Source organism: Parasteatoda tepidariorum, chromosome 6 (assembly GCF_982258835.1).
Source record: "Parasteatoda tepidariorum strain Cologne lab strain chromosome 6, Ptep-v5.0, whole genome shotgun sequence".
Classification (NCBI taxonomy): Eukaryota; Metazoa; Arthropoda; class Arachnida; order Araneae; family Theridiidae; genus Parasteatoda; species Parasteatoda tepidariorum.
Window position 1 is genome coordinate 74823227 of NC_141760.1, and position 72089 is coordinate 74895315.

Below are 72089 nucleotides of genomic sequence, written 5' to 3' on the forward strand. Positions count from 1 at the left end.
GTAAAGAATTTTTAAAAAGTTTAAAGTATAGGAATTTTAAATTTCAAAAGCGTAACTATCAATATAAGAATCATGTGGTTTAATATGCAATTTAAAATATGAATTCAGTGACGTAATTCCGGTAATGTTGCGTAACTATTAACGTTGATTTCACTTGTGATAACCTAATATAGGAAATCTTTGATAAATAATTCAAAAGAACAATAAAACTAATGTGCATTAAAACTAATTTTTGATTGATTTGAGATGTAAGCAGGAAAATCATTCATATTATAAAATATTTAATAAACGTTGCTGAATAACCGACCCAGTTTTGAGTTTACGACTACCAATGCTCAACTCCGTATCCTTGTAATTTTGAATCCGATCCGGAAGACAAAGGATTTACCTGGATCAAGTCTTGGGTGAAATTTGCTTTCGTGTAGGACATTTCTGGAATTAACTCGCATTTGTGTTACATATCTAGGAAAACCACGAAAACCTCCCAAGATTAAACTGTCTGTAAGGGGATTCTAACTCATAATCTGTCTACAACTGAGGATATTTTGCTTCAGAACTGTGAACGGTGAGAGTCGGGGGCAGAATTCGTAGCAAACAGCCACCGCCGGAGTTGGAACCTGGGTCACCTCATTGGAAGACGAGCGCTCTATCCCTAGAGCCACTACAGCTCAATATTGCAAAATATTTCTTTCGATGGAGATAGAGTGCGAACCGGTGATTGGAGAAAGCTTTATAGCAGACAATTAGGTACTTCATGTGAATGAAGGTATACTCACCAAACTTCATTCGAAACAGTTTAGAATTGCGGATTTGTATAAGGTACATACATGCACACACATACTTATAAATATTCTGCTTTATCTATATCGATTGACATTTTAATCTCTACATCAAATATTTTGATGACACAAACATATTCAAAACTGGTTTCGTAAATAAAAAAGAAAAAAAAAAGAAAAGAGCAAGCCTTTTTGTTTTTGCTACTTACATTTCTTTTTCTACAAAAGCTAATATAAATCTATTTTATTTTAAAATTGAAAACATCATTCTTGACTACAATTCCTTTTACAAAAACTTTACTACGCTTGTTTTCCAACTCAATACAAGCATTTTCTTATTTTTATACATGCACTCTATTTATAGAAAAACTATGACAACCCGATATTTGGTTTTATAATGTGACTGCAACGTCTTTTTTAAGTATTTTCTACTGCTTCCAAAGTCATGAATAAGAAGAAGATTAAAATAGAATTTGCGTACTATTGCTGACGAATAAATCTTTCGCTAGGATTAATAAGAATTATTGGAAAAAAAAAGTTTAGAAATATAAATGCATAAAAGCATCAATCGATGTATAATATTACTATTTTTGAAATGGTTAAGTATTTTGGAAAAAAAAATAACAAAGGAAATTCCAATATTTGTAGATTTCTTTTAATAATTAAGTGTTAAATAACTTTAAAAGGGTGAATGATCCAACTAAAAACTTATTCCCCAGTGTTATCAGTAGATGTATGAAATGTAAAAAAAAAGTAGCTTTAAATTAGATTAATAGTTAGCTAGGATAGTTTTGCCTTAATTAAGTATATAATGTGCCTTAATTAAGTGTAAATATTCGCAATGATTTGACATTCGAGCCAAAAAAAGGTTAGTCCTCATTATTCGTAACTTTGCACTTTGAAAAAAATTGTAAAGTGTTAAACTTTATAATTTAGTTTTTGAAAATTCTTGTTTCATTGTGCCGTCTTATTTATTCATTTCGTGTTATAATTGTCGGTCTTATTCTCTCATTTGTTATTTTTAAATTTAAAAAAGTCATACTGCTTTTTTATTTTTGCTTTATAATTTTCTTTTTTTAATTGGCATATAATGTCAGAAAATTTAAAAAATATACATCGAAATCCGAAAAGTTACAAAATATATATTGTTTCTACTCTAACTATACATAAATAAAATCCTAATACTCGGGATTTATAATGCATTTATACATTTGATTACTTAATTAGCAAAGCAAGAGCTGTAAAACTACATATTTATCATTTTATAATAAATAAAGAAAAAAAAGGTTTTAAAATTTATGACATAATTCCATTATGCATCTCATTTATTTTAAAGAAATTATATTAAAATGTTTTTAATATCGTTTATTACAAAGTTTAAAGGTATTTAACCAGGCCAATTTTCATTTTTCTACTGAATTAATTATGAAATATGAGTATAAATTGTAAACAATATTCAAACCTAAACTGTATATTTTGCTTAGTATCTAAAAAAAGAATCGTAATTAATTTTGAATCAAACTTCTCAATTTTTATTTCCTAATAAAGTTCAGATTCTAACAATTCCAAAACTTCTTAATATCATTCGATCTAAATTTGAAGTATTTTTATGGTTTTTCAAAACCTCTGAGTTCCACTCTCTAACATTGTTTTCGGCGATTTTTTCTCAAAACTGCAAATTATAACACACATTTTAAGAAATAAAACTCTCACTTTTGACAATTCAGCAATCCTTGAGTTCTATTTCGTTAATTTTGAGAATCATTTCGTCACGTGATTTGTGATGAAACGCGAACTCTCAAATAAATGACGAAATGTTTCTTTGACTCGAAACCTCATCGTAGTGCATTGTGGGAAACCAAATGAAGACTAGACGATCGAAAATAAAGTGACAAAATAAGCCGACTGGACGTAAGGTGATCAAGGTGATGGTCTCGTGCCAGGAAGATCCGGGGTTCGAATCTCCTTTGGGACATGGGTGTGATTTATCTCTGTATTCTATCTGTCTTTCTCTTGTTGCTAAGACGACTTTGATCCATCTTTACAATGTCCACTTTAGAGTGATTATTAGAAAAGTTAGATATTTTAAGTACTACTAGTTTTTTTTTCCTTGGTGAATAATAGAATGACGAAATATCTCCTTAATTTTGACGAAATACGCGTTCTCGAAGAAGTGACAATAGTTACTTCGTCACTTTGACGAAAAATTCACTCAGATCACATACCAAGAAAAGATTTCGTAAAAAACGAGGAGGATTCATTGTATTTGAGTATCCATTTTCTTTTATTGCTGAAAGGAGGCCATTTTCTTTAAATTACTGCTCCAATAAATCTGGATTTTGCTACATACATTTTTTAAAACTATTATCGAATTCAATGACAGTTTTTGTCTAAATTTTAATTCCAAAAATTTTATCAATATAATTGAGTAGAGTTTTAGGTGTTTTCTTCTTAAAAGTTTTATATTCTACTATTTTATTACAAATATTTAAAAAAAAAAATTCCAATCAAAGTTTTAACTATAAAGATTTTTTAATTAAATTATGTGAAATTGTATACTTATTGCTGGAAAAACTAACAAGCTTGTGTATTGTTTTTTTAAAAACAACAAAAATTGTTTCTTAAAAACAACGTTTTAAGACATAAAAGTTAAGCTGAGGGATGTAATCTGAGAATAACTAATTTTTAAACAAAAGATTTTAATTATATTCCTTACAAAATTTATATAAAACGCTTGCACCCTTCAGGAAGAGGAAATTACTTTTATTCTTACATGATTTCGTAAGAATGAAATAGTTAATGAAAATTATTTCTTAAAGCATTTCTAATCCTTGGCAAGTTAATTAAATTTTCCACTAATTAATTTTTATTCATGTATTTTATTTCTTAATTTTGAAGGGAATAATTTACTGTGAAAAAAGGTTAATAATGCATTTTTACAGTTTTGTTTATTTGTTTGATTGTTTAGATTTGTGCATAGGTAGCCTTGCTTAATTCTCTTTAACCATTAAATCTGCTCTACACTGAAAAAAAATACGGTCTAAACTACATGTATATATGGCAAAATTTAAAATATTTCTTTCTCTATAGGAACACTAAAAAACTCAGTAATTTTTACCGAAATGTTCACATAATTTGCTTTGGTAAAATTAACAATAAAATATGGTTGAACAACATTGCATAAAATTTGGTTCATGCGTTAAAATTTGGTAGTTTTATCATACCTTATCTCATGGCATAAAAACTATTTATTTAAGTAAATTTGCTTTCAGTTTTTTGTTAAATGTGGGGTAATAAGAACTATGGTTTTCAAAACCAAAATTTTCGGTAAACTTTTACCGTGTGAACCAGAAAATTACCAAATGAATTGCTCAAATGCTGTATATTTTATTTTCATTACTTAAACTATGATTTTTTTTTACTAGAAATGTTCCCATCATACAATACAGTATTTTAATTAGAATTTTTTTCTCCGTGTAGGTGTAATTGACATTTTATTGGAAAGTACTTTTTACGAAAATGTATTTCTAACCCTCTTTTAGCATTTTTCAGTGACTAGACTAACTTTTAAACCTTTAAGCAATATTTTCTTACATCTAAATTTATCTGTTAATTAGAGTTTAGATATAAGTTTATTCCAATCTTAGAATCGCTCTAATCACGTGCTTTGTATAAGAATGATTTTAGAACCAACATGTCGTTTGCGTTTGTTCTTTCATAAATTTTATTCCCTTGTAGTACTTGCTTTTATTCTGGACATTAACCCGTATCTTCCAAAACATAACTATTGTATACTACTCAAAACAGTCCTCTCCCCAAAGAACACCTGTTATTAATGATAGTCAGGTGCAGAGTGGAGGAAGAACTCCAAGAAAGCATACGGGTTACACAATGAGATTGGCATTGGCGTATTGCATTTTAGTGTACCTTCGTGTCCTGCTAAATTTCTTGAAGTATAAAACTCACTAATTCTCTAAAAAGAAATCGCGTACTCTTAATGAATTAAGAGTACATATTACATATTATGTACTCTTAATACATATTACATATTAGAGATATTTTAAGGAAACTATGCACTAGGTATTTTTCATGCTATTTCTAAAATTAACTTTTTATGGAATTCATTTTAAAGAAATGTATTTTAGTAATTAAGTATTTTTTTGTGTTCTGACAGTATTTATACAGATAAAGTGACTAAAATTGAATTGAGATGGAAGAAATATGTAAGAAGTTAAGAATGTTTTTTTCAGGAGCGGCAACATACGCACATATATTTTTGCAGTAATTAAACTTTTATTAATCTGAATTTTTGAAGCATATGTTAACTAGAAATAAAATCATATCGAAAAAAAAACTGTCCTAAAAAAAATTATGAATTTAATCTACTTCATGTTTTGTAAAATCAATACATTTCGTAAATGATGAATATTTTTTTTAATAGTCACACTAAAATTCTGTGAAAAAATTCCTTATTTTATTTATTTTATGTTTTATAAAATGGTGTGTACAAAAATGCTTTCAAATAGCTTGAAATTACTCCAGAATATTACAAAAACGAGAGATAAATGCATCATGACTATCAACCACTCAGGAAAGAAAGATTATGCCAAGTACGATGGAATAGCGTTGACGCTCAAACCACTGACTATAAAGAGAGAGGCCTGTCTAAGCTAAGAACTCCTCCCGCCACAAAGTCTGAGGCCGTCTGGTGATATGGAAACAAGAATAGCACATTTTAAGGAGGGTAGCTTCACTCTAGAACTAACACAATAGACCGAAGAGACTCCCTTTGTCTCGCCAACTAGACCCGAAAACACTCCAAAACAGGGACCCCGAACATAACCATCTAGAACATTTCCTTTCTAGATGGTTGTGCCCCGAACCCCTAATTGAAATAGTCATACCTCGTTGCCATAGTCACCGCCACAGGTCCAGACTAATGTCTGGAAGAGTTCTCATTTTGGACGAATAACTCTTCCCATCTACAACGAAGAGTCGCAAATAAAAAGAAAATGAATAAAAAAAGACGAATTATCCTGAATAACTTTTGATCTAATGATCTTCACGTTTTAGGAGTCAGTCTTATTGATTTGTGGGTGTGACCTAAAATACACTCAAGGACAAAAAAAATTAGCGCACCTAGTAGGAGTCGTCAAAATGAAACGAAATTTTACATACGTAATGACTATTTTGATATAAGTAAATGATTAGAAAATTAAAGAAAAACGATAATCTTTTATTTTCTAATCATTTACTTATATCAAAGTAGTCATTGCATATGTAAAATTTCGTTTCATTTTGACGACTCCTTCTAGGTGCGCTAATTTTTTTTGTCCTTGAGTGTATGTTGATTAATTAGGGCAGACGATATTTTAATCACAAAATCAGACATCAAAACGAACTCTTCTGAAAAAACAAAACTTTTTTTTACGGGTTCGGATTTTTGACCTTCAGATTCCCTGGGAAAATCAAAAACTGGGTAATATGGTCCCAATAGTTCGGTCAGGAGAGCCCTCTAAGTTTAGACCCCTTAATGTTAATTTTTCTTCTTGTGTATTTTACCATATCTCGAGAACTTTTTAAGCGAATTGAAAAATTTTACATACAATTATAAAATTCTTTTATCCAAAGATGCAAAAGTCGTATGGTTAAAATTCGGATTTTTAGTTACTGTTTGACCTATTTCACCCAGATTTTGTGTTTTCATTGAGCAAAATTGAATGATTTATAGGGGATTTATCTTTAGGTGAACAAACTTCTTAATTCTGTTCAATTTGCGTATGAAATTCTCGAGTTATGCCGAAATACGCAAAAAGTAATTTCAACATTAAATTATCCGAAATTGAGAGCGCTCTCCTGATCAAACAACTGGGACCATATTTTATACATTGTGGTTATGTCTTATATATTTTGGGGGTCTGAAACCAATTTCTTCGAAAAAAGGGCATGTTTATTCATGAAAAGTTCGCTTCTGTATCTGATTTCATAACTTCGAACAACGCTTGCACTAATTAATTATTGGGATCATCCTTTTGAGCCATTAAGATTGAGTCCTAGAACGTGAAGATCCGATCAGTAAAACAAAAGAGGTTCGTTTTTTTTTTTTGATTTTGCACTAAAGATAAATTTAAAGAAAAAAAGACAAGACTTAAACACCTTCTAATCACAACCAACTTTCAGTCAGCTAACTTACAACTCTTAAAAAATATGCAAAAAAGAAAAAAAGACATTTCTTGAAAGATTATTGCAATATCATTGACTTTAGATAAATTGAAGTTTCAAATAATTATATGGTTTTAATATTTCAAGAATAAAGTAATATACTTCAAGGATAGAAATGGAATATTCTATAACTTGTGTTATAACTTAATAAAATTCTATAGTTTGTGTTATATTTTGAAATTTAGAATGTGTATTCAATTCGCATTTTTGCACGTTATAATTCTCATTTAAAATTTTGAATAATTTATATTTAATGTATAATTACTCCAGGTGCGAGTTTTTAAACAAAGAATGAATTTTTTTTTAACAAACTTAACTAATTTATGAAAATTGTATAATCAGAAATATATTTTAGAAGTTTCACGTTTTAACGCTTTTCATGAAAAGTAAAACTGCCGTCAAAATAATTATCGGATTTGAAAAAGAAAAAAAAAAAGAAAAAAAGATGCATTTTTCACTGCTTTACATCAAAGCAGTCGGGGATTTGAAGATGATTTATGCATGGAGAAGAGTTCAAAAATCTTATTTTACAATTTTGGTTGATAGAAATATCTATTTTAGAATTCTTTACCCGTAAAAAGTTTTTGTGCTCCGAAACTATTTTCAAGATTTTCAAAGCAATTCTGATGTAACACTTGGTGCTTTTTTGTTTCAAAAAACCAAGTTATATTCAAACTTTTCGTTTTTGTTTTAAATTAAATAGCTTACAGAAGTGTTATAGCATTTAACAATGAGCAAAATTATTTTAAAAGCTGACACAATTTATCTGAAAGTAATGTTTTCAATTCAAAGTTTTAAACTAATATTAACTAATATATTTAAAATGATTTAAGATTGCATTTGAAAACTGTATAAAGTTCTTAATAAATTTTTCGTAGTAAGACTAAGCAAAATAATAATAATAACGTAAAAAAAAGTATATTAAATAAAAAAACACCGTGCATGGAGAAATTTTTTTTTAAAAATTTCCTTATGGTATGGTAATGACATTTCTGGTAAAAGAAATCCCCATAATTCTGGCTAATAAAGCAAAAATTTATGGTATTTAGACCATTCATTTGGTAGCTTTTCCTTTCATATGGTAACGATTTACCGAAAATTCCGGTTTTCAAAATTACAGTACTTTTTAGCACATATTATTAGCACTGTAAAAAATACATAACTCTTAAAGTAAATTTGACTGGATGGTTTTTATCAGGGCTCGAAAAACCGCCCGTCCTCGGTGGTCAAAAATTCCCCGCGGACAGCGAATTTCACGAATCCGACGTCCGCGCGGACGGCCATTTTCCCGTTAATGTTCGCGATACATTTTCAATTTTTGTTATCTTACAAGAGTCTAACGTCTCGTTTCTAATATGACCCAGAAATGGATTCAGCAATGAACTTATAAAAAAACACATTGCATACTGGTCTTAAACAAGAAGCGTTAAACACAATTATGAACATCTACCTAAATGGAAAACTATTTTCAGATTTCTGCGCAGAAACCTCTGTAAATCATTGGCTTGATTGTGGAACTAGCAAACGTCATATTTGATTCATTTAAAAAACGCAGTACCCTCGGATAAATTGACATTCCAGATAACTTACCTTTGTTATTTAAATTATTTCATAAAAGAAATAAATTATTTTGTAAAAGAAATACTTGGTTACTATTAGTTACCTAGTATTTCTTTTATTACTGTATAATGTAATCCTAGTAACAACTAATTCATTGTTCAATTTATATAAATGTTTGTAATGAATAAGAGAAAATTATATTTTTATTTATTTAGAAGCTACGGGTTAGTTTCAAAGGAGGACGGGTACATTGTTGGACAAGCCGTCCTTGGGGACGGGTAAAATTTCTGAGTTTTTTCGAGCCCTGGTTTTTATGCCATGCTCTAAGGGATCATGATAAACTTATTACTTTTAAACACATTTGAAAAATTTTAAAGCATATTATAAGACTATATAGTTAATTTTATCAAAATCATTATTAAAGCGCTTCAATAAAAATTTATGACAGATACGGTTCGTCACAAACTTATTTCCCCCAAAATGAACAAAGGGCATTGTAAGGAGTGTTACAAAGGAACACCTGCTAGTAAATGATGGTCAAGATGACCCACCTAACAGGATGACCTAGCTTTTAGGATTTCCCATAGGGCCAGAAATACGGTACATTTAATCATATTCTGGTAATTTTGACCATATTTTTTCCTCGATACATGAACGGTATACTATTTTTTTGCCCTCCTTTCTCTTTTTTAATTTCTCCTTTTTACATGCATTTCGTGGATAACTTTGTACGAAAACAAAAGTTTTCAATTCTTAAAGACAAATTACAATATTGATTAAGGTAATTAAAATAAAGGAAGAGAAATTTGAAGACTGCATAAAGAGTTTAATACAAAAGTCATATTATTTTTTTCCATGTGATTTAGTTGAGGGGAGATAGGGATTAAAACGCAAACGATGGAAAAAAACAATTATTAAACTTTCCTTTTTATGTATATATCTAATTGATTATTTATAATGAAATGCAGTCAAATTGATTATAAAAGGAAAAATTCATATTAGTTGTTCTTGTTCTTTCACTTAGGATAAATATAATATTTTAAACTAAAACAAATTTTTATTAACTTCTCCAAAATTGAAGTCAAATCAATTTATTTTTTCTAAGAGGTATATGTAAAAGTTCCTTTGTTTTTGTATGCGAAAGTTTTAAGTAATGCTTTATCAAATCCTTTTGCTAAAATGAAATAATAATATAGAAATAATAGTTGAAAAGATAAAAATGTTTAAAATTTCCCCAAAAAGTTTTAAATGAATTCCTTTTAACTCAAATCTTTTGATACCATTAGTAAATTCTTTTATTTAATTAAGTTTATTAAATTCATTTTATTAAAATCAGTTCGTTCATTTTCCTGAGTTTTTGAATGCTTCAGTTAAAACCATTTTTCATTTATTTATTATTTCATTGATTTTATAATTAAAAAATAACTAAATCAAGAGAAGTTTATCTTACTTAGCACTATTTTAAAAACAATGTCTTTTTCAAATTATTTTTCCAAAAGTTAGAAAGAAGAACTAATTAGTTCTCAAGATTTTAAATGAAAATATTAAATATAATAATCTATTATCTCATCACGGGTGATTATTAAAATTACTCGAGTTACTTAGAAAAATTATTTCTAAGTAACTCGAAAATGCCTTTCTTTTATCGTGAAAACTCAATTTGGCCTATTCGATTTATCAAATAAATTTGTCTACTATTTGTATTTACGTTTGTTATTAATAGAGAAGGATAACTAACTAAGTAGCAAATATTACGCATAAATTATAATTTCAGGATTGCACTTGAAAAAGCTGTAACAAAGGTTTTAGAAGTGTTCTTGAAATGCTTCAGAAACACTCTTCTAAGAATTCTAAGAAACGTTTTACACTTTTTGAATGCACAGAATTAACTTTATTTGCATTTGAAGTATAAAATATTGTTTATCGATCTCATTTAAATAACTGTACTATTTCTAGCATAATAAGCATTGATTTCATTATTATTATGAGCATTATGATTATTTATTGCTACAAAAAAATGTCCGTGTTTTCCGTTTATTTGAGGGTTTAAAGCTGTTTTTTCCAAAGCAATTTTTCTCTGTTTTTTCAATCCTAATCATAAACAAATTCAAACTGTTGGTTCAAATTTTATTTTTTACCGTGCCCTTTTGCTTACCGTAAGATAACTTTATCTCTTTCAAATCATTTTAAAATTATTTTCTTTATTTGCTCTTACTTTTCAGAAATTGTTTTATGGACTTTAACCATCATATAAATAAAATTGCGATCCAACTTATTTTTCGAATTGATACTCTACTTGATTATTATCCATCTTTACACATAATTTTTTGATAAGTAAAATCGACAAACATTTTATAAATGTGGGCCACTTAATTTTAAATGTTTTTACACTTAAATATGATTTCAATATGTAAGAATTTCAAAGCAAGTAAGAATTTTAAGACATCTTAAGGGTTTTTCTTCATAATTAAACACAGGAGCCGCCGTTGCTCAGGTCACAGGGCGCTCGTCTCTCAATGAGGTGTCCCGGGTTCAAATTCCTACGTTGATCTGTCATGCGAGTTCTGCTTTCGGTTTGCACCAATCAAAATGCTGGTATGGTTATCTTAAAGAGATATTTTGTTAAAATAACGGATTTTTTTAAAAATTATATAGTTTGTTTATTGAAATAGCAGCACTTATCTGTACAAAGAAAAGCGATCACCAGCTTTCATATACTAGTATTTTTAACATACTGTTTAAACAAACGAAATATACAGTTTTATATTGGCACTTCAGCTGAGATTTTTTTCTTTAAATTTAACAGACTTTTTACTGTGCTTTTAAATAACGTTACTAAAATTTCGGAACTATTAAAAAGTTATCATAATAAATAGCTAAGTGGCAATATTAACGAATATCTTTACCGTTAGGGTTTTTATTGAATTATATAGATATAATGAATTACTTGACCATACATTGTGGGAATTAAATTTCATCTCTAAAATGTTTCACTGACACTGATAATAGCTGCAAGACTCTCAGAGGATCCTTGGACCATTAAAGAATATCCGCAATGGAAGATTTAGATTGAAATCAGTGTGATATTTTGCTGGAATTACTGGTAAGATTTTTAAGCAGTACATGTATATCTTGAACAATAAGTCCTTATCGCATATTCATACAAACAACTGACATGTATACATTGGCATTGTTGAAGTTTTAAAAAATGAATTGAAAGAGTTTTGAATAATTTCAATCACTGTCAAATAAGTCATATATTGGTACGTTTCAGCCATTGTCATATTAGTTATATATTGGGACTGAGCTTCCTGTGGTGTATTTATACTATTGCCAACTCTTATCAGTAGTTCATCCCCCTGCACCAATGTTTCTTTCGCTTTTGACAATTATCTTTTGTATCAATGGCCAACTAAACTCTCTTCTTCCAGTACCACCCAGAAATATCCTCATTGTTATTAATTTGCAAGTTACAAGTTGAAATTCGAAATGAGTCAGTAAAGTTGCTATGATTTAGAGATAAGGAAAAAAGTCGTTTTTCAAGTAGTATTCTGTACCAACATAAAGGTGTTGTTCTTCCATCCGTGCTTGGTACATTCTAGTACACGCTTTTTAGAGCACGGAGTAATATTTAGTTTGTTTTCCGACTAAGTTTTATTTTAATTTGGTATTATAAAACTACGTATCATCAAGATGTCATCAAGCCAAGTAGTCAACACTTCAATTCTCAAGTAATTCTATTTTGTTTCATAATTATTAAACTAAACTTAATATTAGTAATTTTGATTTTTTTTTTCATTTCGCCGGCAAAAGGAATAAAGTCGTCAGTGTAAAGTCAACGGGAGCAATTACACTCAGCCTTTCTTTTCAATTAATTTTTTAAGGTTGACGTCTAATTTTCTTAAAAAATATTAAATATAACAATTAAAATTACTTGCACCGGAGAAATGGGAAATATTAATATTCCTTTTCAGTTTAAAATGCGATTTTAGTAAATTTGTGTTTACAGGGTATTATCATTAAAGGTAATGAGGTATAGATTCACTCGTATATTAAGAGTTAACAAGACAATGCACTTTTCTTTGACATTAATAGAAAAATTGATTATTTAAAATGTGGTTTTAGTAAATTACCGCTTAGAGGCTATGTTATCCTCTTAGAGGTAATGATGTAAAGATGTTTCCATATATTATGAGTCAGTAAACAATAAATTTTTATTGTTATTAATTATAGATGTATTGTTTTATAAATACATACATAGTAAATAAGTGAAGTATTCGAGTTCTGGGTGTATTTTGCCTTTCATACCGATAAGGAATATGAATATATAAGTAAGGTGAGTTCTTGATATTGCTAATATATTCTTAGTATATAGTTAATATTTCTCGATATTGTTAATTTTTCATTTTAAATCTGATACTTAATAAGTTACTTTAGTTTATAGGGTATGGAGTACGCCATGAGATATGGGGTTATGTTATGAAATTTAATAGAAACAACGATTGTTGTTTCACAATGTACTTCTTGAACTCGAGCATTTCACTTATTTGCTATGCATTTACGTTTCTAATAAACAAATTTCTGATTAATATCGATAAAAGTGCATTGTTTTATCCATACATAATATATGGGCATATCTGTATCTTTTTATTTTTAATAATACGACATAATAGTTGTTAAACTCATGCTATAAATTAATCCCCTAATAATCACAAAACAAATTTATAATCAGGAGAGGTTTTTGGAACATGCGAAAATTAATGCATTAAACGAGTTTAGAATGTTCATTAAATGATGTGAGATAATATGATGTATATTATAATTAAACTGTAGATATTGAAGCTCAATTATTATAAAAATAATTACTAATTAAACTTTTTAGATATTTCTACCTAAGTCCGATTTTTTTACACAATTTAACCAAATATTTCTACTCAGTGAAAACTACATTAGCAACATACGTTTTAGCATAAAAGCCATAACCATTTTTATTTGAGGAAATGCTATTTGAAATTTTTTAGAACCTTATTTTATCGATATGCGCTTTAATGCCAAAAAGTGACTTACCTTTCTCTTTTTTGCTTAAACATTTTGGATTGTTTCAAATGAATTTTTTTTTTTACAAATATTATAGTAAGGAAACTTAGGAACGAATGTTTCTTTTTATTTGATAAAAATTCTTGGATTTTCGATTTGTTGATAGTAAAGTGTATTAAAATGAAGTTTCTTAAATAGTAGAATTCAAATTTTACCTTATCTACAAATATTTGTGTAATATTTTGTATAGTGTAACTAATAATTTATGACAATAGATCAAACTGATGATGTTTAAATAATTTATTCGCTTATTCATAGGGTCCGACTGCGACATCATCATTTAACTTTTATAAACAGTAAGGATTAGGGAATTTGTACATTTTTTACTCGATATACCCTAACAATATATTACAAGAATCAATTGTGCTTAAATTATAATCGTTAGTTAAAAATTTCAATCTTTTCCCTTAATTTTATTTAAATGAACTCGTTTATTATTTTCTGATTATTAATAATCTCTTTTAACATTTATAAGAAGATTTGAGAATTTAAATAAAAATATTTGGTAGAGGTCAGTTAATATATTTGTACGATGTTTAACACCGTAACATTAAACGATTGCATTTTCAAACAAAGCATTATTAATTTTCAACGTTTAACCCTTTTGTCGAAGAATTTTATTAAACATAATTTTCATTCTTTTTTTCAATATTTCGTATAAATTTAGTTCAAAATAAGTAAAAAATATTATATTTAGTATTTTAATAATCTACGGTTATGAAATACAGAAGGAAACACCGGTGTCTTTTTCTGCTTTAAAGGTAAGCTCTTCCAAACACGGCTGACCTCCTAACAAGAAAATAATTTTTCAAATTTGCAGTTATGTTGGCATAGGTGAAACATTTATTCATCATTGAAATTTCGTTTATTTACAAAATCATATTTTGATAATTTTTTGAATATAAATAAATTTTTTTCAAACTGCTTTTTTTGGGTTTTATATTTCAGTACAAATATAATTCTGATAATCTAACAGATTTTTAATGACAGGTTTTTTTAGTAACTATTAGAGTGTTTATTATAATTAAAAAATATCAAAATATATTATTGGTTGTAGTTAGAGCAACAGAAGAATATGTGTAAAGGGCACATGGGCGACCCATCAGTATCAAAGGAAGTAGTTTATATAGTTTGATTGTAGTTGATATAGTTTGACAAATATTTAGTGCCTTAAAATCTGACGAATCCTTTTTTTTTCCTCAAAAATTTTGAAATTTATTCAATTTACAAAATCAATTATTAATAAATTTTTGAATATGAAGGAAAGCAGTAATTTTTCAACTACTTTTTTCATTTTTAGTACAAATATAATTCTAAAAATATAACAGATTTTTTAGTAACCAATAGACTGTTTATATAATTAAAAAAATATCAAAGTATATTATTGCTTGTAATTAGAGCAAACAGAAGAATATTTGCAAAGGGTACTGGTATCCTATACGCGTCGAAGTATTATATACATTTATCAGTCTATACAGTTTTATAAATATTTAGAGCTTTAAAATTCGATGAATAATTTTTTTTCCATGGCAGTCAGAAGCTCCATGTTGTAATGCACGTGCTGGAGTCTATATAAATCCTTATGGAAAAGAATACAATCTGAAAAATTGGCAATCAAATTTTATTTATTTAATTTGCTTTACAAAATAGTATTTTATATTGGGTTTGTTTTATGCATGCTTTTAAAAGAAAAAAAAGAAAGAATAATTTGAAGTTGGGCGGAATTTTTAAAAGTAATAATGTAAAAATTATCAGTGTTTATAGCTCAGCTGTATTTGAAGTTTTCTTATATGTAGTGCTTAGATTTTATATTTCTCTGCACCAAAATCTTACTAGTTTTTTCATGGCTACAGAGTAACTAAGTTATAATTAAAGTACGATATCTTAGCAGGAGCAACCGATATCTTTACCTGCGTTCTTCCACAGGTACATTCTTCCAAGCACGAACAATAACAATTGAACTAACTATAACAATTGAACTAACAATAATTTTTTCAGTTTTCTAGATATAAGACAAATATTTATTCCTAATTATTTAAATTTTTGTAATTATATATTGATAATTATTGAAACTTGTAAATTGAAAATTATACATTGATAAATTTTTGAATGTGAATTAATTTTTTTAAACTAATTTTTTTTTTTGATTCTATATTTCAGTACAAATATAATTCGATAATTTAGCATATTTTTAATAAAAATTTTTTTAGTTAACTATTAGACTGCTTATTGTAGTTAAAGAATATCAAAATGTATTATAATTAGAGCAACAGAAAAAATATGTATAAAAGGTAGACCGGTATCTCATCTTCGTCAAAGGCTAACATTTATTTTATTTTATAACCGTCGTTGAACAGCTGACCCAATTTCATGGGTTTACGACTACTTACGTTCAACTCCGTAGCCTTGTAATTTTGAACCAATCCAGAAGACAAGGAAACTCCTGGATCAGTACCCCCAGAGGTATTGATTTGTTGTGGGAGCATGGAGGACTTTGAGACTCGACAGATTTAACGTGCATCAGTCACCATTTACTACACGGGGAGTCTTCGGCCGGCGAGGATCGAACCCACGACCTCTTGGATATGGGCCCAGCGCCCTACCGACCAGGCTATCCCGGCCCTAGGCTAACATTTAGTAGTTTATGTGGTTTGATGAATATTTATTGCCTTAAAATTCGACTAATCCCTTTTTTTTTCATGACAGTCGAAAGAAAAGACTCGCATGATCCGAAAAATTTGCAGTCAAATCTTATTTATTTAATTTGTTTTTCGAAATATTATTTCATATTGGGTTTGATTTAAGTATGCTTTCAGTAGGAAAAAGCAATGAATAATTTTAAAAATGTGTGAAAATTTTAGAAAGTAATGTTGTGAAGGTGTATTTCAGGTTTATTTCAAGTTTTATTGTCTGTAGTGTTAAAGCTTTACCCTCCTCCTAAATCTTGCTAGTTCTTTGATGATTATAAAGTAACTAAGTAATAATTAAAATATGATAAAAAATTGCGAAATCTTCCACATTTAAAAAAAAAAAATAAATAGCTAAAACTTTTTTAAATTGTTAAATGTTTCAAAGTTTATTTAAAAAATTGTTAATTTTTTTTGCAAAAAGAAAACTATTTGCTCCCTTGCTATTATAGAGTAATTAATAATTAAAAAACAATAAACAATTGTTGTATTTTTCAAATTAAAATAGAAATCTTAAGAAATTGTTAAAATGTAATTTTTTTTTTTGCAACAAAATCTTCTTAGTTTTTGATGATTATAGGGTAACTACGTTGTAAGTAAAGATAAAAGTAAAATTTTAATTTAAAAAAAATGTTAAAATTTTACGGTTCTTCGTACAAAACTTATTAGTTCCTTGATTATAGAGTAACTAAGTTATAATTAATCAAAGTAATTAAGGTAATATGTATGAGTTAAATATATGATTAAGTTAATACATATAAAAAATTAATTACACTTATTATTACACACTTTTTAAAGTTTAAAATTTTAAATTAGGATATAACTATTCCCTGCACTGAAATTTTGTTAACTCTTTGATAATTAAAGAGATTTTAAGTTGTAACTGAAAACCAAAAACAACCTAATAAAAAATTTTAAGGTTCTATAAATTTTTCAATTACAAACTACTAATAGACACCACTCAATTAATTGTCCAGTCATCTACTGAGTGTTCCTTGAAAACCGTTCTTAATGTTTATTTTTAGATCCATTTTTAAAAATGAAGTCCTACAAATTGGAACCTATAAATAATAAATAAGCGAGGAAAAAATAAAATCAATGACAAGATCTTGGAAATATAAAGGAAGGCGGGATTAAAAGTGTCAAAACTACTAAGGTTGTTTTATGAAACTTAAAACTTGCACAAGTTTTACAAAGAAATCATACGTTTTAACAGTTTACAGTTTCGCCTAGCAGTCATATATGTTTTGATACTTTTAATCTCGCCTTTCTCAAAACGATTCTTTTTTTTATTATTTAGTCATCGTTTTGATCTGAAAAAATTCGCAGTATTTCCTTTTTATCATGGTTTAAATATTAATTTGGGATTTTTAGTACATGCATTTTTTCAAGGATATATATTTTATAGGCTATACATTTTATGTATGTATTAAAATTTTTTCCCCAAGGATTCTAAAAATATATTAAGGGTATTGATAAGGGGGATATTCCAAACATGGATAGTTTGCTACATAATTGCCATATGCAATTTATTTTAATTATTATTTTTTTTTCCAGATCTAATTCAGCATTTCCTGTAAATCAACTTCTCAAAAGAAAAGCCATTGAAGACTATCAAAACGCGAGCAAGCAACAGAAAATTTGCCTTGTGAGACCGTTTCCAAATCAGGCACCGAGGTGCCGTTACTTCCCCAAATGCCGGATGGGTCAGAAGTGCCACTTTGTTCATCCCAAGTGTAAATACAACGCTGCATGCAGGAATCCAAAATGTGCTTACGTTCATGTCGGTCCCAGGAAATTGGAGTTCTTAGATATTAACAACAATGAAGTTAATCCATACAAATGGAAAAAGGAAGAGAAAGGAGAAACCGATGAGCAGAAAATGGAGTCTAGTTCTGAGACCCAATGAATGAACATCGGAGAGTTCTTTTTACTCATTGCTAACAACAAGTTCTCGAACGACTTAAACTGGAAAACTTTCTTATTTTGTTTTTCTCCAATTTACTTCAATTTACTTGTGATTTCAAAGCACGTGATTTAACTTTAAAATGTTGTTTCGATTATGTTTTTGCTTTATAATAAAATCTGGTGAATATTTTTCCAATTTTTACGTTCAATTCTCTCTTAAATATTACGTAAGAATTTTTTTGGCAATTTTGAGCAGCCCGCCTTCCTGTCAAAAAACATTTATGAATCGTAAACTCTCTCCAACGATTACGTAAGAAAGCTTTTGCTTTAACTTTCATTGTAGTAATCTGATTTTAGGTTTAAATTCAAATACAAAATTTGCACAATACAAAATTTGCATTTTCGTTCATTTTATAAAATTTGGAGTAAATTATTGTTCATGAAAATTTTGCGCTTTCTTTCTGAGGCCAAATTTCTTGATCTTTAAAACGCTTCAAAAAATTTAAAAAAAAATTTTTTTTTTTGCATCAAATTTAATTCCAAGTTAGAAAATTTTGCGAGTGTAATTTTTGTTTTACATAGATATTTTTTATGCAGCTAAAAAAATTTAAAACAAGATGAGTTTAACGTCTTACATAAAAAGTGTTCATAAAAGTTGCCCCAGCAAATGTCAGCAAAAATAATCAAAATAAAATTCGTTCGGTGCTTGCGCAATATCTGAACAACATCATGATAAATAAGACGTAAAAAAACGAAGAAAATTAAGAACAATAGGTTTTATTTTTTACTCTACATTTCACCTTTCATCTAGGGAGATGTTTATAACTGCGACTCTGACCAAAAGCCACGGTTGGCAAAAATCGCGATTCTTTTTTAAATCACAAATCAGCATATATTTGATTTGAATCGCAATTTTTCTTCTTCTATAAATCAAATTTTTTAGATTTTATTTAATTTACCACCCAAAGCATCTGATTAAAGATTTTAATTATTTAAATAATATAACAAAAATAGTTAAAATTTCTTACAGAAATGGATAAAATTATTATATTGTTACATACTAATCACTGAGTTAAAATAATCATAGTTATATTTTTCAAGCTCAACTTGCTGATGATTGTTAAAAATTTGGAGATAATTTGTCTGTTAGATATGTAATGAAGTGTAAATTAGTTTAGATCAAAAAACATAACTGAAGAAAAAAATATATCGACTCTGGATTGTACAAGTCTTGATACACGTTTACCACATATTACATATTTAATAAGATTGAAAAGCATTACATTTTAATAAACAAAAATGGGCATAATTGAAATATGTTTTCAGTCAGAAAACTATTTTAAATGTATTCAGAGGAAAGTTGCAATTTAAAAGTTTTATAACACTTATATTCAGGTTTAGTCAATTTTGAAACATAATAATTTGCATGCATATCATTTTTGTTATTTCTAAGTAAAAAAAAAAACACTCATTATCAATAAAATCAGATTTTAAAAAATTGTTCTATAAAGAAAGTATTTATTAATTCTCTTGTATATTGTATTAGTACTTTTTTCAAGCAATAATATTTTTTAATCCGCTTGTTTAAAAATATTGATTTATTTAAAAAAAATCACTATTGACATAAATCAATACATTGTTTGATGAAAGGAATAATTTAGCATTTTCGATGCATATGCCTTTTATTATTTCTTTTATTATAATAGCTCCCTTAAAAAACATTCATTATCAATGAAATCAGACTTAAAAAAATCACTTCTTTAAGAATGTATTTATTACTAATATTGAATGAAAATATTTTATACTTAAATTAATTAAGGGGAACCATAAACAAATCACCACGTATTATTGTCACCACTTAATTAATTTTGGTCATTAGTTTTACAAGTATTATGGCAATTGGTGCTATTTTTATAAGGTATTGTGGTAATAAGTTTTTTATGGTTCAACGAAAGGAACCAGAAAAAAGTACTTGATTGTGGCTATCATGAGAGGGCCTTGGGTAACAATATCATGTCAAATGATACGGATGTCAGTCAATTTTTATTTTCATTTGTTAAACCTATAAGAAAATTGTATACTTCATTTAATAACGCAAAGCTATCGACAAAAATGCTAAAAATAAATAAAGCCGAAAAATGTTATCTTTATTAATTGTGTTGGTACATGTATTTTAGTTTTGTGTTTGATTTTGTTGTGTTGATTAGAGCTATTGAAATAAACTAATCCGTTTCCGGACTTTTCCTTAAACTTGACTCCGATTCCGATCTATAATCAATTAAAATTTCACCCAAATTCCAGGAAATTCTTATTTATAACGAAATTATCTTTTATATTTTTTTTGTAAAGTAAATAAATGCTATTTAACTGATAATTTAATTGACATTCATCTATTCTAACATTCTAGTGCTAAAAAGTATCCTGTATTTTTATATCTATCTACTCTGTTGATGGAGATTAGCAAGAATATAAGCAGATTTATATAAGGTTCACTCTATAGCATATGGAATACAAAGGCATTTGATCTTATATCGAGTTTCAGTGTCATTTCGAAATCTACAAAAATGAGAAAAAAAAACTGAAATTCTTTTAATATTTATTATTTTTTCTTATTTTTTTAAAGAGCAATTTTTTAAACACTTAATGAGACATAAGATGAAATAGTATTAAAGACCATAAAATTAGATTAAGAAAACAACTTTTCTATGGTTTCGCACGAAAAATTAAAATATAAAATACTGAGTGTAGCTTTTCAATTTGTGAGAATCGAGTTGACTCAGTTAATTCTGATATCATGTTCATTTAAAATAAATTTTATTAATAATGAGTTGCAAGAATTCTGTATTATTTTTTCAAAGAGAGAAAAGTTGGGGATTTATTTCATATTGTTATTATTAATCATAAAACTCCGATTTACCATCCGCTTTTCTTTTTAAAGTTAGTAAGAAATTCTTGTAACTTATTTTAAGATAAAATTTATATAAAATGAACACGATGTTTGATAAATTGACTAAAAGTATATCAACTCAATTCTTATAACTTCAAAAGTTACACTCAATATTTTACTTTTTCGGGCAAAACCATAGAAGAGTTGTTGTTTTGTAAAACTTATTCTTACTCTTAAGAAATTACTTGGAGGACACTGTTTCCCAATTTTAACTACAAAACACTGATTACGACTTTTATACATAATAATGCGTTTAAACGCGCCCTAATCAATTTTTTTTATTCATAACAAGTCAATTTAAAAAAAAGCAAACAAAAAAAGTAGTAATAATAATAATAGGAAAAGTTCATACATTATTTTATTCCAAAATTTATAATTCAGCATCATTTGTAAAATTCAATAACCCATAACGATAATAAAAATTTAAAGATAAATGCAAGATTATCAGTAAAGCCATCATATTTTAGTTGTAGATCTAAAAATTAAATTTATTCTTGGCATAACTTGATAAAATGTATTACGATACATTAATCTGGGCCAGGCTTATTAGCCAAGATAACGTTTGATTTTTATAAATTGCACCTCTCACATGTCAATGGGAAGAGAGACCTACATAGAAGAGCAATCCCCATACTGTTAGCAGTGGGGGGGGGGTTATAATTGAGGCAATTACGAAGCACAGCAAAGAGAGATAAAATTCCCTTCATTCAATCTAATGTATAACTACCAGCAAGATTTGATTAATTCTTTAACTATATTCCTAACACCTGTTCAGAGCAACAAATAAACAAGAAGTCCCTATTGAAGAGCAGGGCTAAGGAAGGGCTGGAAGAGAAGGGCTATTTCACTCCTTTGAAAAAACTCTCGCCGCGCCAATCCTCCGATTTTCTCTAGTGACGTAAAAGCTCGCACTTTTATTTCAAGAACGGAGCGTTCGGTCTTACTAGCTCTAAGTAATATTGGAGCATTTCTTTTTGCGAGATATTCCAAGACATTTGTTATTTTCTATAATGACAGTTTTTGCAGTGAATTTACAAGAATTTAATATCGAAATGCCAGTTTGCGCGATTGCAACTTGCAAAAATTCTGATAGAAAAACAAAAGGAAAAAATATAATTTTCCGCTTGTTCCCTAAAGTAAATAAACAACTATGTAAAGAATGGATTCCGAAATGACACACATAATATAAGACAGCAATACGTTTATTCTGTCGTTAAGAACTTTTATAAAAACTCATTATCTAAATAGAAACCGCCTCGTTACTTCAAAAAGAAAGGCAGGTGAAAAAAATTAAAAAATGGATAAAGTCAAAGAAAATTAAAATGTAAATAAAAAATATAAATAAAATAAATAGTATATAGTTGAAATTCTCCTAATTTCATAACATATTTTTTAATGTAGTTATTCTAAATATTTATGATTTTTAAAAAAATTATATTTTCTTAAATTTAAATATCTATAAATTATATAATAGTAAATTTAAATATCTATAAACAATTGCAAAATTAAATTGTCATTATGAACCTAAATTATTATTTTGTTTCAGTAATTAGCGTTTAAGGTTGATGTTTCCTAATGATTAAGTATGAACAAATTGCTATTAACGGCGTATTTTAAAATCAGGGATTCTAAATTTAACTCAACTTATTGTTATAAAAGAATATGTAGATAAAAAAGTGTCGATATATGCTTTTATTTTTCTTAATAATTAAAGTTAAAACTGAATTTTTTAAAATAAAGTATTTATAGTGTCATTTTCGCCAACTAGTAAAACATTTTTATAAGTTTAAAATGATATTTTTTTTAATATAATGGCCAAGAAAGTTTTTTTGAACTATGCTTATGAACGGAAATAATGTGTTAATTACGTAAAGTTTGAAAGCTAATAACCAGAAAAAGTCTTAGCTTATTTTTACTAAGAGAAAGATGAAAAGTTATCGTAATATCTTTGCTTGCGATCTCCGAGATCTGTGGACACAGTGACGTCATAAGGAGGGAAATCGTAGCTTCTGTCGGTATGGATTCTCCCCCTTTATATCTTTATACCATACCGACTGCAACAGCAACAAATCGCATGTTGCAATGACTTTACGCATGCACACTTCTTTCATCCTCCTTCTGTTGCAACAACCAGCGATCGCCGTCACACTGGTTTCAAGAATTGGATGGGGTTCAATTTTCGTCGCTGTTGCAGACTCAGAGATTCAATCCGATTCATATGTATTTCTAATCTCGAAGGGAAAATACGATGAATTCACGTATGATTTTGATGTTAACATCGTTCAGAACATAGTGACTTATGTTTATATAAACTATTTGAATATATTTGAAAGATTTTTTTTGGCATACATTAAAAGACATTTTTATTATAAAAATGTATTTTAAATGTTCTTATTTATATAAATCTTAGTTGAAATTTTTATTAAATATATATAAAATATTATAAATGTTTAAATACATTTATTAAAAATGTTTAAAAATATATATTGATAGGTCTTGATTTAGAAACAATGTTTCTAACTTCATATATTCCTAAGATAAATTTTTGAAATTCTAAAGTGGGATTAATCTGCTAATCTCATTTAGGTTTAAGGTATTTTAGTGCGTTTTGTTAATTATGAAAAATGCATTAAATAGATACTTTTCCTTGTTTAATTCTCTAAAATTATATTGAATTAATTGCGAAAAACTAATAGCATAACTCTTTTCTTCAATTAATTTATTTTACACATTTTTAATTGTTCATGCGCAAGTGAACAAAATATATATTTAAATACATATCTGTTTGCTTTTTTTCTTTTGCTCTTCATTGCAGATATTCTCGAAAGTTAGTAAAATAACTATTAATAGTCAATTAAGCAGAGAATCATTTATGAATTTTACTAGAACATAACTTGACATTGAAATAAATATCAAGCTGTATGAATTAATTATTTTTATACTAGTTAAGATAACTTTAAAGTGATTTTATTCAACAATGAATAAAAAATTAAAGCATTACTCTTGAATCATTAATAAATAAAAATAAAATGTTCAGCTAAATAAGGAAAGGGTGGCGGGTATTTAACGTTGCTAAAAGATTAGAAAGCAGTATTTTTTAATTAATTATTTTTTATTTAATTATTTTTAATTATATATTTTTTCTAGAAGAACTAATTTTATTTTTTATTTGCCATTAAAAGTAGTTATTATTAAAAATTAAACCGTTTGTTCCATTAGAAAAAATTTTCGAAAAAGTATGTTTCATAAAGAAATGCATAGCAAAAGGTAAAGAGAAAAAGGTGAACTTTTTTTAATTAGTTGAAACAAAACAAAAAGTAACAAAAATTGTTTTCATTTCAATTCTACTTTTGATTACTGAAGGGACAATCAATGGGCAATTATTGAAAAAACTAAAATTTTGAATGAGAAGTTTTGGGAAATTTCGTACGAAATTTTGATTATATAAAATTTTATAAATACTACAATGGTGCAAAAAACCGGGTCCTTAAATTTTCTTATCATAATCAACTTCATAAACAGAATCGCTTAAATTTTTATTTGCATGAAATCAGATAGATCTTTAGCTTAAAAAATAAAAAATTTTTAAAGAACAAAAAAAGCTGAATTTTTGTTATAGTGTAAATTGGTTATTCTATGGAATTATGCTAAGACTCGGTATTGTTTATCATTATCGGATAAAATTGGATATATATAGAAATAATGGGGGGGGGGGGAAACGCCTTTTTCCTACTTAAATAGCATAGCTTAGTAGCTATATATATGTATATATAGTTATAGAATGTTTTTCCTTGTTTTCTAGATATTTATGAAATTTACACTAGTCAACCAAAATACAATATTTTCCCGGGCGTCCATTTCTACACTGTGGGAGTAGTGATGTGTGTGTGGAATTATCAATGGATGACGGTGTACCGTCAGTCTCAACAATTTGTTTGCAAAATCCGAAGAATTTCGATTATAGAATGAAATGGAACTCAATAAATTGTTCACTATTGATTTTTTAAATAAAAATTATTAACATTCGTAATTAAGGCTGATAAAATTAATAATTCAGACTAGCACATTAGCTTTTAATCCGAAATAGAGCTAATATTATGAAAAAACTGCGTACAAAGTTTCAAAGAACTTTATGTTAAACATTTTTTCAATGTGTGTTAACGTAAAAAGATTTTCTCAAAATCAACGTAAAAAGACTTAGTAAGCTAATCAATAAAATTTCAAAAATAGACCACATTAGAAAAATGGAAATTTTTGTTAATTTTGCCAATATTAAACCAGTCCAGGATACCTAAAATTTAAAAATATTATTGGCTCTCTAGTCATGTAAGTTTAAACCTGTTTTTTTTTTCGTGTCATTTTTATCCATATATTTTCATGATATGTAATATGCTTTTCCCCCCATTTTTTGCCAAAAATAATAAATTAGCCATATTACTCGATTTTCTTAAAGAACTATATTAACTTATTTTTAAAAATTATTTTACAAATCAACTTAGTTTCAGCAAAACTAATGATACATTTATTTAATTAATTATTAATAAAAGTTCAGCTAGTTTGAAAATTGAACTTAAAAAATTGGTGCTTCTGAAGGAGTTTAAAAATTATGAAAATTCCGAAATAGTAGCAGTTAAGTTAAATAAAGAACTAATGGGTAAGAAAACCTAATAGCTCCAAGAAAATTCATCTATTATAATTTTTTTTATTTTATTTGCAAATGTTAAGCTGCATTGCTTTAAAATATATTAAAAAAAAAGATTCTTTAGATTATTTTTCATTGGTTTGAATGTCCACTATAAAAACTAACTATTCGATTTAATCATCAAATTTTTACATAAAAATTAATATTAAGAATTATATTAACTAGTGGTAATTTTGAGTTAAGTGACGAAATCGGACACGAAAATAATACTTTAATACTCCTTTTCAACCCTCAAAATAGGGAGAAAATATTTTCAATCTGTAAAATATAGTTCCAATAGCTTAGTTTGAAAGTTAAAAGCCATTAATATTCTTCATACTCTTTGAAAACTTCAACGATGGAACTAATTAAACGAGTCAAAAATTTAAGCACACAATTGTTAAAAAATATTTATTTCAAAATAATTACAGGCAATATGAGATTAATTACTTTCTTCTACAGTTTATTTAATTTAGAGGTACATAAAGTTTTCACAGTAATTTAAAAAATGCTAATTTAACTGACAAGATCTAAAATTTTTGAATTTTTTATTTTATTTATAAAGAACTTTATGGAAATTTTCACTATTGTCATTTAAAGTAACATAATTTCTGAAATGGAAAAAAATGTAAATGCCTTACAAATTAAAATATGGTTAGAATTGGGAAAAAGTGAGTAATAAAAATAATAAATAAATAAATATTAAAAAATATTTTACACGCAGTGCAGTTATTTTTAGACTTTTATAATTGAGTGTAAATTGCCTTAAAAATTTATTTTGTTCCAAAGGTGGGATGAAACACTCAAAAAGGTAATCCTCTATATTTTGAAGGATACTCCCACAATATCCGAAAAAAAAAACAAAAAAATTAAAAAATATATTTTTAGAAGTACGAGATTGCGTAAAAATTTAATTAATCATGCTTTTAATACTAGAGTTTCTGAATGACAGATGCTAATAAAAAATAAAAGACAGTCGTACTCCGTTATAATGAACTGTCTGGGGAACAGTGACAGGTTCACTATAAACGATGGTTCCCTATTTTCAATTTCTGAAAAATTATTTTTAGCACATAATGGAAATAGGGATTACGAAAACTCATAATTGTTTTAATAAAGTTCGTTTTAACTAATCAATTAAATTGAATAATAAAAAGTAAATTGAATAATTTTCACATTGATCGGAAGAAATTAGTGATTTCTGATGTACTACAATTCGATTTGAAGCACAGTTCCGTATCAACAATTTTAATACAGAATCCAATGTTTTTTAATCCTCATTTTCTGTTGTAAGAAAATTTCATTCCTGAGGTAAATTGGTGAAATTTCTTGCTCTTCATCAACATTAAAAATTTGACACTGCTTAAAGAAATGCCTCCACTTAAAATCATAAATGAAAAAAAAAGGAAGGAAAAGAAAAAGGCTGAAAAATTCACTATAAATGAACTACCCACTTTTAGCTGTCCACTATAAGCGTATAAAATAACATTAGTTAAATGAAATCAGAAGGACCACTGAAAAGTTGATTACAATCGGATGTTCACTATATTACAGGTTCATTATAGTGGAGTTGCTCTGTATAAAAAATATTCATTGAAAATATAGCACATTACAACTGTTATTTCAACCTGATTGCTATTATTTCAATTAATGTGTAGTGATACAATGAATAAAAGAAAATGTATATTACCCTAAATAGCTGGTTATAACTATTGAATTTTCAAGAATTGAGTACCAATGTTAATACTTTGAAAACGTGACGTAAGATTTCTAAAGTTAAGACAAAATTTTAAGTTATGAATTAATTGTTTTTTAATCAACAAGTAAGCATACCAAATGTAAAATTTCTCAATAACCGTAACTTTTTTCGATGGATTTAGATTTTCGGTCATTAATCTGAAAAGTTTAGTCACAAAAGTTGGCTCTTTAATATTAATTTTAGTTTTTATATAGTTTTGCTACATAGTTTAGTTTTACACAGTTAAGTTTTTGCATATATTCGGGAAATTTTTTAGCACATCAAAAAGTTTTTGTCCACATTTATAAAATTTGTTAATTCAAAAATATTTCCATGTAAGAATAATTTTTTAAAATTATGTACTATTTTTTAGTCATATAGTTTAAATCCTATATAGTTTAAATTTCTATTTGTAAAATTTCACAATAGCTGATGGAACTTCCATTTCAGCAAAATTGATGTAATGAGCGAATACTTACATTAATTGCTAAAATAGCAATTTTTCTTCAATAAACAGTATTGAAAATTTCAATAAACTGCATTTTTCTTTTGTAAGTAGGAAGATTACTTTTTGGAAGGTAGTTGATCGTTGTTATTCCCGCATGTATGTTATACAAAAATAAAGGACTAACTTTAGAAAAAGAATTTAAGGTCTAAAGAATTTTGATCTCTTCCATTTTGTCCTTTTTTATGCAATAAAACATATAAAAAACAGCATTTCCAAAAAAATATGCCGTAATCACGATATGAAGCTTTCACTGTACTCCTTTGATTTAAATTCTAGCTAATTTAATAGTAAGCTAATTTTCAAAACCCCCCTAATTATTTAAAAATACAATGCTTTTAGGTATAATAAAACGGGCATAAAATAAGGGGAACTCTAATTTCATATTCGGAAAAAAATTAACTTTAAAAATGGACAGGAAATTTTTCTTTACTCTGATAGATAAGGAAACTGATGCTTCACAATTCTAGATTGAGAAAAGTATGTATTTTACAATCCTTTGTCCATGAACCAATCTTTTAAAATTTGTGACTGAAAAAGATGATTTGAGTCAGTCTGGGGGGTTATTACTAAATCATTTTTCTCATTTATGAAGCAGGAAACTGCCTTTTGTACTTTTAATATGAATGGAAAGTGTCTTTGTCCTTAGGTATGATAAGAGGTGTGACAATAACAATGACTCATAACAATGTAGAGAAGAATGTTATCTCAAACAATCTTCTACCTTATGGGGGTGGTCGTCAATTCACAGGTGTTGTTCTGAGAAATTTTTATTTGAATTAACTCATTTCTGAGAAAATAAAAGATCTCTGGAGGAGACTGAAGCAGGAGTGATTGAATTTCCCTCCTTACATTGAATTCCTTTATCAGATGAGCAATTTTAAGAACGAGACAATCGCTTTTTTTTAATGGATCTTCTTAAATGTGTTGTAAAACTTTCGAAAAAGAAAGTCTTCTGTTTTATATGAGTTTTTATAATTTCTTCAATTTACTACTGGACCTCATTTAACACTTTCTATAGCTTATCTCAGCTTTTGACCGCACTCCTACCGAAACTTCTAAGAACATATTTTAAACGTTATAGCTACCCATATTTTCATGGTCAAAAATCTAAATAGAATTAAAAAAAAGTGAGGTTATTTAAAGAAAGTTAACTTTGAGTTAGATTTCACAACTTAACTATTTTTTTGCGCTTATTAATCGACTTAGTCAATGTCAGAGTACAAAACTCTTAAGTTATAATGCGTGAAAATCTGACAATTGCATAAAAAATATTTAGAATTCTTTTTTTTTTTCATGTTCACTGCATGAAACCTGGTACATTTTTAATTATGTTTCGTTTTTATTATGCATGTTTCGTCAAATATTGCAAAATTAAGCCAAATTGTTTCAATGATATAGTTGCTAGGTTAAAATTTTCGGAATTTTATATTTTATTTGAATCATTTGTAGCCTATAGTATTATCCACAAAGTTATTTTCGTGTCGAAAATGGAATGCTCCAATAAAAGAAGAAAATTGGAAGAGAATAAAAATATTGAATGAAAAATTTGACTTTGCCGTAAGCAGTTTCAAAATTTCACATTATTTTTCCATAAAATTCTCGTTTTTAGTGCAAGGAAAAAATATGTAAAAAACTAAAATAAACTTCAAAATTAAAAATAATTAAAAATGCATTTAAATTACTTTAAAGATATTACTAAAAATTGTTAGTCTCCTTAGTATCTGATATTATCTATATAAGTTTAGATATTGAAACAAATTTTAAAGCAGGAAAAAGTAATGAAATAGAATATATGTGTGCCTGGTAGACAGTACTTCTTCAGGGAACACACTATCTACAAACACACATGAGCCTTTCTGTTGTCAGTGGAAAAACCAAAACTGACACTGCCCCTATCCATATAAGCTATCTTTGAAAATTACATTAAAAAAAAGATCATTCTCAATAAGATGGAGAATAATATCAAATCAAAAGTGTTTTAAGATTTTATTTGCAAAAAATTATTTCTCTTAAACACAAATATTAATGTTGGAGATGAACTTTTAGATAGTACATTTGAAGACTTTTTCTGAAGGTTTATATCACTTATAAATTGCTTCAGTGAAACAATCCGTAACTCACTTTTATTTTTACACAAATATTCAATGCTACTTAATTGAATTCTAATAATAACTGTTTTTTTTAAGTATTTGAATGAAATATTTAAATTTCAAAGAATTGTGACAAAATTCTGTAATGCTTTTTGAGCTTTAAAGAACTTTTCTTTTCGTAAAATTAGCCTCAAAGACATGTCATTCTTGTAAAGATTAATTGTCATTGATAAGAGCTTCAAAGTATATAATACCCTGAATGATGTCTTATAGTTTGTATGTTGCATGAAAAGAATTGTGTGGGGAGGATTATGATTTGACACGAGTGACAATAGTTATGATTCAGTGTCCAGGTTTGACCAATGGGAGGTATCTATCTATTGTTGCAGCAAAAGTACATAACTGTTACTTTAAAATTGTAATATTCATTTCGGTGTTGAACTGTGAGCTCACTTGTTATAGTTATATTAGTAGAAAAGTATAGTTACTTCGTTATAGTCTTGAAGCTTGGTGTAGTGAATTTTCTGTCAAGATTTTGTGGAAAAGTCTTAGGATCATTAACGATGTCTCTGCTCAAGGATATTAAGTAAGTTCTTCTTTATATTTTACTGATTTATTTATGGATTAATTAAGGCTTTTCATTCTACTATCTCCATTTTATTTAATACGCTCTAATTAGAAAAAAAAATGTGGCTTACAGTTATGGTTCATCTGTGTCTGAATATAAGTTTTAGTATTTGAAATTTCTTAGTATTTGTAATTAGTATTTGAAATTGTTGGATATATTAGAAAATAAACTAGGAAAGTAAATTTGACTTAATATATTTTTAATTTAATGTAAGATTTATTTGATTAAATAATTTGTTTTCGAACTCCTCCAGAAGTTTTTTAAAGTTTAATTCTGTTTATTGCTGAAATGGTTTTTGGTATTTAAAATATTTATTTATTTGTTTTATAAATTATTTCAGCTTGTGGTATCAGGAATCAATTGATTCTGCATTTAAACGTCACAAATTTACTTTAAATAAACATCCATACAATTACATACATTATCTTCAAATATCTCAATTAATTTTGCCTTAAAGTGCTTAACTCCACAAATAGTTTTTTCTTATTTAAATTTAATTAACATAATTTCCTTAAATGTATTTTCATAATTAATGTTAATTAAAATTCATTTTATTACATATTTATTTTGTGGTATGAGGAATTAGGTGATTTTTCATTTAAACGTCCGAAATTATATCTCATTTCTTCTGTCTTTTGTAATTCTTTTTTTCTACCAAAGTAAATATTTAGATGGGAAATTGAGTGTATTAAATTATTTGTTTTTGTTGTGGTTTTTAGTTAAACTTAATTAAGTTTGTTGATGATATGGATTTCGTTATTTCAAATATTTATTAATAAATTTTATTCCGTGGTCTCAGGAATCAGTTGATTCTGCAACGAAGCCCCAGAAATAATTCTAAATATCTCAGCTTTTCCTTGCTATCATTTTTAATACCTTTTCTTGCAAAGCAAATGTGATATAATGTAATTTTAATTATATATAAGGTTTAGTTGTTTAGGTTATTTATTTTTGACCTAAGAAACAGTTTTTTTAAAAATTTTATTTAGCTAAGTTGATTGCTGAAATGGATTTCATTATTTAAAGTATTTATAATTCATTTTATAAAATATTTTATTCTGTGGTATCAGGAATCAGTTCATTCTGTATTGAGGTATGAGGAATTAGGTGATTTTTCATTTAAACGTCCGAAATTATATCTAATTTCTTCTCTCTTTTGTAATACTTTTTTTACCAAAGTAAATATAATAGAGAGTATTAAATTATTTGTTTTTGTTCTCCTGAAATTGGTTTTTAGTTAAACTTAATTAAATTTATTGATGATATGGATTTCGTTACTTAAAATATTGTTATTAAAATTTCGTCATAGTCAATAGTAGGCAGTGCTGTAGTAGTTGCAATGCGCGCATTGGCCATTACTTTTATTTGTTTTAGTATTTATTCGTTCAAAGTTACTATTTTGAATTTTTTAAATTAATAGATTCTGAATTAGTTTTGTTATTTTAAATATGTGGTAATGTTAAAATTTTGTCAAATATATTTTTTGTGAATAAACTTTCTTCATTTTATTTGCGAAAATGGATATTAAAAAAGCGATTACTTTTCGCACTTTTACCTTTAAAAAATTGAGTTTCCTTACATTTGAAAAATTAATGGGTTAAATACTTATAGAAATTTTTTTTCTTTTTTTTTTACACATTAATCTAATCTTTTTTGAAAAAAATTAAAACTTCATCAGAGACGTTAGAATATAAAAAGAGATTTAATCCATTAATCTTGAATTCAGCTGCTTATAAATAGAAAATTTTTGATCCAATTACGTCAGAAAATATTAATTTACGTCAAATTTAATTTGATTATTTGCAATTGATAAAGATAAATAAAATAGTATAATATTCGATTTGGTTTATCAAAAATAAAGTTTTTAATATTAGTTATTTTTCCAAATTCAGTTAAAATGTAAAGAAATTAAGAAAAAAAAATCATACATGTGAAAAAGAGGGGTAAAATATGTACTCTGATTTACTGATATATCGCGTACTCTAAGAATAGCACCAAGCATGTCCTTAGGCTGTGAAATACTGTAGTGAAGGAGAAGGTTTTCTTCTTCACGGATGGGTTTTACTGAATTTGTTACGATATTATCGTTTGTCGATATTTATTGTGCCCATATATTTTTTGATATTCATCGTGTGTTTATATTTATCAATATTTAGCTTAAGTTAAAATTTTTTGCATTTACTATATTTCGTGAGAATATCCTTTAAATACCATTCTCGCGATAAATTCAAATTATCGACGGCTCACGAGATATCGATACATCGAACTATTAGCTCCGAGTTTGTTTGTGAATAATAAGTGAGTCCTAAATTTAAAGATGTATCGTGCACAGTAAGGATTAACTTAACGGAAGAAAAAGATATTTTTTACAGGAAAAAAACACTGTTTTAGAAACTGTTTCTGTTTTTCTCCGTTATCTGCTCACTGTAAAAAATTCCCGTTATTTTTGCAGACTTTATTTATATTTGCAAAGTAGTTTTTCTTACCGTATAATCACTCTTTCTTTTTCAAATCATTTTACTATTAAGTATAGAAAGTAGTAGAAAAGTATCGAAAAATACTTGCTCTTATCTTTCAGTATAAATTAAACTGCGATCTGATTTTATTTTTAAATCAATACTTTAACTATATATTTCCTTAATATATAATTTTTCGGAAGTTAAGTTACCAAAAATTTTCGTTCTGGTAGGCCTCTATAGTTTAAACTTTTTTACACTTAAACTAGTTATTGAAATAATATATAAGATGAAAAAAGTTTAAGATTTTCTTCATACTGGGACGCTAGAGCTCCGGTAGTACAGAGGATCCATTGCTATGTCCCAGGTTCGAATCCCATCTTCGCGTCAACAGGTCGTACGAATGCTGCTCTCAGCATGCGCTGACCGCAATGCAGACATGAATTTTTCATAGAAATTTCTGTTGAAATAACGGAATATTCAGAAATAACAGTACTTATCTGATGAAAAAACAGACGCCAGTTTTTTTGAAAAAAAAAAACTGTTTTTTCTTCTTCTGTAAAATGAACAATTATTTTAAGCCATTATTAACTAAATCACCATTCTTTAACAATATTTAGTTTGTCACACAAAAAGTATACTGAAGTTACTATGATAATACCGAGAAAAAGTTCAAATGAACTGTTTTCCTTTATTTGAAAAATATCGTCAATTGTTAGAACGCAGGATGCAACCCCAAAACCTAAAATTACGCAAGATATGATCTTAAGAAGTTACCTGGGGTGAACAAAACAATAGAAAAACTTTTATACTAATACATTTTTGTTTCAAATTTCTGTAAAAAAAAACTTAAAGAATAATTTTATAACTTTAGAAGTGTTTAGATCATATAATTTCTCAAACATATAAATGAAAATCAGAGCTTTTTCAGAGGTTTGAAGGGCAGACACCATATTGTAAATGCAAAATAATGTTTTTGAACACAACATCCTATGCCGAAAAATATAGCAATAGATTTATATTTTTGTTAGTTACTCAGTTATTTTGGTTAGTATATACTATAATTATGCAAAATTTCGTAAGCCAAACTGAAGTATTTATGGAGATTTGGTCATTTTTATAAAATGTTTATTTTTTTGTCTTAGGTACTTTGCTAAATTTAAAAAAATATTAAGTAAAATTGGACTAAAATTTGTGGAAGACACCTGTTCATTTTGGGTTTTATTTTAGAAAGTACAAAAGCTACATAGAAAACTGCTTGATACTCTATACGTTTTAAAGATGTTTAACTGAGACTTGAATATAAATTAGTTGCCAAGTGCGATGCATGTCAAAACTATGAAGAAAAAATGTAAAAATTTTCCAGCGCAAGTGCAGTAAAATTTTTTTCTTCATTACTCATATGTCGTGCAGTATTAAAGAATTTTTCTCAAATTTTAAAGCATGCATTTTGTAATTAATTTTAAATTTCTCTAAATATTCTGATTAATTTTATTGAATATTTTTCATTGAAGTTATCGAAAAACAACGTACGACAAGAAAGATATATTTTTTTCTTATAAAATTATTAATTCTTAGTTATAATTATTTAGCTTAATTTTATAGAAATTACTATATCTCCATAAATATTTAAGCTAGGCTTACTAAAATTTGTGCTGCCATTGCATAAAAGAACCAAAATAATTCAAATAATACAAATTTATTGTCACATTGTTTGGTATAGGGTGCTAAAAATCGTATTTTTTTTCGTTTGTATTTCATTGTCAGTCCCTCAAGGGTCTTAAGTTTATTGATATGTATGAAAAATCGTATGATCTAAACACTTCTAAAGTTATAAAATAATTCGTTATGTATTTTCAGAGAAATTTGAAAAAATGTAGTAGTATAAAAGTGTTTCCATAATTTTGTCTACTACCTGTATCATTACAATTGTATTTATTAAATTTGCTTCATGCAAAATAAATTGCAAATGCTGTGAATGATAAAACTTAAAAAATAATTTCTCAATTTAGTTTATGTTGGAAGAATATTTATGACTCATAGTTGAAATTTTTAAATTGTTTTAAAAATCCGAAATTTCTCACTAATGAGTTTAAAAGATTTATTTCCATTTAACCATGCTTATAAACAGCAAATACTCCATATTCTGTACACTGTAAGAGATTTCGGATCATATTACGGTATAAAGTACCGCCACTCATGGTGCCGATACTTTTTGCCATAAAATCCACTCTTACTGAAGCATGTTACGGAGCAAGAAATTTGATATATCGTAATTTTTGCAGTAATAATTACCGTAAAATCACTTTAATTAAATAAATATTACTGTAAGATTTTTAAGTATCTTATTTTATGGTAAATTTGGAGTGCACTGCTGATGCACGCACAGACGATGTACTTTATATCGTAATTTAATTAAAAAAATTTCACAGTGTAGCAACCATTGTGTGCTTTATTTCTATGAACTTTAATGTGCTAACTTATTTCTGTGAATTTTCTCACTTTCATACTTGCAATATGGGCGAATAGTTTTTGGAGTCATCAGATGACAAGTTATATCAGGTTATAAGCGAAACAAGATACCACTTAAGCTGTTTAAGCTTAAGTTTAATGATCTAAAAGTCTTACTTCAAATGCCCATTATTATTTCAGTAAAATTTTTAAGAAAAGAATTCTTAAAACTAATTTATTTCGTTAATTTTTTCGAATAATGCAGTTTTTGAGCCACTCCATGTATGTGATTTTTTATCTGATGGATTCAAGAAAAATGTCATGTCAAATTAACTAAGCGGACACTGGAAATGCTGCGCACATTGTAAAAAATTCTGAAATCAATTACGGTAAAAATTACTGGTGCCCTTAGTGCATGTCCTTCAAAATCCATTTTACTGCAAAATCCATTGTTACTGCAAAATTATATGTTTTTATTGTTTCTAATGCCATCTGTCAAATACCAGCAAATGTGTTATGTGAAACCAACCAAGGCATATGGTGCGTTTTCCTGCTTTCAGTGGCGCCATCTATTTCAAAGAACACGACTTCAGCCCCACACTTCCGTCACAGCCCGTGTTAAAGGATGAACCAATTCATACATCCACAGATCGTAATTTTGACCTAAATCAGAAAGCGATTAGTTAGAGTTCAGAGTAACTGATTTGTTATGGGAACTTGGAGGTTTTAGTGATCTGACAGTGCCATTTACTATACACGGGGAGTCTTCGCCAGTCTGGGATAGAGCTCACTGCTTCTCGGACATGGTTCCAACTCCCTACCAAACCAACAGGCTATTTCGCCTCTAATAAAATTTTATGCATTAGTTTATGGAATCACTTTAATTTAACAGAATTATTTATTTAATTACGGTGATTTAGTGATTTTACAGTAAAAATAATTGCAAAATTTGCAGTATATAAATATTGTCCCGAAAAATTTTACTGTGGAACGCACCAGCACACTGACTGCTAGTACTTTTTACAGCCATTAGTTTTGAAATTTTTTACGGCGTAATTTAATAACACCATTGCTGATACATTGCTTTTTTTATGAAGTGTTTTGATTTAATTGTTTATATTTTGTTTCAGAATCTCTGCACCTGTTAGACCCTTTCAACAGATGAAAAGAAAAGCGGTTGAAGATATTGCTACTAAAAACAGCAAGAGTGTGAAAAGAGATCCTGAAACAGAGAAACTTCAGCAAACTCCCAGATGCCGATTTTTTCCGAAGTGCCGCATGGGTCAAAAGTGCCACTTCCAGCATCCAACCTGCAGGCATAATGCCGCATGCAGAAATCTGAAGTGCAAATACCGACACATTGGTCCAAGAAAAATAGAGCTCTTCGAGAACAAGGAGAACGAACAACCCAACAGTTTCCGATTGCTGCTCGAGAAATTAGAAAAGCAAAAGCCTAATCCATACAAATGGGTAAAACCTAAAGATATTGGTAGAAAAAAAAAGATGTACCATAGACGGAGAAATTTGGGGGGTTAAATAGGTATTTTAAAGAACGCGATTTTAATAAACAAATCAAATTCCGTATCCATGTTTGCACGCGATGATAGAAGAGTACTCGGTCTCTGCAATGAATGAGGTAAATGTTATTTGAGCAATGTTGTATGAATTAGATTGAAGAATATATAAAAACAGATGTGTATAGTAAGTTAGTTTCTTTTTTAAAGATATCAATAAATTTTTTAATTCTTATTTTTTTTGTACTGTGGTAATTTAAAAAATTTATTTTGTTTCTGATTTATTGCTTTATTTAAGTTTTTTTCTTCCAATTGCAAGATTTGATATTGCACTATTTATTCATTTATCGAGAAAAGAGTTTATTACCTGATCTTTCCAAGCGCGAGATTAATATTCTTGCCACATTTAAACACACAGATTATTCAGTCTAGTGAATTTTTGCTTAGGATATATTATATTAATTCAGAACTGTAATAATAATAAATTTCCCGAGCCTTACATAGAAGTTTGTTACTTATTTTAGCACTCATCAAATTAAAAAATGTCCCGTAAGCAACAGTGTTATAATTTTAAATCTGACATTTATTTAATGCTATACATTATTCCTATGAAAAAATTTTATCTGATCCCATAATTTAAGGATAGTGTTTATTTTATCTGAATTAAAGTGGAAGAATTTTTTAATGTTACATATTCATTGAGAAATCAATCAAGGAGTTGATATTATGCTTTGTTGTTATTTAACAATGAATGAAATCTCAGTTTCACAATAATCCAAATCTCTTTAAGTTACTTGTTTTAAAAATTCCTTATCCAATTCACACCAAACTCTAGTGTAGGAAATTTGAGTAGTGGAAGTTGGAATTTCAATTTTTTCAAATGTTACTTCAAGGGAAAGAAAATTCCATGATTTGAGTTTTTATGTTTTTTAATTTTTTTAAAAAAAAGTATTAAAACGCAACAATTATTATATTAATATAAAATTTTTTTATAAAGAATAATGGAAGCAAGTTTCGAAATATTAATATTGCTAAAAAATCTTTAACAGTTTTATAAAATTTAACACAAAACTGACCATAAATGTTTATGAAATGTGTTGTTTGTAAATTTTGAATGCTGCATTAAGTGTTCAGTACCTCTGATACATTTTGAAGTTCAACAAGCATGCGAATTCTAAAAAGGTTAGATACTTCACACAGCTATATAAAGAAGTTCTCTGGTAATTTATGGGATAATAACTCACATGAAAATGATCAAATTTAAGAAACTCTATTTGCGATTTGTAGCTTGCCTTATAATGTATTAAAAACTGAAATGCCTTTTTTGATACACTTTTATTTGTATGGGGCAAGACAAAAATTTAAATGAAAAAACACACTATTTTTAAACTTGCTTACTGAAAAATTAGTCAAACATCAAGAGGAATTTTAAGAAAATCATAGAAATTTAATAAATTTTTATGATTTTCTTAATGTATTTTATCAAGAATAAAAACGAGTCAGTGATAACGACTTCTACATCCGTTTGAACGAAGTCAATTTAAGTAACAAAAAAAAAGTATACAATCGGTTGAAAATTTTTGTTATTAAATTAAAAACAAAAAGAACTTTATTTCTCCCCCCTCTATTTTAAAACTTTTTCCTAATTATTCATGGTATGACATTCACATTACAAACTGGGAGGGGGTTAGATCTCTCCCACCCTCATTTTTTATGTTCATTCATTTATTCAACAAGACAATACTATATTTTTTGCAACAAGGGTAGAAGACTCATTAAGAACTATGCGTCAATAAGGAACAAAAGCAACTAGTGATTACTGATTATTTAGCATTTAATACTACCTAATTAAAACACAAGTATTTACTATTATGTAACTTAGATCAGTAAAGTGAATGATTGCTTGATAATAAGTAAACTCTCATTTTCTGCCTGTTTCTCAACATTAACTATGTTTTCCCAGATGTTATTTGAGCAATAAGCAGTCCCAATTCTCTCTTTAGTTCATTGCATTTGGAGTATATTTTCATTTAAATACTTAATAATGCAATTATAAATTAGTACTTTTTATAGGGTAGGTCTTGGATATAGTTCAAGCCGAAATAAAAAATATTAAGAACAGAGATAGAAGAAATGTTTATGCTTAGTTTAAATTCTTATACATTTATTCAACATATATTGAGTAAAAAATAGTGAAATATTGAGAACAAAATATCAGAAAAAAATTGTTTGAATGCAAATTTAAAAAGTTATCCTCTCTTAATGTCGAGGGAAGATGAGCGTCTAATACAGCAATGGAAAGAGATGAATTTAGTTTATAGAAAATAACACATTTCATACAGTTGATATGAAAAACTTAAAATAGGCTGTAAGGAATAAATTTTATCTTGAAAACAAGTAAAAATAAATCTGGCAAATAAAATTTAATGAGCAGATTTAATCAATCACTTTAAAAAAAAAATCACATTTTGGGCAACGGGTTTAAAAACTTAAACATTTTGCGTGGAGTCATCTTACACATTTCATCCAGTCATCGTTTTTTATGTTTTTTAATGTTTCTAACATGCCTTTTATTTTTTTAAACCAAGACTTACCCCAGTCGCCTCAGAGCAGATAAATAGTAAAATAGAAAAAAAAAATTACGTTTAGTTAGCTTTTATATATTTTTTTTTATATAATGTGAGAGATGCATCTTCTCTTGGTTCTTTTTTCAGTATTGCTGTTGTTTGCATCCAAGAAAATGGTCTTCAACTTGATGCGTCGGCTCAAGTATGGTGACATATTTTTTTCGAAGTGTTTTTCCACGCTGAATCAAATAAAGACACTATAAAATTTGTAGAACTATTAGTAGTTGTTCAAAAGTTATAAAATTTTTCATCCATAAAAAGTTCTGTTTTGTACTTATGCATATTGAATTGTTTGTCACTGCTATATACACAAATAAATATATCAGGTTGAGTAAAAACAAAAAAACAATCCTGTGAAATGATAAATAGATAGAAAATCAGCAAAGTTAATGAGGATAGTAATCTCCATTCAAATCAGTAATAGTCTGCCAACGTTTTGGCAACTTTCCAATCCCTTCTGCGAAGAATTGAGAGGTGCTCGAGTCCAGAAAGCGATCAACCTCATTTATGATCTCGTCATTTGAACGGAAGAAAACGTGTCATCAAGATGCAGCTGCAAATGTGAAAACAGATAGTAATCTGAAGGTGCCATGCCTGGCCTGTATGGTGGATGTTGCATCAAATCCCTCTCCAGTGTGTAGAGGGTCCAGGCGGTCATTGCACTGACATGTGGCCGGGCGTTATCTTGATGAAAGAGAACCACCTTCCTTCTGAACTCGTTTTTTCGTTTTTCGCGAATGGCATCGCTAACTTTGATTAGCATATTGCTGTATATTGTACTGTTGATAGCCTGCCCTCTTTTCAGGTACTCCTTGTAGATAATTCCACGACAATCCCACCAGATACAGAGAAGGACCTTCTTGTTAGTTAGCGTTCGTCTTGCAACCGAACCTGCTGATTCCCCGTGTGCTGACCACCCTCCTTTACGGCTAGTATTGTTGTAGTATACCCATTTTTCATCACAGGTCACAATTCTGACCAGAATGTTCTCTTTCCTTTGATCTCTGAGCAGAACCAAACAAGCCGCTTTTCTTTTGCTCTTGTCTTCAGCAGTCAATTCGTGTGGCACCCAGCGGTTAAACTTAAATGTTAAATTTATGCGTTTGAGGGCATTTACTATTGTTTTTTGGCAAACGTCAAGCTCCAACGCAATGGTTCGTGTTGAAACATTTCTGTCTTGATCAATAATTTGCTTTAATTGATCACAATCAATCTCAATAGGGCGGCCAGAACGTGGTTCATCTTCAATGTTGAAATTTCCACTATTAAACTTTCGAAACCAAACTTTTACTGTATCATAAGAAACAGTATTGAAACCTAAACTTTCACACATTTTCTTGTGGCATTTAGTTACACTGAGTTTATTTCGGAACTCATAGTACATAATCGTTCTGATCCGCTTACGTGATAGCTCCATTTCAAACACTTTTCTGGTGCACAAGATGATAAAGTTTTGTCAAAAAAAAAAAACACAGTTGTGTAGCTCCAACTTTCAACTTTAAAATGCAAAAGCAGATTTCAGGAAAGGTTAATTACCACGGGAATGGTTGCTGCTGGCACGGAGGTATCTCCCCTTGGCGGATAACTTTTTACTCAACCCGATATTTGATTATACGTATTTTTTTCTCTAAATAGACAGAGATCGAAACCAAAGTAATAGAATTAATAATTTTGATGTCGTAAGTGTTAAAATGATTCAATTTATAAAAAGATTTTGACTTACACCTATTTACGATTCTACATTTCCATCTAGGTAACTGAAATGAATAGTACAAATACTTTTAGTAATTATATAGCAATATTAAAAGTGATTATGCAACAATATCAAATATATAAATAGGTACAAATCAAAATTTATGCAATTTAAAATAAAATTACATCCAAACTATGCGTCTTACAGGTTAAGATCTTATTCGGTTTCAGCAATTCGATGTATCGAAAAGGTAATATGTTCAAAATAGGGTATGAAATATTCCTAAAACTGTTAACAACAAAGTAATCTTGATTTCATTTGAATTCGTTTTATTTGATTCAATTAATTCTAAAATAATTAACAGGATCTAAAACTATTTTCGTCTGCACAGCAATGTATTTAACCACAAAAGCTTTTATAACTTCTGATTTATTAGTTGCATCGACCTGGATGATATTTTATTCGATTAAGTGTAAAATAATATTTCGGAACAACATGACTTTTTTCTAGATAGCAAAGTGTAAGTCACCTCCTCCTCCCAGTCAGTTCTGGATTTTGATTGCAGCTCATATTGGGAGAAGGTAAATTTTTTTAAAATCACTTCATTAGTTTAGGAGACATGGCCTGAAGTTAGATTAAAATCGCCTCCTTGCCTGAACTATTGGGGTATTGCCACTCATTTTGAGTATCAAGAATCCTAATTGATAGAAAACATTTTGCACAGAGAAGATAAGCACTTTTAAAGTTTAAGAGTAATTTTTTGTTTTTTAACAAGAAAAATTTCCAATTAATAAAATGTTTTGTGGGACATGACCTATACTGTAATGTATATACTGCGAAACTACTGAAAGTCTGAGTTTTGATGTTTCATATTCTTAAAGTTGAAAAGGCTCCTTCAAAACTTTTTCATTTTATAAACCCTTCCTGTTAATTAAGAGATAAGGCTCCCGATTTCAATAAATGATATAAATGCTTTTTCTCGATTACCAAGTGAATTTTTAATAATTATTCATACATTTTGTGAGAACATTTATTTTATAAGCTTTATTGTTGATTATTAAGAGATTTCCCTGATATTTACAAATTACGAAATTATTTATGCAACAATTTAATTTTCACACATAGTTGCGATTGAAGAATAATACAAATTCAAATATGATCCTAATATTCACAAATATATTTTTAATAAAATAATAATTTAAAAGTATATAAACGAATAATTTAATTAAGACTGTATTGATACAAAAGTAACTTGAAACAATAATAAAAACTTTTAACAGCAAAAAAACAGAAAATTCCCTGACATTTTTTAAAAAATGTTGATGAAAATCACTATAATTAAGAAAAATTTTATTGCACTTAAATTAAACGAAATAACAAAAATTAAAGGAAATAATCATTAAAATCATTAAGTTATAATAAAATAATATAAAAAAATATGGTTTTATAAATAGCATAAGAGTGATAAGTATAGAATTATTTGGTAAAATTACTAAACATTTTCTGAAATTATTAATTTTCATTCAAATCAAAAGTATATGTTTTGAAGAATACAACTTAAAAAGATAAATTGTAATTTCAAAAACTTGTGAGGCAGCTAACACTACACTTACTTATGCCAACTAGTATAATATGAGTACCGTAAATCAAAATGAATTGTTATCGTATATTAAATTAGACCTACATAGAGAAGAGAGACCTACATAGCAGCGATATCAGCTTACCGTTAGCATTGGGGGGGGGGGGGGGGGGTTATAATTGAGGCAATTATTCAGCACAGTAAAGAGAGATAAAATTCTCTTCATTCCCTCCAATGTATAACTAACTACCAGCAAGATTTGATTAATTCTTAAACTATACTCCTAACACCTGTTCTGAGCAACAAATAAACAACTGAGGAGACCCCCTATCGAATTCTTATCTTCTTAACTGTAAATTTCCTTCTAGTTGGTGAAACATTTTTTAAAAATAAACTGCTTTTTTTTTCATTTCAGTACCTCTTATGCAATTAAGCGAGGACTGGAAACAACAAATATTCATTCAAACGGGGAAATTTAACATTAGTTTAATATAAAATGATCTGTTTTCTCTAAATTTTATTCGTATAAGCAGTACTACTCTGTAAATATATAATATATATATATATATGAAAGCAAAGTGTATGGTTTCTAACTAGCAAACGTAAAATTTCTTATTTAACGTAACTTTTTTTCAGATTTTCGGTAATTATTCTGAAAAGTTTAGTCAAAAGAGTTAGACCTTTAATATTAATTTTAGTGACATATTTCGCTAGATCACGGGAATTTTCTTAGCGCATTAAAAATTTTGTCCACATTTATAAAATTTGTTAATTCAACGATAATTCCTTATTAAAATAATTTCTTAAAACTATGTACTATTTGTTAGTCATATAGTTTAAATCATATATAGTTTACATTTTTATTTTTAAAATTTCACTGTGACTGATGGAACGTCCATTTCAGCAAAATTGATGTAAAAAGCGAATACTTACATTAATTGTTAAAATAGCAATTTTTTTTTAAATAAACAGCATTGAAAATAGCAATAAACTGCATTTTTCTTTTGTAAGTAGGAAGAGTACTTTTAGGAACGTAGTTGATCATTGTTATTCCCGTATGTATAACACAAAAAATAAATTTAGAAAAAGAATTTAAGGTCGAAAGAAATTTGTATTTGAATTTTCCTTATCAGTGCTAGAAATAAATAAAAATATCATCCATTTTGCCCTTTTTATATACCATACAACATATAAAAAACAGCATTTTTTAAAAAATATGCCGTAATCGTTATATATCGAGCTTTCACTGTACTCTTTGGATTCAATTTCTAGCTAATTCATAGTGAGCTAATTTTCGAAATCCCGCTAATGATTTTAATATATTTTGATTTTAGGTACAATATAATGGGCATAAAATAAGGGGAACTCTAATTTCATATTCGGAAAAAAATTAACTGTGAAAATGGACAGGAAATTTTTCTTTACTCTGATAGATAAGGAAACTGATGCTTCACAATTCTAGATTGAGAAAAGTATGTATTTTACAAGCCTTTGTCCATGAACCAATCTTTTAAAAATTTTGACTGAAAAAGATGATTTGAGTCAGTCAGGGGGACTATTACTAAATCATTTTTCTCATTTATGAAGCAGGAAACTGCCTTTTGTACCTTTAATATAAATGGAAAGTGTCTTTGGCATTAGGTATGATAAGAGATGTGACAATAACAATGATCCATAACACCTTAAGGTAGTGGTCGTCACCTTATGGGGGTGGTCGTCAATTCGCAGGTGTTGTTCTGAGAAATTTTTATTCCTGAGAAAATTTAATTCTGGTCCTTATTTCAGCACTTTTTCTAACTTATCCCAAATTTTGACCGCTCTTCTACCAAAAATTCTAAGACTGTATTTTCATGGTCAAAAATCTAAATAGAGTTTAAAAAACGCGAGGTTATTCAAATAAAGTTAAATTTGCGTTAGATTTCATAACTTCCACTATTTCTGTACTTATTAATTAGCTTATTCAAGGACAGAGGACAGACCCATTAAGTATTAATGCATGAAAATCCGACAATTGCTTGAAAAAACATTTGACTTTTATTTTGTGTTCACTGCATGAAAACTGATACATTTTTATTATGTTTCGCTTGTCCTTAGAAGTCAAATAATACATAAGTAAGCTATGGATGGTGTTTTCAATAAAAATGTAAACAATAACAATCTCGAACTCGGGACCTACTCTAGTTCCGGTTAAAAAGTTTGCAGCTGCTTACTACATGTTATTCTGATAGGCGATGTTTTCAAACGGATAATTTTGCTTTCAGTAAAAGATATAAATTAGATAATTTCTGAGCTCAAGTCTGCCGTCTTTCATAAGATATTAATGTTATTATGTAATTCTGGGGAGTTTGGAGTGAAAATGTGTTTTAGTTATTTTGTTATTTACTATTAAAAAAGGTGACATTATTGCTAGATTTTGAATAACTCGCTTTTTTGGCAGTCTTGATTTGGCCTCTTTCCATTTGTTTATTACTGTTTGTTCGTGTTGCAAGCTGTGCACCATCTTACGTTAGTGTTAACACTTTTAGTATTGTAAACACAAGTATTGTTAGCATTGTAAACATAAGTAATAAGTAATCAAATACATTGTTTGCAAGAATCTCAAAACACAATGATGCCAAATGGCTTTAAAATAAAACTGAAACAGTAACCCGGAAATTTAGGCAGTCCCGAGCTTGCAGCGTTCCCTAGTGTAGAAAACACCATCCATATTGTTTCAATGATATAGTTGATAGGGTAAAATTTTCGGAATTGTATATTTTATTTGAATCATTTGTAAGCCATAGTTTTATCCACGAAATTATTTTCTTTTTGAAAATGGAATGCGCCATTAAAAGAAGAATTGGAAGAGGAAAAAAAATGAATGAAAAATTTGACTTCGCCGTAAGCAATTTCAATATTACACATTATTTTCCCATAAAATCCTCGTTCTTAGTGCAAAGAAAAAAATATGTTGAAAACTAAAATAACTTTAAAAATTAAAAATACTTAAAAATGCATTTAAATTACTTTAAAGATATTACTAAAAAATGTTAATCGCGTTATTATCAGACATTATCCATATAAGCTATCTTTTAAAATTACAAATTACATTTCTAATTACATTTAGAAAAAAGAAGATCATTCTTAGTAAGACGGAGAATAATATCAAATCAAAGGTGTTTTAAGATTTTATTCGCAAAAATTATTTCTCTAAAACAGAAATATTAATGTTGGGAATAAACTTTTGGACCAGTTGAAGATCTTTTTTGAAGGTTTATATCATTTATAAATTGCTTCAAGGAAACAATCCGTCACTCACTTTTATTTTTACACAAAATTCAATGCTACTTAATTGAATTCTAATAATAACTGTTTTTTTTAAGTATTTGAATGAAATATTTAAATTTCAAAGAATTGTGACAAAATTCTGCAATGCTTTTTGAGCTTTATAGAACTTTTCTTTTCGTATAATTAGCCTCAAAGACATGTCATTCTTGTAAAGATCAATTGTCATTGATTAGAGCTTCAAAGTATATAATACCCTGAATGATTTCTTTTAGTTTGTATGTTGCATGAAAAGAATTGTGTGTGTGTGTGGGGGGGGGGATTATGACTTGACACGAGTGACAATAGTTATGATTCAGTGTCCAGGTTTGACCAATGGGAGGTATCTATCTATTGTTGCAGCAAAAGTACATAACTGTTACTTTAAAATTGTAATATTCATTTCGGTGTTGAACTGTGAGTTCGCTCGTTATAGTTATATTAGTAGAAAAGTATAGTTACTTCGTTATAGTCTTGAAGCTTGGTGTAGTGAATTTTCTGTCCAGATTTTGTGGAAAAGTCTTAGGATCATTAACGATGTCTCTGCTCAAGGATATTAAGTAAGTTCTTCTTTATATTTTACTGATTTATTTATGGATTAATTAAGGCTTTTCATTCTTTTATCTCTATTTTATGGTTATGGTTAATCTGTGTCTGAATATAAGTTTTAGTATTTGAAATTTCTTAGTATTTGTAATTAGTATTTGAAATTGTTGGATATATTAGAAAATAAACTAGGAAAGTAAATTTGACTTAATGTAATTTTAATTTATTGTAAGATTTGTTTGATTAAATAATTTGTTTCTGAACTCCTCCAAAAGTTTTTTAAAGTTTAATTCAATTTATTGCTGAAATGGTTTTTGGTATTTAAAATATTTATTTATTTGTTTTATAAATTATTTTAGCTTGTGTTATCAGGAATCAATTGATTCTACATTTAAACGTCATAAATTTACTTTAAATAAACATCCATACAATTACATACATTATCTTCAAATATCTCAATTAATTTTGCCTTAAAGTGCTTAACTCCACAAATAGTTTTTTCTTATTTGAATTTAATTAACATAATTTCTTTAAATGTATTTTTTAATTAATGTTAATTAAAATTCATTTTATTACATATTTATTTTGTACTATGAGGAAATAGGTGATTTTTCATTTAAACGTCCCAAATTATATCTCATTTCTTCTCTCTTTTGTAATACTTTTTTTACCAAAGTAAATATAATAGAGAGTATTAAATTATTTGTTTTTGTTCTCCTGAAATTGGTTTTTAGTTAAACTTAATTAAATTTATTGATGATATGGATTTCGTTACTTAAAATATTGTTATTAAAACTTCGTCATAGTCAATAGTAGGAAGTGCTGTAGTAGTTGCAATGCGCGCATTGGCCATTACTTTTTATTTGTTTTAGTATTTATTCGTTCAAAGTTACTATTTTGAGTTTTTTAAGTGTTAATAAATTCTGAATTAGTTTTGTTATTTTAAATATGTGGTAATGTTAAAATTTTGTCAAATATATTTTTTGTGAATAAACTTTCTTCATTTAATTTGCGAAAATGGATATTAAAAAAGCGATTACTTTTCGCACTTTTACCTTTAAAAAATTGAGTTTCTTTACATTTGAAAAATTAATGGGTTAAATACTTATAGAATTTTTTTTTCTTTTTTTTTACACATTAATCTAATCTTTTTTGAAAAAAATTAAAACTTCATCAGAAACATTAGAATATAAAAAGAGATTTAATCCATTAATCTTGAATTCAGCTGCTTATAAATAGAAATTTTTCATCCAATTACGTCAAAAAATATTAATTTACGTCAAATTTAATTAGATTATTTGCAATTGATAAAGATAAATAAAATAGTATAATATTCGATTTGGTTTATCAAAAATAAAGTTTTTAATATTAGTTATTTTTCCAAATTCAGTTAAAATGTAAAGATATTAGGAAAAAAAAAAATCATACAAGTGAAAAAGAGGGGTAAAATATGTACTCTGATTTACTGATATATCGCGTACTCTAAGAATAGCGCCAAGCATGTCCTTAGACTGTGAAATACTGTAGTGAAGGAGAAGGTTTTCTTCTTCACGGATGGGTTTTACTGAATTTGTTACGATATTATCGTTTGTCGATATTTATTGTGCCCATATATTTTTTGATATTCATCGTGTGTTTATATTTATCTATTTAGCTTAAGTTAAAATTTTTTGCATTTACTATATATCGTGAGAATATCCTTTAAATACCATTCTCGCGATAAATTCAAATTATCGACGGCTCACGAGATATCGAACTATTAGCTCCGAATTTGCTTGTGAATAATAAGTGAGTCCTAAATTTAAAGATGTATCGTGCACAGTAAGGATTAACTTAACGGAAGAAAAAGATATTTTTTACAGGAAAAAAACACTGTTTTAGAAACTGTTTCTGTTTTTCTCCGTTATCTGCTCACTGTAAAAAATTACTGTTATTTTTGCAGACTTTATTTACATTTGCAAAGCAGTTTTTCTTACCGTATAATCACTCTTTCTTTTTCAAATCATTTTACTATTAAGTATAGAAAGTAGTAGAGAAGTGTCGAAAAATACTTGCTCTTATCTTTCAGTATAAATTAAACTGCGATCTGATTTTATTTTTAAATCAATATTTTAACTATATATTTCCTTAATATATAATTTTTCGGAAGTTAAGTTACCATACATTTTTATTCTGGAAGGCCTCTATAGTTTAAACTTTTTTACACTTACGTGTTTTTTCAATAACTTTTTTAAGATGAAAACAGTTTAAGAGTTCCCTCATATTGAGACGCCTAGAGCTCCGGTAGTACAGAGGATCCATTGCTATGTCCCAGGTTCGAATCCCATCTTCGCGTCAACGGGTCGTACGAATGCTGCTCTCAGCATGCGCTGACCGCAATGCAGACATAAATTTTTCATAGAAGTTTCTGTTGAAATAACGGAATTTTCAGAAATAACAGTACTTATCTGATGAAAAAACAGACGCCAGTTTTTTGAAAAAAAAAACTGTTTTTTTTTTCTTCTGTAAAATAAACAATTAATTTTAAGCCATTATTAACCAAATCACCATTCTTTAACAATATTTAGTTTGTCACACTAAAAGTATATTGAAGTTACTATGATAATACTGAAAAAAAGCTCAAAAGAACTGTTTTCCTTTATTTGAAAAATATCGTCAGTTGTTTGAACGCAGGATGTTTATAAACTCCCAAAACCTGAAATTACGCAAGATATGATCTTAAGAAGTTACCTGGGGTGAACAAAACAATAGAAAAACTTTTATACTAATACATTTTTGTTTCAAATTTCTGTAAAAAAAAAACTTAAAGAATAATTTTATAACTTTAGAAGTGTTTAGATCATATAATTTCTCAAACATATAAATGAAAATCAGAGCTTTTTCAGAGGTTTGTAGGGCAAACACTATATTGTAAATGCAAAATAATGTTTCTGAACACAACATCCTATGCCGAAAAATATAGCAATAGATTTATATTTTCGTTAGTTACTCAGTTATTTTGGTTAGTATATACTATAATTATGCAAAATTTCATAAGCCAAACTGAAATATTTATGGAGATTTGGTAATTTTTATAAAAAGTTTATTTCTTTGTCTTAGGTGCTTTGCTAAACTTAAAAAAATATTAAGTAAAATTGGACTAAAATTTGTGGAAGACACCTGAAGTTACATAGAAAATTGCTTGAAACTTTCTAGGCTTTAAAGATGTTTAAAAATAAATATTTCCATAAATATTCAGCTAGGTTTACTAAAATTTGTGCTACCATTGCATAAAAGAACCAAAATAATACAAATTTATTGTTACATTGTTTGGTATAGGGTGTTCAAAAGCGCTTTTTTTTTCGTTTGTAATTCATTGTCAGTCCCTCAAATCTTAAAAAGGTCTTAAGTTTATTGATATGTATGAAAAATCGCATGATCTAAACACTTCTAAAGTTATAAAATAATTCGTTATGTATTTTCAGAGAAATTTGAAAAAATGCAGTAGTATAAAATTGTTTCCATAATTTTGTCTACTACCTGTATCATTACAATTGTATTTATTAAATTTGCTTCATGCAAAATAAATTGCAAATGCTGTGAATGATAAAACTTAAAAAATAATTTCTCAATTTAGTTTATGTTGGAAAAATATTTATGACTCATAGTTGAATTTTTTAAATTGTTTTTAAAAATCCGAAATTTCTCACTAATGAGTTTAAAAGATTTATATCCATATAACTATGCTTATAAACAGCAAATACTCCATATTCTGTACACTGTAAGAGATTTCGGATCAAATTACGGTATAAAGTACCACCACTAATGGTGCCGATACTTTTTACCATAAAATCCACTCTTACTGGAGCATGTTACGGAGCAAGAAATTTGATATATCGTAATTTTTGCAGTAATAATTACCGAAAAATCACTTTAATTAAATGAATATTACTGTAAGATTTTTAAGTATCTTATTTTATGGTAAATTTGGATTGCACTGCTGATACACGCACAGACGATGTACTTTATATCGCAATTTAATTAAAAAAATTTCACAGTGTAACAACCATTGTGTGCTTTATTTCTATGAACTATCATGTGCTGAATTATTTCTGTGAATTTTTTCACTTTCATACTTGCAATATGGGCTTATAGTTTTTGGAGTCATCAGATGTCAAGTTATATCAGGTTATAAGCGAAACAAGATACCACTTAAGCTGTTTAAGCTTAAGTTTTTTGATCTAAAAGTCTTACTTTAAAATTCCCATCATTAAAGTAAAATTTTTAAGAAAAGAATTCTTAAAATAAATTTATGTCGTTAATTTTTTCGAATCATGCAGTTTTTGAACCACTCCATATATGTGATTTTTTCTCTAATGGGTTGAAGAAAAGTGTCATGTAGAATTAACTAAGCGGACACTGGAAATTGGACTGGACATTGTAAAAAATTCTGAAATGAATTACGGTAAAAATCACTGGCACCCTTCGTGCATCAACTTCAAAATCCATTTTACTGTAAAATCCATTGTTACTGCATAATTATATGTTTTTATTGTTTCTCATGCCACCTGCCAAATACCAGCAAATGTGTTATGTGAATCCAAATATGGCATATGGTGCGTTTTCCTGTTTTCAGTGGCGCCATCTATTTCAAAGAACACGACTTCAGCCCCACACTTCCGTCACAGCCCGTGTTAAAGGATGAACCAATTCATACATCCGCAGATCGTAATTTTGACCTAAATCAGAAAGCGATTAGACAGACTATTCCGTGATTTTGCAGTAAATATAATTGCAAAATTTGCAGTATATAGATATTGTCCCGAAAAATTTTACTGTGAAACACACCAGCACACTGACTGCCAGTACTTTTTACCGCCATTAGTTTTGAAATTTTTTACGGCGTAATTTAATAACATCATTGCTGATACATTGCTTTTTTTATGAAGTGTTTTGATTTAATTGTTTATTTTTTTTTCAGAATCTCTGCACCTGTTAGACCCTTTCATCAGATAAAGAGAAAAGCGGTTGAAGATATTGCTACTAAAAACAGCAAGAGTATGAAAAGAGATCCTGAAGCAGAGAAACTTCAGCAAACTCCCAGATGCCGATTTTTTCCGAAGTGCCGCATGGGTCAAAAGTGCCACTTCCAGCATCCAACCTGCAGGTATAATGCCGCATGCAGAAATATGAAGTGCATCTACCGACACATTGGTCCCAGAAAAATAGAGCTCTTCGAGAACAAGGAGAACAAGCAACCCAACAGTTTCCGATTGTTGCTCGAGAAATTAGAGAAGCAAAAGCCTAATCCATACAAATGGGTAAAACCTAAAGATATTGGTGCAAAAAAAGATGTACCATAGACGCAGAAAATTGGGGGGTTAAATAGGTATTTTAAAGAACGCGATTTTAATTAACAAATCAAATCCCGTATCCATGTTTGCACGCGATGATAGCAGAGTACTTGGTCTCCGCAATGAATGAGGGAAATGTTATTTGAGCAATGTTGTATGAATTAGATGGAAGAATATATAAAAACAGATGTGTATAGTAAGTTAGTTTCTTTTTTAAGGATTTCAATAAATTTTTTAATTCTAATTTTTTTTTGTACTGTGGTTATTTAGAAATTTATTTTGTTTCTGATTTATTATTAATTCATAACTGTGATAATAATAAATTTCCCGAGCCTTACATAGAAGTTTGTTACTTATTTTAGCACTCATCAAATTAAAAAATGTCCCATAAGCAACAGTGTTATAAGTTTAAATCTGACATTTATTTAATGCTATATATTATTCCTATAAAAACATTTTATCTGATCCCGAAATTTAACGATAGTGCTTACTTCATCTGAATTAAAGTGGAAGAATTTCTTAATGTTACATATTCATTGAGAGATCAATCAAGGAGTTGATATTATGCTTTGTTGTTATTTAACAATGAATGTTGTTATCTAAAATTCACACCAAACTCTAGTGTAGGAAATTTGATTAGTGGAAGTTGGAATTTCAATTTTTAAAAAAGGTTACTTCAAGGGAAAAAAAATCCCATGATTTGAGTTTTTATGTTTTTTAATTTCTTTAAAAAAATATTAAAACGCAGCAATTAATATATTTATATAATAATTTTTTATAAAGAATAATGGAAGCAAGTTTCGAAATATTAATATTGCTAAAAAATCTTTAACAGTTTTATAAAATTTAACACAAAACTGACCATAAATGTTTATGAAATGTGTTGTTTGTAAATTTTGAATGCTGCATTAAGTGTTCAGTACCTCTGATACATTTTGAAGTTCAACAAGCATGCGAATTCTAAAAAGGTTAGATGCTTCACACAGCTATATAAAGAAGTTCTCTGGTAATTTATGGGATAATAACTCACATAAAAATGATCAAATTTAAGAAATTCTATTTGTGATTTGTAGCTTACCTTATAATGTATTAAAAACTGGAATGCCTTTTTTGATACTCTTTTATTTGTACGGGGCAAGACAAAAAATTAAATGAAAAAACACACTATTTTTAAACTTGCTTACTGAAAAATTCGGAATTTTAAGAAAATCATGGAAATTTAATAAATTTTTATGATTTTCTTAATGTATTTAATCAAGAATAAAAACGAATCTGTGATAACGACTTCTACATCCATTTAAACGAAGTCAATTTAAGTAACAAAAAAAAAATGTATACAATCGGTTGAAAATTTTTGTTATTAAATTAAAACAAAAAGAACTTTATTTCCCCCCCCCCCTCTATTTTGAAACTTTTTCCTAATTATTCATGGTATGACATTCACCATACAAACTGGGAGGGGTTAGATCTCATCCACCCTCATTTTTCATGTTCATTCATTTATTCAACAAGACAATACTATATTTTTTTGCAACAAGGGTAGAAGACTCATTAAGAATTATGCGTCAATAAGGAACAAAAGCAACTAGTGATTACTGATTATTTTGCGTATAATCCTACCTAATTAAAACACAAGTATTTACTATTATGTAACTTAGATCAGTAAAGTGAATGATTGCTTGATAATAAGTAAACTCTCATTTTCTGCCTGTTTCTCAACTTTAACTATGTTTTCCCAGATGTTACTTGAGCAATAAGCAGTCCCAATTCTCTCTTTAGTTCATTGCATTTGGAGTATATTTTCATTCAATTACTTAATAATGCAATTATAAATTAGTACTTTTTATAGGGTAGGTCTTGGATATAGTTCAAGCCGAAATAAAAAATATTAAGAACAGAGATAAAAGAAATGTTTATGCTTAGTTTAAATTCTCATACATTTACTCAACATATATTGAGTAAAAAATAGTGAAATATTGAGAACAAAATATCAGAAAAAAATTGTTTGAATGCAAATTTAAAAAGTGTTCATCTCTTAATGTCGAGGGAAGATGAGCGTCTAATACAGCAATGGAAAGAGATGAATTTAGTTTATAGAAAATAACACATTTCATATAGTTGATACGAAAAACTTAAAATAGGCTGAAAGGAATAAATTTTATCTTGAAAACAAGTAAAAATAAATCTGGCAAATAAAATTTAATGAGCAGATTTAATCAATCACTTTAAAAAAAAAATCACATTTTGGGCAACGGGTTTAAAAACTTAAACATTTTGCGTGGAGTCATCTTACACATTTCATCCAGTCATCGTTTTTTATGTTTTTTAATGTTTCTAACATGCCTTTTATTTTTTTAAACCAAGACTTACCCCAGTCGCCTCAGAGCAGATTAATAGTAAAATAGAAGAAAAAATTTTTTACGTTTAGTTAGCTTTTATATTTTTTTTTATATAATGTGAGAGATGCACCTTCTCTTGGTTCTTTTTTCAGCATTGCTGTTGTTTGCATCCAAGAAAATGGTCTTCAACTTGATGCATCTGCTCAAGTATGGTGACATATTTTTTCGAAGTGTTTTTCCACGCTGAATCAAATAAAGACTCTATAAAATTTGTAGAACTATTAGTAGTTGTTCAAAAGTTATAAAATTTTTCATCGATAAAAAGTTCTGTTTTGTACTTATGCATATTGACTTGTTTGTCACTGTATATACACAAATAAATATATTTTATTATACGTATTTTTTTCTCTAAATAGACAGAGATCGAAACCAAAGTAATTGAATTAATAATTTGGATGTCTTAAGTGTTAAAATGATTTAATTTATAAAAAGGTTTTTACTTACACCTATTTACGATTCTACATTTCTTTCTAGGTAACTAAAATTTATAGTGCAAATACTTTTAGTAATTGTATAGCAATATCAAAAGTGATTATGCAACAATGTCAAATATATAAATAGGTACAAATAAAATTTTGTGGAATTTAAAATAAAATTACTTCCAAACTATGCGTCTTACAGGTTAAAATCTAATTCGGTTTCAGCAATTCGATCTATCGAAAAGGTAATATGTTCAAAATAAGGTATGAAATGTTCCTAAAACTGTTAACAACAAAGTAATCTTGATTTCATTTGAATTCGTTTTATCTGATTCAATTAATTCTAAAAAAATTAACAGGATCTAAAACTATTTCCGTCTGCACAGCAATGTATTTAACCACAAAAGCTTTTATAACTTCTGACTTATTAGTTGCATCGACCTGGATGATATTTTATTCGATTAAGTGTAAAATAATATTTCGGAACAACATGGCTTTTTTCTAGATAGCAAAGTGTATGTCACCTCCTCCTCCCAGTCAGTTCTGGATTTTGATTGCAGCTCATATTGGGAAAAGGTAAATTTTTTTAAATTCATTTCATTAGTTTAGGAGACATGGCCTGAAGTTCTATTAAAATCGCCTCCTTGCCTGAACTATTGGGGTATTGCCACTCATTTTGAGTATCAAGAATCCTAATTGATAGAAAACATTTTGCACAGAGAAGATAAGCACTTTTAAAGTTTAAGAGTGATTTTTTACTTTTTAGCTAGAAAAATTTCCAATTAATAAAATGTTTTGTGGGACATGACCTATACTGTAATGTATATACTGCGAAACTATTGAAAGTATGAGTTTTGATGTTTCATATTCTTAAAGTTGAAAAGGCTCCTTCAAAAATTTCTCATTTTATAAACCCTTCCTGTTGTGGCGTTGCGGTCTGAAATGCAAAGTCCGAATAAGAATCTCTGACGTTGGACTACGTCGCTCGCAGCCGATAATTGACGTAAACCTCATACCTGAATGGAGATATGCGTGAAGGGCGAAATCAGCAAAATGCGCACAGTATGTTTTGGATATATCTTGGCCGCATCCTCACAGATTGCTCTCTCTCTCTCTCTCCCCGTCGGTTCTAGCTAGCAGTCCGGCTTGTTCTCGCCGGTTTCCTTTTCGCAGTTTATTTCTATGCTGCTTCCATGTTAAAGTGGTTAAGTTTTATATATGTTAAATTGTTTTAGTTAAATTTACAAGTTTCCTAAATGTTAATAAAGATAATTATTTATTTAAACTTAGTGTTATGAAGAAACCTATAACCCGTTCTCGGAAACATTTTCATGTGGAACGCTTTCCTAGAGTTATATTTCTTTTTAGAGTTTAAGTGGGGACTCTAACAAAGATACCAAACAACCCCACAAGTGGTGACCCGGACTTAGAAGCAGTGATATCCTTCTGAATCAAAGAATGTGTGTAATTATGGATTACTATTTTTTTTGAACGTGGCTGGCCTACCTGGTACGCAGTGAGTAGTTACTTCTTGGTTAATGTTTCTCTTTTTCAGAGCTGTGCATTGTGCCATTTTTATAGGTTTTAATGTTTCTATACACTAGTGCTATTTGAATTTTAACGTATTGAATTTAATTAAATTCTCATGGACTGTTAAACAATTTGATTTTGAATTCATAAAGTACAATGTAAAATTGAATTAATGCTTACGTAAACTATTCATATTTTTTCTTGAATAATGTACTAGTTTTTAATACATTTTCAAAGGCATTTAAATTGTTAACTTGATAGTATAATGGCTGAAAACGAAATAGCCAGAGTTGCATTTCGAGCTCCACCCGTTTGGAAAACCGAAATAAATTTATGGTTTCTTCAAGTAGAATCAAATTTTGTGATGTCGGGAATTGAAAAAGAATTAACAAAATTCCACTGCGTCGTTGCAGCGTTAGATATGGAAGTTCTTTCCTACGTTAAAGATATCGTTGAGGTTCCACCTACAGATAATCCATACAAGGTTCTTAAGGAACGTATTATAAAACGTTTTACACAATCCGAAAGTTCGCGATTGAGGACTTTGTTACAGGAATTGTATTTAGGTGATAAAAAACCAACACAACTATTACATGAAATGAGATCGTTAGCTGGTAGTCAAATATCTGACGATGTTTTAAAAACATTGTTTATTCAGCGACTCCCTATTAATATTCAGCAAATATTATCAATTAGTAAAGACAAACTTGATGATTTGGCTCAAATCGCGGATAAAATAAACGAAGTTTCTTGTTTCGGTACTTCAAGTACAGAACATAATATTTCTTCCGTTGATTTAAAAGAGTTGCAATCTCAAATTTCTGAACTTTCCGAAAAAGTTGAAAAATTGACTTTTCGACAAAAAAGTTACTCGTTCGAATTCGAATAATGTCAATAATACTTCGGAAAAGCAATATTGTTGGTACCATTTTAAATTTGGTAAAAATGCTAAAAAATGTGTCGGTAAATGTTCATACTCGGAAAACTGAATTCCGCTGCTGTTTCGGTGACGACAGATAGTGGGTTAAAGTTCAGTCGCCTCCACATATTTGACCGAAAAATAGGTTTTAATTTTCTAGTTGATACTGGCGCGTCAATTTCAGTTTTTCCACGCGACCCACACATTCATAAGCAACCGACTACGGAGATAGCAATCTACGCTGCGAACGGAACAAAAATAAACACATACGGTTTTCGTAGATTAACGTTAGATTTTGGTTTAAAAAGGCAATTCAAATGGAATTTTGTTATTGTTGATGTAGTGCGACCTATCTTGGGTGCAGATTTTTTAGAATTTTTTGGTTTATTGGTTGACATAAAAAATCGCAAATTGATTGATAGTACTTCGAGATTTTCAGCTAAGGGTACACGGGTTCGCGGAAAATCGTTAGGTTTAACTACGATTTGCGGAAATACTGAGTATCATAGGCTTTTGTCAAAATTTCCCGGTATTACAAATCAATCTTTTCTAAAGAGTCCTAAAAAGCACAATGTTACTCATTCTATCATTACAGGAGGTCCACCGGTTTGTGCAAAGGCTCGTCGTTTAGCCCCAGACAAACTTAAAGCAGCTAAAAAAGAGTTTGACATTCTTATGGAACAGGGTATAGTTTCTCCTTCCAATAGCCCATGGTCTAGTCCCATTCATTTAGTTAAAAAAAAAGAATGATGAATGGCGGGTATGCGGTGACTATCGAAGGTTAAATTCGGTCACTTTAGAGGATCGTTATCCCATACCGCATATTCAGGATTTTTCATCTGGCTTAGCTGGTAAAACTATATTTTCAAAAATTGACCTGGTAAAAGCTTACCACCAGATCCCATTAGACGCGGATTCAAAATCTAAAAGTGCGGTAATAACACCTTTTGGTCTTTACGAATACAATTGCATGTGTTTTGGATTATCAAACGCAGCGCAAACTTTTCTAAGGTTTATTGATCAAATTCTACCCGGATTAGATTTTTGTTACGCATATTTAGATGACGTGTTAGTCGCTTCCGCAACTGAAAGTGAGCATATGATGCAATTGGAACAAATTTTCGAGCGGTTGAACTCGTTCGGTATTATTTTAAATGTCGAAAAATGCGTGTTCGGCCAAAAGGAGTTACAATTCTTGGGATTTCTTGATAATACTCAAGGTATTTCACCTCTACCTGATAAAGTAACTGTTATTCAAAATTTTCCCTTGCCAAAGACTGTTGAGGAATTGCGCCGTTTCTTAGCTATATTAAATTTCTATCATAGATTTTTAAAAAACGCTGCTACTATTCAGGCCCCCCTACACGATCTTTGTAAAACTAAGAAGAAAAGGGATAAAACTCCGATCACTTGGTCAGAGGCAAACATTAAAGCTTTCGACGCTTGTAAAGAATCCGTTGCGAATGCGGTAACATTAGCGCATCCGATAGTCAATGCGGAAATAACATTAATGGTAGACGCTTCAGATATTGGCATTGGAGCAGTTTTGCAACAGATTGATAACGATATTGTACAACCATTAGCGTTTTTTTCACGCAAACTTACAACTACGGAACGTAACTATAGTACATATGATCGTGAGTTACTTGCAATTTATAGCTCTGTAAGGCATTTTAAACATATGTTAGAAGGACGAAAATTTTGCGTTTATACTGATCACAAGCCATTGACGTACGCGTTTTGTAAAAATAATGGTAATAACTCGCCTCGACAAGTAAGACACCTCGAATACATTTCTCAATTTACTACAGATATACGTTTCATTTCGGGAAACGAAAATTTAGTGGCAGACACACTTTCCAGAGTTTCTGAAATTCATATATCTGATAATATTAATTATGAGGAAATGGCACGTGCACAGTCTTCTGGGGATGAGTTGCATGAGGCTAGACGATCAGAGGTTTTGAAGCTCAAACCTTTCGTATTCACGCCAGATGGTTTAGAACTATGGTGTGACACGTCCACTGGCAAGGTACGCCCTTACGTACCTCAAGCATTTCGAAAAGTAGTTTTCGAAAATCTTCATAACTTATTTCATCCAGGAGTGCAGTCAACTGTTGACTTGATCCGACAAAGTTTTGTCTGGCATTCCTTAAAAAAAGACGTCTCGGAGTGGACAAAATCCTGCTTGCAGTGTCAGAAGTCTAAGGTTCAACGACACACAAAGTCTGAACCTGGTATTTATCCTCTTCCACGATGTCGTTTCAGTCATGTCCACATAGATATAGTAGGTCCATTACCTCCATCTAAAGGATACAGGTATTGTCTGACATGTGTTGACAGATATAGTCGATAGCCAGAAGCATTTCCAATGCCAGACCAGACAGCAAATACAGTGTCTGAGAATTTCTTTTCTGGGTGGATAGCTCGCTTCGGAGTACCAAATGTAATAGTGTCCGATCAAGGCACACAGTTCGAAGGCAATCAGTTCCAAGAATTGGCTCGATTTCTTGGGTGCGAAAAGAGACGCACCACAGCATATAATCCCGCATCAAACGAAATCGTAGAGCGATTTCACCGGCAACTCAAGAACGCTATCAAATGTCACTCTACTGACCGCTTGAGTGAAGTTCTACCAGTAATTCTTTTGGGCATTCGTTCCAGTTTGAAGCCTGATATCGGCGTTTCAGTAGCAGAGTTAGTTTACGGCTGTTCTTTAAGACTGCCTGGAGAATTTTTTAGATGCCATACAACTGATTTACCACAGTATCATGATTTCCTAAAGGTTTTAGGGGAATATATGAACAGATTGCGTCCTGCTCCAACATCTCGCCACTGTCACAAAGACATTTTTGAGCATAAGGATTTATTATCGACAAGTCATGTTTTTGTTAGACAAGACTGCGTGCGCAAGCCCTTACAGCAACCGTACGATGGACCTTATGAAGTGTTACAGCGTAATGAAAAATTTTATAAGCTCAAAATCAAAGATAAAGAGGTCAACATATGTATTAACCGCCTAAAACCAGCTTACATTTTGAGTGGAGTTGACAATGCCAGAGAACTCCGTTCAAAACGCACTGTCCATTTTTTATTACCTTAATGCTTGCATATCGTGTTACACTCTAAAAACTGTACCTCTGATTTCAGAAGCACATTTGAATCATTTGTGCCTCTGAATTTTAAAGGCACAACGTACCTTTAAGAATGAAAGGCACAATGTACCTCTGATTTCAGAGGCACATTTGGATCGTTTGTGCCTCTGAATTTTAAGGGCACAACGTACCTTTAAAAATGAAAGGCACAATGTACCTCTGATTTCAGAGGCAAAATCAGATGTACCTCTTAACTTGGAAGGTATATTGTACCTTAGATTTTGCTTTTATGTACCGCTCATTGAAACAAACATTTAGTGGTACCAAAACCTGTTATTTACCAGATTTGAACACATTTTTTTTTACCTATTTGTAATTTGCTAGCACTTTATACAAAAAGGGACTTTCTGTTTGGTTTACACTATTACCAAGATATTAATTATAATAATTCTTAATGAAAAATATTTCTCAATTCTTTGAATATTGGCCACTTGAAAGTGATCATTTCAAGGGATTCCATCTAAGGCTTTTTCATAGACAATTATAAAATATGTAAATTTATACCATTTCTTTAATTATGTAGCGTTTAATGATACTTCAACAACTACAATGATGCTTTTTTAATCAGATATAGGTACAAAAAGATAATATTTATTTCTGTTAAGCCAAGTCAATATAATTCATGGATTTTTTTTCTTTTCCAAAAAGCATCCTCAAAATGGCAATTTATTATAAATTTAGATATTTTTTAAATATTTAGAGATTTCATAAAATAGTTTTATAAGGATCAAAAATTAAACACTAAATATCATGAAATCTAATATCTTTTATTTTCACACATAAAGAACAATTTTACATAATTTAGTAACAGTTGCAATATGATGTATACAGTTGCACAGATTTGGAAAAACATGGAATATTTTAAAATGATAGATGTAGATTTTGACAACTTGGATATTTTATAACATGAAATATGCTTAAACAAATGACTTAACAAGTGTAAAATAAAAGATTTCTTTCCATTGAAATGAATTTCTTTTAAAATCCAGATTTTGGCGAAACATATTAACCCGTTAGGCGCCATCATTCCCATTTTGGGAACATTAGCTTTCAATTTTTTTAGAAGTAACTGTACTTAATATTATTTAATCGATGATTTTATTTGAGCTCAGAATATATGAAAAGCCTTCTGCAATTTTTTTGGAAAGCTTGTTTCAGAATTTTTTTTATTTTATTGTATTTTAAAAAACGTGAAATTCTGAATTTTTGCCCCAATCATTAAACATGCATTTGTTTTATAAATATTATTAAAATAAAATTACTTCCGTGCTTAAATTTGATTACAACAATCGGATATAATTCTCTTTTCTATAATCCGAATTTCGATGTCTACAGTATTTCTTAAAATGTCCTATTTCACCACAATAGAAACATTCACGTTCAGATCTGAATTTCTTTACAATACTTGGCGAATTCCATTTCTCATTAAAATGTTCTTTCTGGCGATCGTTATTACACGGAATAGCTTGTGGATCATACTGAAAATTGGCAATGAGATTTTCTTTAAAGTAATAATAATTATCATCATAAATTTCTGACCTTTCAGCAGGAATAAGCTGTAAAGCACACGAAAACCAAAGATCGAAATTCACACTAAATCTCTTCGCTTTCTGTTCAAAGAGTTCGAAGTACCGTCGAATTCCACATTTCTTGGCATCAATTTTAAACATCTCAGTAGGAAATCCTTAATAACAATAATATTTGTCACCAATTCTTTCAAAAACTTAATAAAACATTTCTGGAACGGATCCCACCGCTGCCACCAATTAATACATAGCTGTAGCGTATCAAGCTATATTAAAGAACTGTTCAGTTTTTTTATAAAAGCATTTATTTCACACCACAACAAATACAATAACAAATATAAAGTACCCGTAACGGGATAGTTAAATCTTATAAAGGAAACTAGAAAGAGTGCCCGTAGCGAGATATATGGAAACTCACCCGTGACGGGATAGATAAAATATCATAAAACAAACTAGATAAACCCGTAACGGGTAATATGAAAACTCAAATTCCACACAAACTAATTCTAAAAAATCAACAACTTTCTGTGCTCTAATTTTATCGTCTGCTTTTATTATTTGTATTTCGTCATAAAATATTTTGTTGATGTGCGCATGCGCTTCTTCTCCGTTACACCGTACCGAAGAAAAAAAAGGGAAGCCCATTTGAAAGGCACAGGGAACCGGTAAAATCCTTTCGTACCGCGCATTGACTCGCGTTTGCTTTGGTGCCTTTCATTTCTTGTAGTGCCTCTCATTTTTAAAGGCACATTAGTTATGTGCCTCTAACGCGAGAAAATAAAGGGTACATTTAGCTTGTGCCTTTTATTTAACAGGTACAGTTTTTAGAGTGTATGGTTGCATGCACAATTTTATGGTTATAACTGCATACATGGTTACTGTTACATTGTTGTAATTGTTTTTTTTCGTCTTTCAGACTGGAGAGGGAGTACCTGTGGCGCTGCGGTCTGAAATGCAAAGTCCGAATTACGAATCTCTGACGTTGGACTACGTCGCTCGCAGCCGATAATTGACGTAAACCTCATACCTGAACGGAGATATGCGTGAAGGGCGAAATCAGCAAAATGCGCACAGTATGTTTTGGATATAACTTGACCGCATCCTCACAGATTGCTCTCTCTCTCTCCCCGTCGGTTCTAGCTAGCAATCAGGCATGTTCTCGCCGGTTACCTTTTCGCAGTTTATTTCTATGCTGCTTCCATGTTAAAGTGGTTAAGTTTTATATATGTTAAAATGTTTTAGTTAAATTTACAAGTTTCCTAAATGTTAATAAAGATAGTTATTTATTTAAACTTAGTGTTATTTATGAAGAAACCTATAACTCGTTCTCGGAAACATTTTCATGTGGAACGCTTTCCTAGAGTTATATTTCTTTTTAGAGTTTAAGTGGGGACTCTAACAAAGATACCAAACAACCCCACACTGTAAAGAGATAAGGCTCCCGATTTCAATAAATGATATAAATGCTTTTTCTCGATTACCATGTGCATTTTTAATAATTATTCATACATTTTGTGAGAACATTGATTTTATAAACTTTATTATTGATTATTAACAGATTTCCCTGATATTTACAAATTACGAAATTATTTATGCAACAATTTAATTTTCACACATAGTTGCGATTGAAAAATAATACAAATTCAAATATGATCCTAATATTCACAAATATATTTTTAATAAAATAATAGTTTAAAAGTATATAAACGAATAATTTAATTAAGACTGTATTGATACAAAAGTAACTTGAAACAATAATAAAAACTTTTAACAGCAAAAAAACAGAAAATTCCCTGACATTTTTTAAAAAATGTTGATGAAAATCACTATAATTAAGAAAAATTTTATTGCACTTAAATTAAACGAAATAACAAAAATTAAAGGAAATAATCATTAAAATCATTAAGTTATAATAAAATAATATAAAAAAATATGGTTTTATAAATAGCATAAGAGTGATAAGTATAGAATTATTTGGTAAAATTACTAAACATTTTCTGAAATTATTAATTTTCATTCAAATCAAAAGTATATGTTTTGAAGAATACAACTTAAAAAGATAAATTGTAATTTCAAAAACTTGTGAGGCAGCTAACACTACACTTACTTATGCCAACTAGTATAATATGAGTACCGTAAATCAAAATGAATTGTTATCGTATATTAAATTAGACCTACATAGAGAAGAGAGACCTACATAGCAGCGATATCAGCTTACCGTTAGCATTGGGGGGGGGTTATAATTGAGGCAATTATTCAGCACAGTAAAGAGAGATAAAATTCTCTTCATTCCCTCCAATGTATAACTAACTACCAGCAAGATTTGATTAATTCTTCAACTATACTCCTAACACCTGTTCTGAGCAACAAATAAACAACTGAGGAGACCCCCTATCGAATTCTTATCTTCTTAACTGAAAATTTCCTTCTAGTTGGTGAAACATTTTTTAAAAATAAACTGCTTTTTTTTTCATTTCAGTACCTCTTATGCAATTAAGCGAGGACTGGAAACAACAAATATTCATTCAAACGGGGAAATTTAACATTAGTTTAATATAAAATGATCTGTTTTCTCTAAATTTTATTCGTATAAGCAGTACTACTCTGTAAATATATATATACAGTCAGACCTCGGTATAAGGTCATCCGCATATAAGGTCACCCCGCATATAAGGTCACTTTTCCAAAGTCACTGAATAGGAATCACTGAATAGGAATTCTTTGTTACAGATTATCGGATATATGGTCAAGTTTTAAAAATCGTTATCGTTTATAAGGTCATTTTTATCTGAGGTGAGGGAAGCTTTTTTCCAACAAAAGCCTATTTAACTTCCTTTCAAGGCAATTACCCCTCTCGAGTTTTAGGAAAATGCTGCAGCCAACGAGCAAACTGCAATTTCTGAAATTGTTTCACAAGTTGTGGACAGTGAGGACAATGACAGTGATCCTGAGACTGTAGCTGTAACCCAAGTGGAAGCCTTCAATGTCATGCGAATTTTTTTTACAAACCATGAGAGAGCCGAGTAATATTTTCAGAAGTTACAAAATCTAGAAATCTTTGTTCGAAAAATGAAACCAGAAACGAGACAGACCTGCATAAATGATTATTTTAAATAAGATAAGATGTAATGTGTGTATGTAAACTTTGAGGAAATTTGTATACAACTTTATTTTAAATTAAAAGTTTCTCAAAAATCTATCTTTCTTTAATTCTTTACTAATTCTGTTAAAATTTATTGACTTAAATATTTAATTTATGGCCGATCGTTTTCGTTTGTATAACCATTTTTAGAAAATCATAGTGTGTACTATTTATGTGCTTAGTTACGAACTGCTAATGAATCGGTTAAAAGGTCACCCCGCTTATAAGGTCACTTTTGCGATGGTTTCTAATTCTTTTGTATGGTTTCTAATTAGCAAACGTAAAATTTCTTATTTAACGTAACTTTTTTTCAGATTTTCGGTAATTATTCTGAAAAGTTTAGTCAAAAGAGTTAGACCTTTAATATTAATTTTAGTGACATATTTCGCTAGATCACGGGAATTTTCTTAGCGCATTAAAAATTTTGTCCACATTTATAAAATTTGTCAATTCAAAGATAATTCCGTATTAAAATAATTTTTTAAAACTATGTACTATTTTTTAGTCATATAGTTTAAATCATATATAGTTTAAATTTTTATTTATAAAATTTCACAATGACTGATGGAAAATTGATGTAAAAAGCGAATACTTACATTAATTGTTAAAATAGCAATTTTTTTTAAATAAACAGCATTGAAAATAGCAATAAACTGCATTTTTCTTTTGTACGTAGGAAGAGTACTTTTTGGAACGTAGTTGATCATTGTTATTCCCGTATGTGTAACACAAAAAATAAATTTAGAAAAAGAATTTAAGGTCGAAAGAAATTTGTATTTGAATTTTCCTTATCAGTGCTAGAAATAAATAAAAATATCATCCATTTTGCCCTTTTTATATACCATACAACATATAAAAAACAGCATTTTTTAAAAAATATGCCGTAATCGTTATATATCGAGCTTTCACTGTACTCTTTGGATTCAATTTCTAGCTAATTCATAGTGAGCTAATTTTCGAAATTCCGCTAATGATTTTAATATATTTTGATTTTAGGTACAATATAATGGGCAAAAAATAAGGGGAACTCTAATTTCATATTCGGAAAAAAATTAACTGTGAAAATGGACAGGACATTTTTCTTTACTCTGATAGATAAGGTAACTGATGCTTCACAATTCTAGATTGAGAAAAGCATGTATTTTACAAGCCTTTGTCCATGAACCCATGTTTTAAACTTTTTGACTGAAAAAGATGATTTGAGTCAGTCAGGGGGGGTTATAACTAAATCATTTTTCTCATTTATGAAGCAGGAAACTGCCTTTTGTACCTTTAATATAAATGGAAAGTGTCTTTGGCATTAGGTATGATAAGAGATGTGACAATAACAATGATCCATAACACCTTATGGTAGTGGTCGTCACCTTATGGGGTGGTCGTCAATTCGCAGGTGTTGTTCTGAGAAATTTTTATTCCTGAGAAAATTTAATTCTGGTCCTTATTTCAGCACTTTTTCTAACTTATCCCAAATTTTGACCGCTCTTCTACCAAAAATTCTAAGACTGTATTTCATGGTCAAAAATCTAAATAGAGTTTAAAAAACGCGAGGTTATTCAAATAAAGTTAAATTTGTGTTAGATTTCATAACTTCCACTATTTCTGTACTTATTAATTAGCTTATTCAAGGACAGAGGACAGACCCATTAAGTATTAATGCATGAAAATCCGACAATTGCTTGAAAAAACATTTGACTTTTATTTTGTGTTCACTGCATGAAAACTGATACATTTTTATTATGTTTCGCTTGTCCTTAGAAGTCAAATAATACATAAGTAAGCTATGGATGGTGTTTTCAATAAAAATGTAAACAATAACAATCTCGAACTCGGGACCTACTCTAGTTCCGGTTAAAAAGTTTGCAGCTGCTTACTACATGTTATTCTGATAGGCGATGTTTTCAAACGGATAATTTTGCTTTCAGTAAAAGATATAAATTAGATAATTTCTGAGCTCAAGTCTGCCGTCTTTCATAAGATATTAATGTTATTATGTAATTCTGGGGAGTTTGGAGTGAAAATGTGTTTTAGTTATTTTGTTATTTACTATTAAAAAAGGTGACATTATTGCTAGATTTTGAATAACTCGCTTTTTTGGCAGTCTTGATTTGGCCTCTTTCCATTTGTTTATTACTGTTTGTTCGTGTTGCAAGCTGTGCACCATCTTACGTTAGTGTTAACACTTTTAGTATTGTAAACACAAGTATTGTTAGCATTGTAAACATAAGTAATAAGTAATCAAATACATTGTTTGCAAGAATCTCAAAACACAATGATTCCAAATGGCTTTAAAATAAAACTGAAACAGTAACCCGGAAATTTAGGCAGTCCCGAGCTTGCAGCGTTCCCTAGTGTAGAAAACACCATCCATATTGTTTCAATGATATAGTTGATAGGGTAAAATTTTCGGAATTGTATATTTTATTTGAATCATTTGTAAGCCATAGTTTTATCCACGAAATTATTTTCTTTTTGAAAATGGAATGCGCCATTAAAAGAAGAATTGGAAGAGGAAAAAAAATGAATGAAAAATTTGACTTCGCCGTAAGCAATTTCAATATTACACATTATTTTCCCATAAAATCCTCGTTCTTAGTGCAAAGAAAAAAATATGTTGAAAACTAAAATAACTTTAAAAATTAAAAATACTTAAAAATGCATTTAAATTACTTTAAAGATATTACTAAAAAATGTTAATCGCGTTATTATCAGACATTATCCATATAAGCTATCTTTTAAAATTACAAATTACATTTCTAATTACATTTAGAAAAAAGAAGACCATTCTTAGTAAGACGGAGAATAATATCAAATCAAAGGTGTTTTAAGATTTTATTCGCAAAAATTATTTCTCTAAAACAGAAATATTAATGTTGGGAATAAACTTTTGGACCAGTTGAAGATCTTTTTTGAAGGTTTATATCATTTATAAATTGCTTCAAGGAAACAATCCGTCACTCACTTTTATTTTTACACAAAATTCAATGCTACTTAATTGAATTCTAATAATAACTGTTTTTTTTAAGTATTTGAATGAAATATTTAAATTTCAAAGAATTGTGACAAAATTCTGCAATGCTTTTTGAGCTTTATAGAACTTTTCTTTTCGTATAATTAGCCTCAAAGACATGTCATTCTTGTAAAGATCAATTGTCATTGATTAGAGCTTCAAAGTATATAATACCCTGAATGATTTCTTTTAGTTTGTATGTTGCATGAAAAGAATTGTGTGTGTGTGTGGGGGGGGGGGATTATGACTTGACACGAGTGACAATAGTTATGATTCAGTGTCCAGGTTTGACCAATGGGAGGTATCTATCTATTGTTGCAGCAAAAGTACATAACTGTTACTTTAAAATTGTAATATTCATTTCGGTGTTGAACTGTGAGTTCGCTCGTTATAGTTATATTAGTAGAAAAGTATAGTTACTTCGTTATAGTCTTGAAGCTTGGTGTAGTGAATTTTCTGTCCAGATTTTGTGGAAAAGTCTTAGGATCATTAACGATGTCTCTGCTCAAGGATATTAAGTAAGTTCTTCTTTATATTTTACTGATTTATTTATGGATTAATTAAGGCTTTTCATTCTTTTATCTCTATTTTATGGTTATGGTTAATCTGTGTCTGAATACAAGTTTTAGGATTTGAAATTTCTTAGTATTTGTAATTAGTATTTGAAATTGTTGGATATATTAGAAAATAAACTAGGAAAGTAAATTTGACTTAATGTAATTTTAATTTATTGTAAGATTTGTTTGATTAAATAATTTGTTTCTGAACTCCTCCAAAAGTTTTTTAAAGTTTAATTCAATTTATTGCTGAAATGGTTTTTGGTATTTAAAATATTTATTTATTTGTTTTATAAATTATTTTAGCTTGTGTTATCAGGAATCAATTGATTCTACATTTAAACGTCATAAATTTACTTTAAATAAACATCCATACAATTACATACATTATCTTCAAATATCTCAATTAATTTTGCCTTAAAGTGCTTAACTCCACAAATAGTTTTTTCTTATTTGAATTTAATTAACATAATTTCTTTAAATGTATTTTTTTAATTAATGTTAATTAAAATTCATTTTATTACATATTTATTTTGTACTATGAGGAATTCCTATTTTCAATTTCTGAAAAATTATTTTTAGCACATAATGGAAATAGGGATTACGAAAACTCATAATTGTTTTAATAAAGTTCGTTTTAACTAATCAATTAAATTGAATAATAAAAAGTAAATTGAATAATTTTCACATTGATCGGAAGAAATTAGTGATTTCTGATGTACTACAATTCGATTTGAAGCGCAGTTCCGTATCAACAATTTTAATACAGAATCCAATGTTTTTTAATCCTCATTTTCTGTTGTAAGAAAATTTCATTCCTGAGGTAAATTGGTGAAATTCCTTGCTCTTCATCAACATGAAGGGGATTTGCTGCTTAACAAATTGTTTTCGCAGGGCATGCTAGATTGAAAATTTGTCACTGCGTAAGGAAATGTCTCCACATAAAATCACAAATAAAAAAAAAAAAAAGGAAAAAAAAAGCTGAAAAATTCACTATAAATGAACTACCCATTTTTAGCTGTCCACTATAAGCGTATAAAATAACATTAGTTAAATGAAATCAGAAGGACCACTGAAAAGTTGATTACAATCGGATGTTCACTATATTACAGGTTCATTATAAAGGAGTTGCTCCGTATAAAAAATATTCATTGAAAATATAGCACATTACAACTGTTATTTCAACCTGATTGCTATTATTTCAATTAATGTGTAGTGATACAATGAATAGAAGAAAATGTATATTACCCTAAATAGCTGGTTATAATTATAGAATTTTCAAGAATTGAGTACCAATGTTAATACTTTGAAAACGTGACGTAAGATTTCTAAAGTTAAGACGAAATTTTAAGTTATGAATTAATTGTTTTTTGATCAACAAGTAAGCATACCAAATGTAAAATTTCTCAATAACCGTAACTTTTTTCGATGGATTTAGATTTTCGGTCATTAATCTGAAAAGTTTAGTCACAAAAGTTGGCTCTTTAATATTAATTTTAGTTTTTATATAGTTTTGCTACATAGTTTAGTTTTACACAGTTAAGTTTTTGCATATATTCGGGAAATTTTTTAGCACATCAAAAAGTTTTTGTCCACATTTATAAAATTTGTTAATTCAAAAATATTTCCATATAAATATAATTTTTTGAAATTATGTACTATTTTTTAGTCATATAGTTTTAATTTCTATTTGTAAAATTTCACAATAGCTGATGGAACTTCCATTTCAGCAAAATTGATGTAATAAGCGAATACTTACATTAATTGCTAAAATAGCAATTTTTCTTCAATAAACAGTATTGAAAATTTCAATAAACTGCATTTTTCTTTTGTAAGTAGGAAGATTACTTTTTGGAAGGTAGTTGATCAATGTTATTTTCCAACATGTTTGTAACAGAAAAATAAAGGACTAACTTTAGAAAAAGAATTTAAGGTCTAAAGAATTTTGATCTCTTCCATTTTGTCCTTTTTTATGCAATAAAACATATAAAAAACAGCATTTCTGAAAAAATATGCCGTAATCACGATATGAAGCTTTCACTGTACTCCTTTGATTTAAATTCTAGCTAATTTAATAGTAAGCTAATTTTCAAACACCCCGCTAATTATTTAAAAATACAATGCTTTTAGGTATAATAAAACGGGCATAAAATAAGGGGAACTCTAATTTCATATTCGGAAAAAAATTAACTTTAAAAATGGACAGGACACTTTTCTTTACTTTGATAGATAAGGAAACTGATGATTCACAATTCTAGATTGAGAAAAGTATGATTTTAAAATCCTTTGTCCATGAATCCATCGTTACAACTTTGAACTGAAAAAGATGATTTGAGTCAGTCAGGGGTTTAATACTAAATCATTTTTCTCATTTATGAAGCAGGAAACAGCCTTTTGAACTTTTAATATGAATGGAAAGTGTCTTTGACCTTAGGCATGATAAGAGATGTGACAATAACAATGATTCATAACAATGTAGAGAAGAATGTTTTCTCAAACAATCTTCTACCCTATGGGGGTGGTTGTCAATTCGCAGGTGTTCTGAGAAATTTTTATTTAAATTAACTCATTTCTGAGAAAATAAAATATATTCTTCAGGAGACTGAAACAGGAGTGATTGATTTTCCCTCCTTACATTGAATTCATTTAACAAATTAGCAATTTTAAGAATGAGACAATCGCTTTTTTTTGTGATTGGAACTTATTAAATTTGTTGTAAAACTCAAAGATTATTAAAAAAGAAAGTTTTCTCTTTTATATGAATTTTTTTAATTTCTTCAGTTTATTTCTGGTTCTCATTTAACACTTCCTCTAGCTTATTTAAACTTTTGACCGCACACCCTACTGAAACTTCCAAGAACATATTTTAAACTTTATAGCGACCCATATTTTCATGGTCAGAAATCTAAATAGAATTTAAAAAAAGTGAGGTTATTTAAGGAAAGGTAACTTTTTGTTAGATTTCATAACTTAAACTACTTTCTGCGCTAATTAATTAGCTTAGTCAAAGACAGTGCACAGAACCATTAAGTTTTAATGCGTGAAAATCCCGACAATTGCATAAAAGAAATATTTAGAATGCTTTTTT

At 28.6% G+C, this 72089-nt stretch overlaps 4 protein-coding genes across 4 annotated transcripts in view; all 4 read left to right on the forward strand.

Annotated features, from left to right (window-relative positions):
- Positions 1 to 12105: 12105 nt before the first annotated feature.
- On the forward strand, positions 12106 to 18449 carry LOC107454955 (uncharacterized). The gene is made up of 2 exons (XM_016072320.5): positions 12106 to 12292; positions 17903 to 18449. The coding sequence occupies exons 1-2, from the start codon at positions 12255 to 12257 to the stop codon at positions 18252 to 18254; spliced, it is 390 nt and encodes a 129-aa protein (XP_015927806.3). The 5' UTR covers positions 12106 to 12254; the 3' UTR covers positions 18255 to 18449.
- Positions 18450 to 30501: 12052 nt separating this feature from the next.
- LOC107454951 (uncharacterized) lies at positions 30502 to 37501 on the forward strand. Its single transcript, XM_043057906.3, has 2 exons — positions 30502 to 30803; positions 36883 to 37501. Exons 1-2 carry the CDS (start codon positions 30781 to 30783, stop codon positions 37286 to 37288), a joined length of 429 nt encoding a protein of 142 aa, XP_042913840.2. The 5' UTR covers positions 30502 to 30780; the 3' UTR covers positions 37289 to 37501.
- Positions 37502 to 46751: 9250 nt separating this feature from the next.
- On the forward strand, positions 46752 to 52570 carry LOC147808131 (uncharacterized). Its single transcript, XM_087166631.1, has 2 exons — positions 46752 to 47028; positions 51975 to 52570. Exons 1-2 carry the CDS (start codon positions 47006 to 47008, stop codon positions 52354 to 52356), a joined length of 405 nt encoding a protein of 134 aa, XP_087022757.1. The 5' UTR covers positions 46752 to 47005; the 3' UTR covers positions 52357 to 52570.
- A 16133-nt stretch (positions 52571 to 68703) lies between these two features.
- LOC147808132 (uncharacterized) overlaps positions 68704 to 72089 on the forward strand; it is a 7964-nt gene continuing 4578 nt past the window's right edge. The window contains exon 1 of the mRNA XM_087166632.1: positions 68704 to 68962. Within this exon, the coding sequence (XP_087022758.1) occupies positions 68940 to 68962 (23 nt within the window). The 5' untranslated portion in view covers positions 68704 to 68939. The remainder of the gene's footprint in view (positions 68963 to 72089) is intronic.

Bases quoted from the DNA above. Each gene is read 5' to 3' on its own strand.
- LOC107454955 (XM_016072320.5), top strand. From the start codon at position 12,255: ATGTCATCAAGCCAAGTAGTCAACACTTCAATTCTCAA. The intron at 12,293-17,902 runs GTAATTCTATTT...TTTTTTTTCCAG, and splicing joins GTCAACACTTCAATTCTCAA to ATCTAATTCAGCATTTCCTG.
- LOC107454951 (XM_043057906.3), top strand. From the start codon at position 30,781: ATGTCTCTGCTCAAGGATATTAA. The intron at 30,804-36,882 runs GTAAGTTCTTCT...ATTTTGTTTCAG, and splicing joins TCTCTGCTCAAGGATATTAA to AATCTCTGCACCTGTTAGAC.
- LOC147808131 (XM_087166631.1), top strand. From the start codon at position 47,006: ATGTCTCTGCTCAAGGATATTAA. The intron at 47,029-51,974 runs GTAAGTTCTTCT...TTTTTTTTTCAG, and splicing joins TCTCTGCTCAAGGATATTAA to AATCTCTGCACCTGTTAGAC.